We start from the raw sequence: 72,089 nt of genomic DNA on the forward strand, positions 1-72,089 counted from the left end.
ACATTTCTTTGTCCCCTTACCCTTTTATCATTCGGCTTGCAAAACTGCTACCTTTGCTTTAATTTTTTTTTTAAAAAAACGTGGAAATGAGAAGTATAGTTTGTAGGGAAGTCTGAAAAAAGTTTTTCCCCCTGTTCTCCAATGCATAAAATGTGACCACAATATGATTCCCCATACACAATTTTAAAAACAATGCACACTCAACACATCCTGTAAATATTATGGAGCATAGATGTGAGCCATGTGAGATATCCTCTTTGCACAATACATAACATACCTCAGCTCTGTTAACCCATATTCTGCTAAATTAGAAAAGAAATGTCAGTCATGTTCCAAAAATGTAAGTTTTGCTAAGAAATGATTGATTGTCAGCCATTTTGTGGACTTGGCCGCATAGGACTGTTTTCCTTGGTTGTTAAATCCACATGTCTTACAGTATGATCCTATGCATATTTATTCCAAAGCAAGTATAGATGTGTGTAAGATTGCAACCTTTCAATTTCAACATGCGCCCCTTTATTCTGAAAGAGGATTTGCAGAGCAGAAGACCCAAGAGGCTTCTATAGCGCCAATCATGCAAGCAAGGCTATTGCAACTGTAGCTCCCCTAGCCTTGGCATCATGGCACTTGGGGCAGCTCCACTTCGTCTTCCTGTTCTAAACAGCCTTAAAACTTTATTACAGTTAAATTCCAAGTTGCAGTTGAAGGTTTATACCAGCAGAGGAGCTCAAAAACCTGTCTAGCTCAGTTGGTAGAACATGAGACTCTTAATCTCAGGGCCAAGGGTTCGAGGATGCCTGCATTGCAGGGGGTAGGGCTTGCGCTCCCTTCCAACTCTGCAATTCCAGATTCTATGACCTTTAAGGTTCCAGGGAAGTTGTGACACAGCCCATGTCCCATTTTGCAGAGCACAGCAAATGCTGCTATGGAGGGAAGTATTCATGTCTCCTTGGTTGTGGAGAATGTTGGGGCAACAAAAATTCAGGGGCTGAGGTTAGATTCTGGCAGTAGCACACAGATCGTATTTCTCCCATGTACCACAACTCGCACCTTTCCCTCACTATTAGCAGACGAGGTCAACCTGTGCCCTTGAATATAGCCAGTGCTTTTTTTCCGGGGGGGGGGGGTCGTAGGGGTAAGCATACCCCTAAACATTTTTGTGAATCTGAGTTTGGCCTCATTGAGGGGCAGTATTTCAATATGAGTAGCAAAATGAGTACCCCTAAACATTTTTTTAGAAAAAAGGACTGAGTATAGCACCTTAACAGGCTATTATTGGAAACATAAAACCTCTGATGGTGAGGTTTCCATGCAGTTTTTGCCAACCCAGGGCCCTCTGGGTGCTTTGGACTACAACATGTATCAATATGCAGGCAAGAGCTGATGGGAGTTGTGGTCCATAAAAATCTGGAAGGCACAGGGTTGGTGAAGGGTGCCCTCAGACAACTTCATAGGCGACACGGGGGCTTGGAAAGAGGGTGTGGTTTTTGGCTTTGTGCTCCAAACCACCTGTTTGCTGTATATGAGCTCAGGGAAGGCTTTTCTCTCAGGCTAAGTTGGCTGCTGACTGTGTATGTTTTTACAGGTCTTCTTTAATATTGTGTTCTTGCAAAAAGTAGAACTCTCCATGGGAAAAGCCAGTTTGATTTGTGTCACCAAAAATGCCTGAAAGATGGGGTTTTTTATTGGTATCAGCTTGTCTTTATTTTAAGGATGGGCAGAGAAGCCTCTTTCCATTTTGTGTCAGCTTTTCAGTTTCTAATCATGGTGTTTTTAATGAAAATTTTGGGTTTTAATTTTGTACACATTTTATTTGCATTGTATACACATTTTGCCTTAAAATATGCATTGTTGTATGCTTTTCATTGCATTCCCCCTTAAAATATGCATTTTTGTGTGTATTTTTGAACCAAAACTACATTGCAAACTTTGGAGAAGTGTGTAATGTGATTAATGGCTGTGTTCCAATCCACATCTAAGTCCAGAACTGATAAACTAGGTTTCTCCTCCATCCCCAATCAATGCGCACACAGCTATTATCCAAACAATTTGTTAGAGGAGGTTAGGATACTATAACATATTTTATTAGTATAATATTTCTTTCTCTCTCAAATCAAATCAAATCAAATCAAATCAAATCAAATCAAATCAAATCAAATCAAATCAAATCTCTCTCTCTCTCAAATTCTGTGGGTTCCCATCCTGCTGAAATTTCTTGGGAAATATTTTCTTTTTCTTTTTGGCGTCCTGCAAAAACGAGAGCAGTTTTGAAAACTGTTGCCTACCAGTACATGCCCGCCCACTCGCACCCACGCCATAATGCAGAATGGCCTTCTGCCCTACAAAATATTTGGCATGATGCCTCCTCCTCTGTTTTGCTGACTGCAGGTAGGATGGAGAATTTTAAGAGACCCTTTTCACTCAGCCTTTGTACCCCTTCCCCACATTTAGGACCTTCCTTTGTGCCTCATTATCTTCTAAAATGCTCAGTGCTCAAGTGTTGCTCAAGTGTACCAGTGCACTGACAATATACTGCTGCTTGGTTTATACACGTGGCATGGGATTATGATTTAACTTATCAAATGTCCAAAGGATAGTGTTAGAAAAAGTTGCTTTTAGTAATTGTTGCGTGCAGTGGTGTCTCCCTGTCACAGCCATCTCCATTTCTCTTCTTAGAGCTAGTCTTAATATTTGCACAAGCAAAGGTGACTTTGGAATAAAAGTAGAATTCCACGGCAATGTTGAGCTTTGAATTCTTTATTATTATTATTATTATTATTATTATTATTATTATTATTCTTTTGGACAAAAACACTGGAGTAGTCTAAACATGACTATTTTTCTTTTAAAAAACAGACTAAAAGGAATAGGGCTGGGTTGTTTTCTTCTCAAATTTGAGAAGACATAGACCCAAGGGAAGGGGAAGGGGGGGGGGAGGAATGAAGCAGTCAGAGCCCAAAGCACTTGATTAAACTTTTTAATATTTTCTTTTAGTTCTTTTTTTCCCCTTTTAAAGCTTTCAAGTTTTAATCACTACCTTATGGGATTTGGTAAGAAATTGTTAAAAAATAATTGCATACAATAATCATAGATGGAACTGCGCGAAAGCTGATTCTGGGAAGCAGTCACTGCTAACTTTCTTTAAGCAAGGCTTAAGGGAGCTGCATTTTTTCCCTGACAATATCAAAATTATTATTTATTAGTTGAACTGAAAAGTAAAAATTCCTGGAGTTAGGATTTTTGCTAAAAACAGTCTGGGGAAAATTATTTGCACTTTGATGGGGTAAGTAAGTATATTTTAAAGGAACTTTAAAATCTCTCCTGAGATGTTCAGGTTTTTGGTCTGGTTTCCCCCCACCTCCTTCAAATGTTGTTCCACTCAGTAGGAAGCTCCCCATTTTGAGTAATATAAATGATCTTTCAGCCACAATCCAGAACCTTGATCTCAGGACTGGTGAGATTAAAGGATTTTGGCTTTCACATGACTTACTAGCATCTAATTCTTCACAGATTCCAAATGCATGTTAGGCCCCAAATATCTGAAGGGCCGCCTCCTCCTCCTCTACAGACCAAGCAGAGGGGGCTTCCTTGGTACGTCCAGTGCTTTTTTCCTTTAAAAATGTCTAGGGATACTCTCATTTTGACTCAAGAAAATCACCAAAATGGACAAAAGTACAAAGAACATGCATGACCTCATATTGCACAGCTGACAGCTCACAGTAACTTCCACATTGGCACGGGCTTGTGTGTGCTAACATCTTCCCAATTCCTTTCCGGGAAAGGAAAGCAAGCCACCATTGGAGGGGGTAACAACGAAATTGACCAATCACCATGCTAGATTCCAACTCCTACTTCACACATTAAACACTCGCTTCCGTCTGAGACTCAGGAAACACTGGGACAGAAAATGAGGCTGCCATCTAAAAATGTTTTTTTTTTTTTTTAGTTTCTTCTCCCATTAGAGTCACAAAATGTTTAGGGGTATGAGCACCCCTGCGTACCCCCAGAAAAAAGCAGTGGGTATGTCCATCGCCCTCCAAAGTTCAGGGGGGTCATTCAGGGAGAGGGCATTCTATGGCGGCCTCTAAGCTATGAAATTCCCTCCCCACAGAAGAAGCACATTTGGTACCTCCATCCTAAGATATATTCTGATTGTAATTTTTTTAAAAAACAATGTAGTAACCACAAATGTCAGAGAATTATGATAAAAACAGAAAGGGGAGCAGCTATTGCTGAGGTTTGTTTCTTCATCCCATGACCAGAATGAAAATCAATTCAATCAATACAATCGTCATTCATGGCTTTTGTTGCTTTCAGTCTGCTGGCAATATGTAGTTGATTCTGTTACCCACATTTGTGTTGTGTTTCCTTTGCATAGAAATGAATAGGGTGGACAATGAGACTTAAGCAAGCTACAAAAATTGATCATAAATATTTATCCACAGCAGACAACAAGGTGAACAATATAGATTTTAGCAGAAGGAGAATTGCAGTGAAACAGAAACAGTCTTGCATGTGATGAATTCATTCTGGAACAGAAAAGGATGCTTTCTTCCATCCCTACTCATAGCTCACTCTGGAACCTGATGTGGATGGTGAGTATGAATTATTATTATTATTATTATTATTATTATTATTATTTTAGTTGCTTTTGTAAATAAAAGTTAGGTCCATCCATCCAGCAAGGTAAAGTGACCTGCTTCAAGTGGCACCATGATGGGGGCAGCGGGAGATAGATGAAAGAAAGAACTGAAAGCTGAATAGTGCAATAAGATTTTTGGCCCTAACTGGGGAGGAGGGCGGATTTGGCACCACTTAAGGCAGCAATATACCTTGCATTGCTCTTGTACTAATAGCAACACAGAGCTAAGTTTACAGTTAGATGAAGTCCATAAAACATGTCAATGTGAAACATTTCAGTTTCTTTCTTTGAAATTTCAAGAAGGTTCAGCTGTGTTATCGAGATGCAGCAAACACAAACACACACCAATCTTCTAGAACCTTAAAGATTTACAAATATAATTATATAACATTAGGAAACATCTGAAGGCAGTTCTGTATAGAGAAACTTTTTAAGGTTTAATGTTTTACTATGTTTTTATATATGCTGGACACCATCCAGAGTGGCTGGGGCAACCCAGTCACATGGGTGGGGGAAGAAGAAGAAGAAGAAGAAGAAGAAGAAGAAGAAGAAGAAGAAGAAGAAGAAGATTTGGTATTTGTTTTTGTGGACTGGAGCCCACTTCAATAGGTGCACAGAGTAATATCCTCAGCTGGCATGAATATATATGGCCAGTAGCCCTTCACAACAGTAGAGTAATTGATGAGAACACCTCCATCTTAGCATTGATAAGGTAATTGACACTGTAGTGAGACAGGGAACCATTCTCCTGATCCATGCCCAAACTGACTCAAAACTCATTCATCTATTTCATGCTAGAGGCTTCCATTAAACTCTCTCTGTTGGAGGATGGCAGCTTTCAAGTCTGCAGTAGTATGCCCTGGGAGATTGACATCTACTCTCACTGGTTTTTGAATGTTGCCAATCCTCCCCCGCTGCCTCCAACAATCATATATATGTCCATTTATTTTGTCAATTTCTTCGCAATGGATATGACCCATGGGTTATAAATGCAAAGAAAGAAACTACTTATTTGTAATATTTTGTATTTAAAATATGCATACATTGCATTTCATCTGAAATCACAAGATGGCTTAGAGTACATAATATATTCATGTTTTAATGAAAATACTATACATTGAAGTACAGTGCAAAAGGACAGCAAAATATAGAAGTTCTTAGCAAGCACCCAAGTGACATCCATATCAGGGGAGTGGTGATTCCATCAAGGGAGCATCACAACTGAAAAGATCCTCTCCCTGGTTGCACTGAGATGATTTTTTACCGGTTGCAGAACAGCTGGGGAGGCCTCATCAGACTATCTTGGCAGCTGGGGAGCTCATTGAGGTACCTGATCCCAAGTCGTTTGGGACTTTTATAAGTCAGAACTAAAACTTCAGCTTCTGCCTCTGATTCTTGAATTTTCTCTGCCACAGACTCTCCCAGCTCACTGAGCCCTGTTTCCCCTTCAGTCTTCTCCCTCTTTTCCGTGTGACCACTCCTCATTGTTCCCACCACCACTCCCCAGGGTCTGAGCCTTCTTCCCTTGGTGTTTCTCCAGCTGGCTCCTCCCACCATTTCTCTGTCTCCAGCCAGTCCATGGCACTCAATATAAAGGAACTAACGTCACCACCACTACCCTCTAAGCACATTGCTTAGTAAGGGCATATTCATTTGCTGCAGGTAGCCTACTTTGGTGACTCAAAAAGGTGCACCTGGGTTCCCCTGCCTGAGCTCAGTGGCAGAAAATCTGTGCTACATATGGAAGATGCCCGGACTGGCATTGGCAAATGGAGTAGGGAAAGACTCCTTTGAGGAACCCTGGAAAACTTACAGCCAGTATAGACAGACAGATGGACCAGTGGTCTGGCTCAGTATAATGCAGCTTCCTCAACCTGAGTGAGAAAATGGATTCCTGTGCATTCACAGCTGTATTCTGGCAATTTATACATGTGCTTGGAAAGTACAAAAGAGTCCCTTTTAACAGGTCCTGGGAAAGCATCCTGAGATTGTTGTAATTTGCCTGCTTTTTCAATGGCAGGAGCTGAAACAACAAAGTATGTTAATTAGACATTTAAAGCCTCCAACTTGAGCTTCCAGACTGCAAGGGCTGTTGATATACTCCCACAGTATTGTGACATAATTGATTAAAATAATGCTTAAGGTCCTCTCATTATGGGTATATTTGGTATTCATTAGAGTATCACTGATCATAATGACTTCATTTGGGATTCACGAATGTCATATGTTTCTCCATAGGTGCTCATGGACACTTTAAAATAAATTGCTTCTTTCCTTTCCTAGATGCTTTGATGGCGTGCTAATGCAAAATGCATTTGTGCTGATGTCCCCCCCCCCTCCTCAAACCCACCTGGTGCCACAGGGGCCAATCTTCTTCTAGAGCATCTGAATTATTAAAATAAAGTGGCTTCCTCCACCTTTTAAAGAAAACAAGAAAGTCTGTAATAGTTTAAATACACAAGAGTAAGACACAAAGCTGTACTTGTTAGACACACACAAACAATGTATTTTCCCCCTCTCCTTTCAAGCCGATCAGTAACTTGGGACTTCAGCAACTGACATGAAGTGCAATCCTTGCTTTGTATAAGAAAATGCTGATGGATAAGTATATTCATCTTTAAAGTATGTTCATATTTAAGTATGTTCATCTTTAAATGATCCCTTCCAGTTTAACTATGTTATAAAGTTTAGAACATGGTTTAGAATCTATACCATGAGAAATGCCTAATAACATGATGCGGAAGTAGGTTGTATTCAGATCAATTTAATCTCCTCTTGCATGCAAGCCACACCAGAGGGTTTTGGAAGACCACCAGTGCAAAAATTGAAGACCAGGGCTGGATCTACACAGATCTGTAAAAACACTGAAATGCGCCCCCTTAATATAGCTCTCAGTACATTTTTCCATGATGACAGATTGCTGGAGACTGACCCAGGCTCTTGTGCGTGCCAAGCAAACGCTGTACGCAGTGAGCTACAACAGGGGAACCCAGATGTCTATTTCAGCAGCAGTCTCTGTCCCAGACTGGCACATTCCCATGTAGAACTGCATGTGCCAAGCACAGTTCTCTGCTTTTTAAGATGACATCAGGAAAGTCAAGCAGGTGCAAGGAAACAAAAGTTAGCCCTTCCTACGGGGGGGGGGGGTGTCTCACTCCCTTTGAAAAATCATAGTGTGGTGGTTCACAGGTAGACTCATCACAATTTGTAGGTTCTTTCAGATTCTGACAGCCCTTGTGAAGGTAGCCTTTGCCCATGTTAGTGTCCATTTATAGGAAGACTAGAACTAGCCAGAGATCTTCAGTGGGTACAGAATGTAGATGTTCACAGGAACCTGGATGTGTGAGCAGATTACACCCATTTTAGAACAGCTCCACCGGTTACCTGTACATTTCCTGAGACAAAATCCTGTTTTTTTATCAATAAAGCTGTAAATGGCTTGGATGCCTAAAGGATTTCCTTCTCACATACTATATTTCTTGTGCTCTTGACGACAAGAAAGGCTGTTCTCTGCATCCCAACATAGGCTGAGGCAAGCTTATATAGGATGCATGACAGGCATCCTTTTTCTGTAATCACACCCATTGCAGAATCTTCCATCTGAAACAACAAAGAGTCTTGGTGCACCTGAAAAAATATAAAATGTTATTTAAGCATTTGTTAGTCTTTAAGGTGCCAGAGGACTTTCTTGGTTTTGCAGCAATGGACTAACATATCAATGGGCTAACACAGGGGTAGGCAACCTAAGGCTCGTGGGCCGGATTTGGCCCAATCACATGAGTAGAATGTGTGATTTTATTTAAAATGCATCTCTGGGTTATTTGTGGAGCACAGGAATTCGTTCATGTTTTTTTCCCTAAAATATAGTCCGCCCCCCACATGGTCTGGGGGACAACGGACCAGCCCATAGCTGAAAAAGGTTGCTGACCCCTGGGCTAACATCTATCTGGCTCCTTCACTTTTTATTCTCTGTCATCTGGTTAAGATAGTTGGTTTAGGCAAGCCGTCTCCAATCTGATGTCCTCCAAATGTTTTTGACCAACCTGGCTGGGGCTGATGGAAGTTGTAGTTTAAAACATCTGGAGGCAGTGCTTTTTTATATAGAAAAATGGTGCTGGTACACACCATGAAGTCGTTACAGTACGTGCCACACTTTTAACAGTTGGGGGGAAAGGCGCCGGTACTGTGGACCCTTGAGTACCCCCAGAAAAAAATACTGTCTGAGGGGTACCAGGTTGGTCTACAGACAGTCTCTTTGTTAAGTTAGGTAGGCTTGGAAGCTTTAATTACCTGCCCCACAGGTAAGGATTGCAGGTTCTGTCAGTTTTGGTTCTCTCAATATCTGCTGCAATTTGCGATTAAAAAGAAAGAATCCTCATGAGAATTCATCAACACTTTTGCTCAGTTTTACCCTAATAAACACATTTTTGTATGCAGTTTTGACTGATGTACACAGTTTTGCAAGCCATTTCCCCATATATAATGGAATTTGCGTGTTATTTTCACAAATATATACATTTTATGCACATTTTGTTGGTTGGAGAACTGTACTGCAAAATTTGAATAAGTGCAAATTTGACAGAATCACCATTAAATGTGAACGGAATTTAATCTCCTCCATCCTGAACCTTAGGCTAATCCTATGTCTGCTTTGATTTTATTAATGTTGTGTTAATGTATTTCTGAATGTATATTAGGACTATATGGCTAGCTGCCGTGAATGCTAAGTGGTTTAGCATAAAGGCAGGATGTTAGTAAACAGTCATTCTGATACATACCCAAGAAAGGTCCATCACAGGCGCTAGAAAAGTATACAGTTTAAAAGCAATATGGTTTAATAAGGAAGGAATCTGAAAAAAACTTCATTACGATACAACACTGCACATAGCTTATTGCTGAGGAGCATAAAGGTAAAGGGACCCCTGACCATTAGGTCCAGACATGACCGACTCTGGGGTTGCAGCGCTCGTCTCGCTTTATTGGCCGAGGGAGTCGGCGTACAGCTTCCGGGTCATGTGGCCAGCATGACTGAGCCGTTTCTGGCGAACCAGAGCAGCGCACGGAAACACCATTTACCTTCCCGCCGGAGCGGTACCTATTTATCTACTTGCACTTTGACGTGCTTTCGAACTGCTAGGTTGGCAGGAGCAGGGATTGAGCAATGGGAGCTCACCCCATCGCAGGGGTATGCATACCCCTAAACATTTTGTGAATCTAAGTTTGGCCTCATTGAGGAGCAGTATCTCAATATGAGTAGGAAATGAGAGTACCCCTAAACATTTTTTAAGAAAAGAAGCAATGCTTTTATCTGTGCAATGCTGAGAAATGCGACAAAATGCTTATTTTGTGCAGCTGTTCCAGCAGTCCCTACAATGAAGGATCACCGTCGTGTGCTTCAAAACCTGTCTATTTAACCTTGTAACGATGCCATTAAAGCCACCCCAAGGGGAGTGTGGAATCAGAAAGTCCAAAGCAGCTACAAGGTCAGTGGTGAAATAAGCAGAAGCTGCTTGTTAGCAAGCAACGTTCTGTAAGGGAAGCAAGTCACGATGAAATTATTTGTGCATCAGCGGATTACATTCGCATGCTTTGTATCCTTGTCTGTTTGTCAAAGGCCTGGAAGCTAACTCAGCAATGTTGATCCTGTGGAAGCAGATGATGATGAAGAAGGGGGTGGGGTGGGGGAACAAATAGAGCAACGGAGGTTAAAAACACCTTTGGCAAATATTTATTCTAAGGGCATTGTGTTGTTGTTTTTCCCATGAAAAAAATTGGATGTTGTTCAGAGCCAATCCAAAATAGTCAGAAAATCAAAGCTATATAGTGGTTTGTGTACACTACATTACTGCACAGTTAGCAAATAGAAAAGGTTGTTTTTCATTGAAAGAGCCAAGCATTAAAATAATATAATTAAAGTAAAAGAATATTTAAAACATTAGGAACATCAGAGAACATGTAAAAAAAATAGTCACTTATGCTCACAGCTAATAATTTCAAAGTTGTCAGGAGCAGCCCCTTCAAATGCCTGAGAGAGCAGGAATGTTTTTAGATGACTCCTGAGGCAGAAGTACCAAAGGAGACAGAAGCATCATGTAGGACATTCCACCAACTGAGAACTGCCACCAAGAAGGCCCTGTCTGGGTCAGTGCCAAGTGGGCAGCACCCAGGGGTGGCATCATCAATAAGTCTTCCTGAACTGCTCATAGGGCTCAGGATACTTGTTTCTTTTGGGTACTTTGGACCCAAGCTATGTAGTGCTTTGTATGCTAATACAAACATCTTAAATTGGACCTGGCAACTCACTAGCAGCCTATGCGGGGCTTTCATGACTGGCAACAGAAGGTCCCTTCAGGCTACCCCACTCACCAACCTGGCAACCCCATGTACAGTTGCCCAACACTGCTGTTGCATTGCTAGTGCAACAGACTTCTGCTTATGCAATGAAACTTTCCTCTCCTCTCCCTGCATACCCTCAAAATCTGCTGCAGAAGTTTGGAGTTCCTTCCAGGGCAGGTTTTTAAAGTGGGCACTGGAAGGGGAAGTCTTGTTTCACGAGCAGAACTCCCTACTTACTTACTTTGCCAAACCTTTATTAGGCATTACAAGTATAGGCCATCATAAAACATGCATATATAATTTTTAAAAAATATATAGACATAAACAGCCATGTAAATTATATAATGATGAGGATTTTCATTGGGATTTCCTCCCGCTAAATGGTGCCATGCACCACTCTAAGAGATACTATTGACAAAAACTGAGCCACTCTTGCAGTTACTTCCGGGTTAATGTCAGGTAGATAGAATCTGATACTTTCTTTGTGCCATGATGCTAGACACGCCAGAAAAGGGGATAGCATTTGTTTGTGTAGCTGGGTGTACAATGGACAGTAGAAAAGAATGTGTTCTACAGTGTCCGGTGCATTCAAAAACATCTGCAATGTCTATCATTTCTGGGGATGTTTAAATATCTGCCCTTGACAAAAGCTGAGGGATAATATAGCAGTCCTGCATTGAACTGGAATTATTATTTTTGAAATGTAAGTGACGCTGTTATCTGTTGTATTTAAACCATGGAACTTTGGGGAGCATTTTTTTTTTTTTTTACAGCTGACTTGATGTTTTGCTTTTCAGTGTCGCTTAATCTGGTTTGAATACTGTGATAAATATATTGCTCACTTGAATTATACAGTGGTACCTCGGGTTAAGTATTTAATTCGTTCCGGAGGTCTGTTCTTAACCTGAAACTGTTCTTAACCTGAAGCACCACTTTAGCTAATTGGGCCTCCTGCTGCTGCGTGATTTCTGTTCTCATCCTGAAGCAAAGTTCTTAACCTGAGGCACTATTTCTGGGTTAGCGGAGTCTGTAACCTGAAGCACATGTAACCTGAGGTACCACTGTACAAGGGTTCCAAGTCAATACCAATAGATCTGATTTTGCTATGTAAGAGTTGGAAGCATCTGGATTTTTAAGAGTCCTTAAGCTGCTGGGAGAGATCATCAGTGGGGCTGGGCTGGATGTTCATCAATATGCGGATGATACCCAGCTCTACCTTTCTTTTAAATTAGAACCAGTGAAGGTGGTAAAGGTCCTGTGTGAGTGTCTGGAGTTGGTTGGAGAATGGATGGCGGCTAACAGATTGAGCTTGAATCCTCCTGACAAGACAGAAGGTTTTGGAGGGACAGGGGGCGGGCAGGTGTGGAGGACTCCCTGGTCCTGAATAGGGTAACTGTGCCGCTGAAGGACCAGGTGCGCAGCCTGGGAGTCATTTTGGACTTACAGCTGTGCATGGAGGCGCAGGTCAGTTCTGTGTCCTGGGCAGCTGTCTACCAGCTCCATCTGGTACGCAGGTCTCAGCCTACCCTACCTTCCCACAGACTGTCTTGCCAGAGTAGTGCATGCTCTGGTTATCTCCCACTTGAACTATTGCAATGCACTCTACATGGGGCTACCTTTGAAGGTGACCTGGAAACTGCAATTCAGAATGTGGCAGTGAGACTAGTGACTGGGAGTGGCCGCCAAGACCATATAACACCGGTCCTGAAAGATCTACATTGGCTCCCAGTACGTTTCCAAGTACAATTCAAAGTGCTGGTGCTGGCCTTTAAAGCCCTAAACGGCCTCGGCCCAGTATACCTGAAGGACCATCTGCACCCTGGACATCTAGTAGTAAGGTTCAGCTCCGAGGGCCTTCTGGTGCTTCCTTCCCTATGAGAAGTGAGGTTACAGGGAACCTTCTTGGTAGTGGTGCCCGCCCTGTGGAATGCCCACCCATCAGATGGCAAGGAAATAAACAATTATTTGACATTTAGAAGACATCTGAAGGCAGCCCTGTTTAGGGAAGTTTTTAATGGCTGATGTTTTAATGTATTTCTAATCTTTGGCCTGGGGAAACCCAGCCAGATGGGCAGGGTAGAAATAATAAATTACTATTATTATTATTATTAGTAGTAGTAGTAGTAGTAGTAGTAGTAGTAAGTCAGAGAGCAGACTCGAAGGTTGGCAACAGAAATACCAATGCATATTTTATAGTGCTGGCCCACACCCAATATTCCATCGTGTGTATACCTAGTGCTGCACACATTGTCTCCTACTTGATTGAACTTGGGAGCCCCAGGATACGTCTCAAGAAACCTGAGTGTATCTTATCTAAATCATTATTATATGCTTGTATCCATAATGGGATCCCAAAAAGTAGATGGGATAATAATAATAATAATAATAATAATAATAATAGTAATAATTTATTTGTACCCCGCCCATCTGGCTGGGTTTCCCCAGCCACTCTGGGCGGCTTCCATAGAAACCAAAAGTACACTAAAATATCACAGATTAAAAAACTTCCCTGAACAGGGCTGCCTTAAGATGTCTTCTGAATGTCAGGTAGTTATTTATCACTTTGACATCTGACGGGAGGGCGTTCCACAGGGCAGGCGCCACTACCAAGAAGGCCCTCTGCCTGGTTCCCTGTAGCTTTGCTTCTCGTAATGAGGGAACCGCCAGAAGGCCCTCGGCGCTGGACCTCAGCGTCCGGGCAGAGCGATGAGGGAGGAGACGCTCCTTCAGATATACTGGGCTGAGGCCGTTTAGGGCTTTAAAGGTCAACACCAGTACTTTGAATTGTGCTCGGAAACGTACTGGGAGCCAATGTAGGTCTTTCAAGACCGGTGTTATGTGGTCTCGGCGGCCGCCCCCAGTCACCAGTCTAGCTGCCGCATTCTGGATTAGTTGTAGTTTCTGAGTCACCTTCAAAGGTAGCCCCACGTAGAGCGCATTGCAGTAGTCCAAGCGGGAGATAACTAGAGCATGCACCACTCTGGTGAGACAGTCCGCGGGCAGGTAGGGTCTCAGCCTGCGTACCAGGTGGAGTTGGTAGACAGCTGCCCTGGATACAGAATTGACCTGCGCCTCCATGGACAGCTGTGAGTCCAAAATGACTCCCAGGCTGCGCACCTGGTCCTTCAGGGGCACAGTTACCCTATTCAGGACCAGGGAATCCTCCACACCTGCCCGCCTCCTGTCCCCCAGAAACAGTACTTCTGTCTTGTCAGGATTCAACCTCACCTTAGCTTAGATGACACCTTAGCTTGAAAAAATCTGGATCATAACATTAGGAAGAACTTCCTGACAGTAAGAGCTGTTCGACAGTGGAATTTGCTGCCAAGGAGTGTGGTGGAGTCTCCTTCTTTGGAGGTCTTTAAGCAGAGGCTTGACAACCATATGTCAGGAGTGCTCTGATGGTGTTTCCTGCTTGGCAGGGGGTTGGACTCGATGGCCCTTGTGGTCTCTTCCAACTCTATGATTCTATGATTCAATGATTCAATGATTCTAGTATAACTTGGTTACCTTTCTGAAAATAAAAGCGAGTTACTGCTGAGGAGGTACACTTTGCCTGGTTTAGAGCACTTGTGCAATGGTTTGACCAACCTGAGTTGCTCTGGAATAAAATTCTGAGATATCTGTGCATCTTTACTGAGCAGAACTCCATGCATGCAGCATTTGACAAGACCCATTGTTATTATGGATATTTTATAATGTAATTTTGCATTCCCTCCACCCCTGTAAATCACTTTGGGACTCAGTTTTGGTGTCCAAAGCTATAAATAAATTTAATAAGCTAAAGACAAAACCTGCTTGTATTAACAATTTGACTGTGGCACGCATCATACCTTTACACTGAATCCCTGAAATCCTCTTTCCCCATGAAATATGACCTTGTAAGCTAGTTAGTTTCCTCCCATATTAAGTTTTTGAAGTTTTGCTACAGTTTGACAAATGCAAGTCTTTCATCTATAATATTAAAATGCAGCAAATGTTTCTCAGACTTTCTCTGTTTTGGGATTTTTGTTCAGTATTACCTCTATTGAACCTGAAGCACTTTTATCTCTTTCTCTGGGCTAATTTTATTTCTGTTTTTCGTGTGTGTGTGTGTGTGTGTGTGTGTGTGTGTTTTCCACAAAAAGAAAGGATATTCTTCACCAACTGCATTTCATGTTGATGATGCTGATGCTGATTTTAAAAAATCATTCTTGAAAGATTGAATAGAGAACAGGATAATAATCTTAGAGACTGACAAAGTCACACAAGATTTTCTGGAGTTCCTTGAACTTCACATAGTACCATGTTCCCCCTGGAACCTATGGCCTTTCTTGTAGTATCCAAAAGAAAAGAGTGTGATAGAATATTGTCTGGTGAAAAGTAACCCGAAAGAAAGAAAGAAACTACAGTATTATTGATTGTAAAATAAAAAGGCACGAGAGGTGAAGGGAGTCAATCTTTCAGGTGGCTTAATACAAGAAGCGGAGAGTCACTTATATACTAAAGCTACGCTAAGCTAGATGATGACCGAATCAAATACCTCCAGGACCCTGTGGGTGCAAGACATGGTGAAAGCCACGTCTAGAAGTAAGTTTATTTATTGTGGGCATGTCAGTGTCATGTCCCCTGTATCAGGACCTGAGAGCTGTCCCAGGAAGACTCCAATTGAACATGCACAGGGTCACCACAGATGGGACAGCCCCCTTTTACAATCCACCTGCTTTTGCAGTAACCCTGTTGAGGATGTGATTGTACCTCCACCTCCAACTCTCTTCTCCACAGCATGCAGGGGTACACAACAGCAGAATCAGCTACAGGCACTTTAAGGAATGCATGCAGGTCTCCCAAGGGATTGCACCATGGGAAGGGGAAGCTCTGCCAACCTTCTTAAGCCCAGGGTGGAGAACCTTGGTTCCAGTCAGGCTTAGAAGGCCATTTCCTCAAGCTGCCTCTCTTGCCCTGCCCACCTGACATCACCTGTGACATTCAGTGAGGAACAGGTAGAGACATACAGTAGCTGTACAGTCAGGAGCCTTAAAATGTGCTCCTGATTGGCAAGGGAGGCCAAGGGCTCATCCAGACTTCTGTTTTCCTTGCCACTTTCCCCTGGGAAAACCCACTGTTTCTCACTGAACTGAATCTAGTTTTTCTCCAGATTGACATTTGCTCTGATTTAGTGCCAAAGAGTGGGTTTTCCAAAGACAGCAGTGGAGCGAAGCCAAAACTGCACAGACTTGTGCCTAGAAAGCATGAGACAAGCAAAAAACTGCTCAGACCAGTGCTTTCTAGGCACTGGACAAGAGGAGGTGTGGACAAGCCCTTGCAAATTTTACAGCAGCTTCTCCCAACAGCATGCTCCGGTTTCACAGTGTTTCTCAGTCCTTCTCCAGGAGATGACTGCTTCTGACCAGCCATTCAAATGCATCCAATGTTTAGTAGAAAGAAATCTGCAGGTAGATCACACTTGGCAATACCTCCACAGTTGGAGGCAGTAATGCTTCTGAATTCCACTTGCTGGAAACCACAGGAAGGGAGAGTGCTATAGCATTCAGGTCCAGTGGACATTTGGCCCAGTCTAGCAAGCTCAAGTTATGATCTTATGTTCTTTCACATCTTTGGAATCATATGACTAATATCCAACAAAAGACCTTCTACAATTTATTGCACTGGAGCTTGTATAAAACTAGTGTCTAGCAAATTGTGCCACTAATGGCAAGCTGACCGGGGGGGGGGGACTGCTTCCCTTGTCCAATGTGACATTAGTTTGCTGAGAAAAGAAACAGAGAAAGAATGATCCATGCTTCTCAGCTATTGGTGAGCATTGTTTTAATGACTATTGGGAGGTGCTAATAAAATATGATGGTGATGACAATAAATAAATAAGAGTGAGGGGACCTGGATACATATTTTATCTTGTCTGTTTGAATGGATTGTCAGCCAGTTCTGAGATTTATGTTTAGCCATCACAAGTTGAGGTTGCGTAACTCCTCCAGGATCCTGTATAGTTGTGCTGGCTATAGTGCACATGTATGTTTAACCTGACACAGAATTAAACATATTTTCACTTGAGGCCTTATTTGAAAACTAATTAAATAATGACAAGCTCTTTTCCCTCCCAGCATATCATTTTTTAAAGAATCTTAATCCTTTTAACTATTTTGATAATTAGATTGGGAGGGAGGGAGTTGAAAGTATATTTGATAATGTTTTCCAAGTAGAATGAACTTGTACTCACATAGTATTATTTATTGTTGGTGGATATGTTAAACCGCACACCCATATTCCATCCTTATTAGATACTTTTTTTTTTTTTTTGAACTGGGGTACATATGAAACCTGAAATCTTCTGATGATGTTGCTTCCTGTTTAGCAAATTGCACAAAATTGTTTCAAATGCTATGTTCCTATGGGCCCTACTATTGATTATGATTGTCATTACTGTTGTGCTTTAAGTGTCTAGAAATTCCAGTCAGTTATGCTTTATTGTTGATATATTCACAAGAGGCTTCCCTCTCAAGCGCTATGCAAAGTAAAAAAGATTCATCTCTGAAAAAAAGGTTAAAGATTCATAAAAATGTTTTAAGGCTATTGGCATTCGCATGATACTTTTGAATTGCAGAAGCCTTTGACAGAAATGATAGATGATAGATTAGATAGATAGATAGATAGATAGATAGATAGATAGATGATAGATGATAGGTAGATGATAGGCAGATTAATTTATAGGCAGCTGAACAGTTAAACACATGTGGACACACACATATGGAAGCACTCCCATGGTCATTCCCATCTCAGTTGACGTCCATGCAAAGTGTTTTGCCCACATGGCTCCTGTAACAGTCAAACTGATCACACAGTGAGCTGTGGCTGGATGTGTAACTGCATGGACAAATGGGTGTTTTAAGGGCAGTTTCCATCTTAGGTTCAAATTATAAGTTTCGCAAAGCCCTACAACTAATCCAAAATGTGGCAGCTAGACTGGCGACTGGGAGTGGCTGCCAAGACCATATAACACTGCTCCTGAAAGTGTTATATTGGCTCCCAGTACATTTCTGAGCACAATTCAAAGTGTTGGTGCTGACCTTGAAATCCCTAAGCAGCCTCGGCCCAGTATACCCGAAGGAGCGTCTCCACCCCCATTGTTCAGTCTGGACACTGAGGTCCTCCTCCCGTTGCCTTCTGGCAGTTCTCACACTGTGAGAAGTGAAGTTACAAAGAACCAGGCAGAAGGCCTTCTTTGTAGTGGCACCTGCCCTGTGGAACATCCTCCCATCAGATGTCAAGGAAATAAACAACTATATGCTTCTTAGAAGACATCTGAAGGCAGCCCCTTATTGGGAAAATTTTAATGTCTGATGTTTTACAATTTTTTATGCATGCTGCAAGCCACCCAGAGTGACTAGGGAAACCCAGCCAGATGGGCGGGGTATAAATAATAAAGTTGTTGTTGTTGTTGTTGTTGTTAAAACCACAACAACCAGTAGTTTGGAAAGGTATATTGGATTTGGTTTCCTGCTCTTCCTTCCTTACCAAGCAGCTGATTGTAGTGTCCTTTTTTCTTTAGGGTCTGTGTTGTCACAGCCTGGGGTGTTCCATTTCCTCTGTGTGAGACTGGCACCAGTGTGTTTAGCACACTACACAAGTGACACACCTGCTATGGGATTTGATTTCACTTCAGAGGAACATGCTTCATTGAAACACACATTAAAGGAGCCCCATAGATAGACGTCTGTACATGAACCCTGAACCAGCATGGAAGCAACCCCAAAAGCAGTAGGGTGTGTCATTAGGGGGGTATTAGATGTGTTTTTCTGTACATCAGAGCAGTTTATAATATTAATGTACATTACGATTCTCGTTGTAAAGTGGTTTTCTGGTATCCCTTTGATAAAAGCTGATGCACTGCCAATGGATCTAGTGGGGGTGTTTCATTCAATGGGATAATTGCTTCAATCAATAAAATGTTCAGCATAGAGGGAAACTTAATCTTAGACTAAACAGAACACCAAAAATAATCCTGAGCGGCAGGAAACAATTGATCCTGCCTAGCAAGGAACTGTCTCTTCTCATTATAAATCTTAGGGCATTACATTTTAACTGATTTATTTTATTTTAAATATGAAAAGCTCTTCCTGGGCTTTAAGGCTCCCAAAGCCCTAAAAGAAGCATTCCTGTGTAGCAGGAATATCAGTGTGAAAGTAATTAAGTTGGCTGAGACTGTTTCCACAAAAAACATATTGTGGAGATAACAGCACCCTTTTCATGAGCTGGCCAAAAGACAACAAGCTGTCACAATTTTTAGTACAAATTGGCAGAAGTGCTGTAATATTATTATCATGCAGCAACCTCTGATTATTGTATGTAAGGTATTTGTGCTATCACTTCAATACCTTTTTCTTACAGATTGTAGTTGTTTGTCAGGTTTGACCTTTTTACTTCTGGCCCTGCAAATTTATCAACTTTGACATTTCAAGTGACACAGGAAATAAGCATGCCAGAGCCTAACAGGTTCCTTTCGCATGTCATTCACTCAGCATCAGTCAGGTAGGGGACTTGAATTCATACACAGATTATTTAGATTGTGGACCTTTGGATGGGCAAGGAGCCTATCTATTCCTATCTTGAACCCATGGAATAAGGCTACATTATCAATAAATATTTATATAATTCTGAAACTTAACAAAATCCCAGCTTTCAAAAAAAAAAAAAAAATGTCCAGAGGCAATCACAAAAATTATAGACAAATAATGTTCAATAATGGACAAGATGTTGAAATTGTGGTTGAGAGTTTTAAACTAGGAAAGTCAGAATCTGCCTCAGACTGACAGTCTATGCCCCTGTTACTAGGGTCAACTAAGTTTTTTTGTGCCTCTGGTAAATGACTGTACCTGTTTTGCTTGGAGTAGGAATGACTTTTTAATCTTTTGTTAGTGTGACTTGGTAGAGTTTAATTTCTCCAACATTCAGCTCTCTCCTCAGGGTTTATTGACATTGCATCTGAGTGGGTGGGTAGATGCTACAGTTACTTGTTCAGTCGGCATTTTTCAGTCCAACAACCTGAATGCAGTCATCTTTTAGTGATGTATTTTAGGGTTACATTTGCAAAAAATGCATATTTTGGGAGAAAACATATTCCAATTTAATTTACATTTTCATGTGGTTTTTAAAAATTACCAATTGATATGAGCATGCATATTAAGGTACCATGTAAGGCACACCTGTCATTTCACACATTATAGCTGCTGATCATTCCAGGATGCCAGAACAAACCTGCTCCTATTTTTACATGTGAAATGATGGATAATACATCACCAGTTCCTTCTCCTTTTCCTGCAGAGCATATCTCTTTGGATATAGGTATGTGACCACCTATATATAGCCAAACAGGATTACTAATGAGCAAGAGGGAGGTAGCCCACACAGACAAATCAGAAGAGTAGTACGAAGTACACACACACATACCAAACAAATAAACAACCTTGAGGGGGGGAAACCCAAGGGCAGAAGCCCCAAAACAGACTGATGAAGATTGAGCATGCTAAGTGGACATAGAGTGCTGACAGTTGGAGAGTGATAGAATGGATTATTTTGAAAGATGAGGCAGATGGGCTGAAACACTGAACAGGAACAGTCCATGATGCAATATTCTGTTGCAGACCCCACTTGTAACTCCTAAAAAGCAATGCAGCCTATCCCTGCTAGGCTCCTACTTCCTTGGTAACATAAGAATCCGCACTCCCCAATCTACTTTGGAACAATCCTAAAACAGTTTACACTGCTGGCTCACAGCCAGCAGTGAGCTTCTAAGCCGTGGGGATTCGAACCATGCCCAGGCCAAACCCTAAGCACCGCCTTGCACAGGCTGTTCAGGGTTCAAGAAATAGTTCCCCGTAAGTGTTCCTTTTCTTTGTTTTCATAGGCCAAGAGTTTTTGTAAAAAGCAGGAATAATGCTGCCTGACATGTGGCAGATTAAAAGCATAACAAAACTAGTCTCATGAGGATGACACAAAAGGTTTGTAATGAGAGCCATACACACACACACACACACACACACACACACACACACACATGTATATATACACGCACACACCAGCCCTTTCTTTATTCCAGACATTGCCGTTTCCTCATAATATCTACAAAAAAGGCAACATCTGCATTAGTAAGTTCCACATCCCAGTGTATCTTAGGCGCACTAACTTAGAGCCTCCCAAGGCCATTACTTGTCTATATGTCACAAATGATATCCCCAAGTAGTTTGACATTTCATCTATTGAAATGACTATAGTATGCGTGTCTCTAAGCAAGATAAAAGCCTTTCATCTTACTAATGCAACAGCAGTATGTCATTTTGGCAAATCTGATATGTCCCATTGTGAAAAGAGCTAAGCTTTCTCCAGCATGGCTTATAATTCCAGGAAAGGCTCCACGTATAAAAGAATGAACTGAACAACACAAATAGGGCTACAGAAACCAAATGTGAGGCTCTCTCTTCTCTTTACATGAAAATCATGGAGAAAAAACCCAAGAAGAAGAAGGAGGAGAAGAAGAAGAAGGGATTTGAGTCAAAATCTAGGCACTCTCTTTCTGATCAAGAAATGTGAGATTATTTGCTACAGAAGTAATTTAAGGAGACATTACCATTCTGTCTTTGTACCAGCTCCACTGGATCTTAACAAAATAAGGTTATGGCCTTACAAAATGCATGAACCATGTCATATTTCTTAGGTCACATCCGCACCATGGATGGTATTCAACTAAGTAGTTGCACTAGCACAATGGAGTCTCCTACCTGCCATGCACACGTGAAATCTGCTCTGGAGGGTTGAGGCAACTCCCACTGTAGGAACTGAAATTTGAGAGTAAATTCAAATATATGACTTTTGACTGGTAACACTAATGTTTCAAGAAGAAGAAGAAGAAGAAGAAGAAGAAGAAGAAGAAGTAGTGCCAATGTGTGCCAATATGACAATTGTTGATTCATGATAATTCAACATGATAATTCAACCATTTAGGTTTGTATTGCTACAGCAATGTTTTAAAATAGTTTCATACATTCATTGGCAGATTTTATGGCACTGGAAGGTTGTCAGAAAGACTTTAAGAAGAAAAAGGTTTGATGTCAATTAAATGGAAGCTTGTTCAGAAAATGCAGGAGGGCATAAAGGAGGATACAATGCAAAGAAAGCAATATGAGGCAGTCAAGTACAATGTCGATAATGCTTGGAGAAAAGGAAGAGACGATGGAAAGAATGGTCTCAGTGGTGAGACTGCGAGGAAGTGAAACTCATATGGACAGGACAGGCAGGAAGTGAGTGTTGCCCTATCACAGCAGATGAATGTGAGGATATTGCTTGAATATTTTTTAACAATTGTGAAGTATATTTTGACAGAAGAAAGTGGTAACAACAAGCGAGATGAAGAATTGCTTCTTTACTGCAATGACATCCCCAAAGGATTGATGGATTGATGCCCCTTCCAGTACGGGTTTTTCATATAGGAAGCTGCCTTGTACTGAGTGACGCTGTATGGACCATCAAAGTCAGTGTCGTCTGCACTGACTGGCAGTGCCTTTCCAGGATTTCAGACCGGGACCTCTCCCAGTCCCACCTGGAGATGCCAGAAACGGAACCTGGGTTCTTCTGCATGCAAAGTGAATGTTCTTCCACTTAGCTATGTCCCTTCACCAGGGTGATCAATGCAGGTTCAGTAACAGGTCAGACTGAAATGTGTCTACAGTCATACCTTGGTTGTGGTTCGAGGATCCGACCCCCGCAATGTGAAAAGAAGACACAAGGACACGTGATATAAGGTTAATGGGCAAGGAAAGGCCACAACTTTATTAATTACAGCAGTGAAAAGGTATTGGCTTAGGCATTGGATCTCTAAAACAAGTGGGTTTATTCACCAGTAGGTGGAGCCTGTTGATGCTAATCCAACTATAGGCTCTCCCCTGATGTCACCGAGGGTCGTGCCATGGCCTCCCGCCAAGCAGGCATCGGACAGAATACACGACCGCCAGATTCCTTTAACGGAATACCCCAAAATTGAAGGCATAGGCGATGGCCACACCTAGCACTTCGACACACCACAACACATTATTCCAATGGCTACTCGCCACCCGAGCCGAAAGGCTCGCCGCCAATACCTTCACGGCTGCAACCAATCCCAGATGCTTTTGATGACACTATCTAACCAAATGTCGTTCCCCAGATCCGATAGATGCACCCCGTCATTCCGGTATAAGGCTTGGTCACCGATCTGGATACGGTCATGATAAATGACTCGGCCATACATGAAGCGCACCCAACGGGCCACTGCCCGATTTACGAGTTTCCTGGTTTTTTCAATGGCCATACAGCTCTGCGCACCGCGCCAAAAAGTTCTCTTCAGGAAGGAGGACCAGAACACCGTCGTTCTGGGACACCAGGCTGCAAACGCATTCAAGTCTCTTTTTATGTTCGACAACAAGTCCACACTCCTTCTGTTAGCAAGGTCATTCTCCCCCAATTGAATGACAAGGATATCGGGAGGGCCGAACGCGGCTACTTTCTCCACCAGCAACGGCATAAGCTCTTCCCAACGCATGCCTCGTCTTGAAAACCAGGAAACTCGAACTCCAGGTGGCAAACCAAGATTAGGCATGAGGCCGCAGCTGACCGCCCGTACGCGGGCCCAATGGACTATACTGTGGCCGCAAATCCACACACTTCTCTGGAACACAGCTGAGAATGAAAGGAAAGAAAAGTACCCTGGTGAATTGGTGCCTCAACAATCGGGATCCATCCTCATGAATGAAGAGCGGGCCAACACCTGGTGTCCTTTACTGGGCATGGGCCCTTCTGACCGGAGGCCGTGAGTTGTACTACGGTGCCCTTACCGCCGTGGTCCATCTTAGACTGATGCACCTGCACCATCACGCCTGAACTGGACACCTGCACGTCCTCCAGGAGGAGGCTGCACGTTGTTCCACTTGAGGTAGCTTCTGCTACCACCTTGCCAACCCACAAGGCACTAAAGAAGGCTATAGCGTATGCCACAGAGAACAGCCGGGCCTCAAACTAGGACCAGCAAATTGACCTAAGTTTCATACGATAGGGGAAAGGGATGATACTTTGGACCTGAAACCTGTGAAGTCGCACCATACTTTCTTATAAGACCTGAGGGTAGAGGGTGCAACAGACGCTAATACTCCCTTGATCACTTCACGTCTCCAAGGTTCCGTAGGTGATCTGGAAAGGGTTCTGGCAGCAGCTGAGCCCAAGGTGCTAACGACCAGAAGCAAGGCATCGGAGCACAAATGATCGAAGTAGGCAAGACCCCTCTCAGAACGCAATGACTGCTAGCCAGTATGTTAACCACGGCCTGGTTATCAGTTCTGAAGCACAATTCCGGAACTCCTCGGTCCATATGTGAACCACCACAACTATGAGAGAGAAAAAAAAAAAAACTCCAGAAAAGTGAGATCCCGCATGATGGCCTCCCCTTGCCACTCTGCTGGCCATTGTTGCGCACACCAACGTCCCTTAAAGAACAGACCAAAGCCCAGGGACCCTGCCGCATTGGAGTGGACCTGGAAATCAGAGGCCAAATTAAGGATTTCCTGCCATAGGGAGACTCCGTTGTAGTGTTCCAGAAATCTGATCCACATCTCAAAATCCACCTTGACTGACTTGGGGAGTCTTACTCTATGGTGCGGATGCTTGAGGCCCGCTGACAACCTGGCTAAGCGGGAGCAAAATGGGCGGCCTGGTGAAACTACTCTACATGCGAAGTTGAAATGATCTAGCAAGGACTGGACCTGTCTAAGAGCGACTTTATTATTATTATTATTATTATTATTATTATTATTATTATTATTATTTTGGGAAGGGTTTGACGAATTGTTTCCTTAAGGGCAACTATTTTCCCCTCTGGCAGGCGGGCGGATTGGGCTGCTGTGTCAAGCTCTATACCCAGGCAAGTAAGATGCGTTGAGGGTCCGCCTTATCTGCTGTGAGGGGAACTCCCAGCTCCTGGACCAAAGCTGAAAAGGCCTCCAGAAGGGAGGCACATTCCCAGCGAGTAGAAAGTCACCAAGGTAACGTGTCACCCCAGGTGAGTTGGTTCTGTAGCGCAAGGCCCAGTCCCAAAAAGTGCTAAATGTCTCAAAGGCCGAGCCGGCTACAGAACAACCCATCGGCATAGCCTTGACAATGTAATATTTCCCTTGAAATTTGAATCCCAGCAAATGAGAGTCATTGGGATGAACTGGCAATAGACAGAAGGCTGACTCTATGTCACATTTTGCCAAGAGTGCCTCATAACCAAAATTCCGGATAAGTCTTAGTGCCCGATCGAAGAATTCGATCGAAGAATGCAGAGAGGAGGGAGCTGGATCAGGGAAAATGCTAGACCCGGAGGGTCCCTATCATCTGTTCCCTGCTGCGGGGGCTTCTCTGGCACTGGAACCCCACCTTCCCGAAAGGGCTGCTTCCCTTTGTAACACGCCACGGCTGGGAGTACCCCTGCACACCTCTCGCACTCGTGCAGATATTTACAAGACTGCCTTTGGCATGACCCCTTATTGAATTCCCAACATACCTTGCACTTTGGCTCCCTTCTCAGGTCCGGCTTACCCATGCGATAAGAATCTAATGGCTTCTTCTCAACATACGGGACGACCGCCACAGACCAGGTGCCATTTTCAATTTGATCCCAGCATGCTAGAGGGATCCTGGAAGCCTTCCTTCGGACTTTTATCATAGCTAATGGTGGCGGCCACCCCAGAAAGTGCACAGGCTGTTCCGACTCTTCATCCATGTCACCCGTTTTTGACTTGCTCTTCTTACACACGTGCTTCTTCTTGGTGCGTCTTTTACCTGACGGTTTGTCCCCCCTCAACTGTCTGAAGCTCCCCCTCCAGCTGCTGGGCTGCTTATTCTGCAAAGAACCAGAAGAACTGGACGCAACAGGGTTATTGACACAGGCCGGCGGCCTCCGCACAGGCGACCCAATGCAGATTCTGAGGGCCAGAGGCCTAGTTTTCACTGCCGCAGTTACTGCCCGAGAGCTTGGGCCTGCGCCTGCGCCTGAGAATTGAGAATTGTTGAAGAGGGCGGCAGAGGTGCCTGGGAGGTCATCAATCTGGGTGAAAGGCGGGCTCTCCGGAACCACCTGGGAATCTAGTATCTTATCAGGGGTAGCAGCGGAGGGCATGGGGTTAGGGATTGCTCGAAAAAATGCTGCTCATAATCATCAATGAACGATCTAAAGGCATTTAGGTAGTGTGAAATAGGTTTGGGGTTATTATCCCGTCCATGTGGCACCCATGCAGCCTGAGGTGTGAGCTGATTCCGCCGCAGAGCACTTCCTCTTAGGACCCATGGATAACGCGCTAAAGTTACTGCCACAAACACGTGCTACTGTTTACAAGCGGTTGTACAGGCACATGTTATAGATTCTGAAACGAATGTACTAATTAACGATTGATTTACTTATAATAAATAACGATTTTTCCAAGTATTTGGTTAAATGTTCAATTGTTTATCCAATTAGTATGTGCGGCGTGCGTGTGTTATTTATTACTATATATATATATATATATATATATATATATATATATATATGCAGGTTTTGGTGTCCTCGGGTGTCTTCCCGTGTAAAAGTTGGGGTGTCTAGGCGACGTTTCGACGAGGTCTCACTCGTCATCTTCGTCGAAACGTCGCCTAGACACCCCAACTTTTACACGGGAAGACACCCGAGGACACCAAAACCTGCATTCCTGTACCCGTGAAAATCTACGAAAGCAAATATATATATATATATATATATATATATATATATATATATATATATATATAAGATGCTTCCTACTTCATATTATAATATCTCATTCGATATGCAGGGGTCCCATACAGGGATCAAACCAGCAACCTTGGCATTATCTGCACTATGCTCGACCAGTTGAGCTATCAAGGCTCTCTAGAATTGTGTGGGACCCCATGGGTCATTTAGTCCAACCCCTTGCAATGCAGGAGTATGCAGTTGTTCCATACAGGGATCCAACCTGCAACCTTGGCATTATTGTCACCATGATCTAAGCAACTGAGGGTTCCGAAATATATGTCAATTATTTATTATTAATTTTAATTTTATTTTTTATTAATTTTATTTGTCTATTTATATATTTATCTTTAGATTTATTTAATTAATTAATCAATTTAATCTTGGTATGTGATGCCATTCCACTTATTCTCTTTATTTTTTATTATTATTATATATTATTATTAATATTCTTTATTTTAATGTTTTATTATTGTTATTATTATTATTATTATCATCATCATCATTCTATTATTTATCTATTATTTATTTATTTATTTATTGTTATTATTATTATTTATTATTATTGTTATTTATTAAAATCTAATCCAGTATTATTTGTTCAATCAATTACCACTGTAATTAGAATTAATTATTGATACTATCAATTGTCTACCGTAACTGACGATGATATGAAATAATTATTCATCACTTGACTGTTCCGTTTGTATATGTCTATAAATTTATTTATTTGACACCAAACAAATGGGTCAGGTGGATAGACACATCTAAATATTTAAACCTGCCTCCTGAGGAGCAACTCACAAGCATGTAGTGATGAAACAATAGGAACAGCAGAGCAACGCAGCCCCCATACTGCAATCAAATGGAATCAAAGAAAATCGCTCTCAGGGAAATGTCCTTTAACTAACACTTTGCAAAACAAAAGGTAATGCTGGAGGCCCAGCAGAAGGAAAATGCTGCCAAAAACAATGTTTCCTTGAGTTGATTATTAACGCTTGCCTATATAAATTCTTAACTTCAGCTGAATTAACTACACTGTGCAAATTCCATGCAATAGTATGCTCAGAACGTACTTCCTTATTAATTTATGTATCTGTTAGTCAATATACAATTCAGGCAGATGCACACAATCAATTATATAGAGCTGCTTCCTCAGGTAAAACTCCTAGAGATTTAGAGGGATGGTACAATAGAACAATCAGAGAACAACAGACACAGGAACTGCTATCAAATGAAAATGTAGGAAAAATACACTTAAGGAAATGGTCCTTCTACCAGCATTTCAGCAGAACAGTGAGCCTTTTAAATCAATCAATAAATAAAATCTCATTCAATCCTCTGCAATGCAGGAATGTGCACGGGGTCCCATACAGAATAAGCTATACGTCACTTAAATGCACCGCTTGTATTTATTTATATTTATTAAATCACAACCCAGCAAGAGTTCAAGCAGCAGCGCTCAGCTAGTTGTTAGCACCTGGCTCCAAGGAACAGACCCATACACAAAGAAACCTCAACTGCAGTCAGACAGAATTGGAAGATAATTGCCTACAATTAAATGTTGCCCCTTTTAAATGATAGGCAAATCTAGGCGCAAAGCAACACCAAGTAATCAGAATTGAAAATAACTGCTTACTAGGAAATGCCCAGAAGCTGCAGCCAAATTAAGAGAAAAGGAAATAAACAAGATTCCAGGCCCACACCAATGGCCCTCTGAAAAGGAGGGGTGAGGTTGCTCTTAAGGGGAATATCTCACTACTGGGAAAACGTCTACCAAACAAAGGAAACTTTGCCAAACAAAGAAAAGTAAATCTTTGCCCACAAGGTCAGCTCCATAAGGGTGCTTAAACAGACAAAAGACTGCAAATGGTCAAACTGCTGGTTAGTTAAACTGACAATGCAACTAGAGCTGCTGAACTGCCAGGTGCTTAAAGACAATGCCTAACAAACTGCTGGTCACTCAGAGAGCAATCAAGCCTGCAAGCAAGCAAGTTGAAAAACCTGTCTGGTAACTGTGATGACTCAGGCAAGAAGCAAAGGGAACTCTGAAAGGGTGGGGGGTGCTGGGAGGGAGGAGGGGTGGAGGGAGGAGAAGAAAAGCCTGGGGGGGAGTTGGGGGGGAGGAGGGGGTAAAATGAATACGCCGGGCAAGGAAAAGTTTAGAAGAAAAGGAAAATAGCTGTCCTTTACAGTGAGCCAAAATGAAGTGGAAATATAAACCGTGGGTTAGCCTGGACTTTTCAGTAAGGTTCTATAAGCCGCAACCTTTTTTGTTTTGTTTTGTTTAAAAGCGGTTTTCTTTAGGGACCCTGTCCTGGCAAGTGAAGCCAATGACAAGAACCAGACAAAGGTACACCTTCAAAGGTTCTAAACGTATAAATGTACAATGCTGAGGAATGGTTCCCTGATCAGAAACCCTGAATTGTCCCCCCCAAGCCCTGCCTTATTTCTTCCCCCAAACGCCAAGCGAAGGGGGGGGGGGTGTGTGGCTTAGATAAAGTAAGAGGGGTGAGGTTTAAATACACAGTCTATTCTAAGGCCCGGCATCATTTAAAATTTCAGAGGGGGCTCCCGATTTAAGTGGTACCAATGGAAGGGATGGCAGGGTAAATCAAACCCACACTAAAAGAGTAATAAATCAACAAACGGCAGGCACAAACACACGCTGCCAGCACACACACACACGACTTAAAATTAGAGAGGAACAGTCAAGGGCAAGGGAGTGGAAAAAACGTACAAGCACCCTGGCCAACAAAGCTGATTTTGCCTGATAGTACTCCTTGGGAAGCATAGTCACCCCTGAGGATTTGTAATCATTATAAAGAGCACAAAATGTTGTTTGGCTTGTTTGCAATTACGGTTAAACCACAGTGCACCTGTCTTGGAGTGGGCCCGATTTGCCTGGTGGGTTGGGACAGTAAAGAATGACGTGAGGTCATTCAACAGATTGGCAAATAGATTAATAGTTTGATCGTGTTCATATGAAGTTATGTCCAGGGCTGAATAGGTTTGTATGATCTCCTGCTGAAAAAAATGAGAATATTTTTGAGCCTGCGTTACAGACCACTTTATACCCTTCACTCGTAATGCCGTATTAATGCCCTCTACCGGGTTTTCTGTGTTAGTGTCTAATTGAGTTGGATGACTGTACCCGTGCCAGTCTAGGTCAAACGTAGCAGCAAGAGGAAGGTGGTCACTGAACTGAATATTGTCAATCTTAAAAGAGAGAGCTTTAGGCATCAGATCACTCGAGGCTAAAAGGTAATCTAGTACACTGTTTGATTTTATGCCTAGGTGGGTATACTCCCCCGGTATATCGGGAGGGCAGCAACCATTCAGGGGTACTAGGTTTAAGCGAATAGCCATTTGGTAAAGAAGTACTCCAGCCTCGTTTACTTTAGAGTCTTTTGAGGTTTAATTTGGCCAACAAATTAAAGTGTAAGGCAAACCCACTCAGTCACCCAGACCAGCCAGGCAATCGGACAGGCAAGGGCAATAGAGGGGAAAAAACATACATGCACACTGGCCAAAATTAAATTAAAATGCACAGCCACCAAGGCAGAGGCCAGGGAAGGAAAGTGAGGAGACAAGGGAGATAGTAAGACGGCATTCACACTCAGACCTCGCTGGTGGTGGAGTGACCATGTGCTGGGCAAAGGAACAAGCTGCAGCTTAAGAAAGGTAATTCGCACTTAAAACGCCCAAACAAATCCAGCACCAGGAGTGGGGGGAAATAAAAAGTTAAATGTAGGTTTTTACACATAAAAGAGGACACAGCAAGACAGCAAGGCAAACTTGGGTGCCTAGGTTTTTAAAAGCAGTAAAGCAATGAGCGCACGCAAGCCTCCTAAATTTAAAAAGGCAAGCCAGGAACCAGACAGCCTCCACACACACAAACACCCCCCGACTCCAAACCTCGTGGCTGAGCTCTTCCCTACGATGACTCCTGACTCGCAACGAGTCGACGGCGAAGCATGAGGCCGGGGAAAGGCTGGCGCTGCAGCAAAAGGCTGCTGAACACGCCCCTTCCGAGGCACCTGGTTGGATGCCTACCGGGTGGGGGCGTGGGCGCCAGCCAGGTGAGGTGGAGGCAGGGAGCTAACGCCCCCTGCTAGGGGCGGTGCTCGGGCTCCCGCCCACAACCACTCCCCTCTCTTCCAGGGAGGAGAGTCTTTGTTGAACTGAATCTGTTCTGGAAGTCCGTTCAACTTCTGAAAACGTTCGATAACCAAGGAACAGCTTCCAATTGACTGCAGGAACCTCCTGCAGTCAGTCGGAAGCCATGGAAACCACATCAGATGTTCGGATTCCAAAAAACATTCACAAACCGGAACACTCACTTCTGGGTTTGCAGTGTTCTGGAGCCAAAACCTTTGAGTCATAAGCTGTTTGAGATCCAAGGTACAACTGTATACTACTGTATACTGTGTATATATGTATATGTGTGTGTGTGTGTGTGTGTGTGTGTGTGTGTGTATATATATATATATATATATATATATATATATATATATATGCTTTCGTAGATTTTCACGGGTACAGGAATGCAGGTTTTGGTGTCCTCGGGTGTCTTCCCGTGTAAAAGTTGGGGTGTCTAGGCGACGTTTCGACGAGGTCTCACTCGTCATCTTCAGGCTGGTGCTTTCGGCTTCTTGTTACTGGAACAGAGCAGGATCTCAGTGTTTGAGTTCCTATAAATACTGTAGAGGGGGTGTGGTGTATAGCCTCCAATGTTCTGGGCAGAGAGGAAGTTCCCAGGCTAGTGTGCCTTTTCTTCTTTTGTTCCTTAATTACTTGAGAGATATCTTGAGTGATTTCTTGAGTGATATCCTGAGTACCACTTAGGTGGGTCATTAGGTGTGGATTAGTTGTTAAAGTCTTTGTGTCTTGACCTCTTGAACTTTGTGAAGAGTTTTCCTGAGAAGATGGCTGTACTGTACTTAGTTGTGCTCTGGCTTGGCTTCGTGTATAGGGGCGAGCTGTGGTTTTGTGGCTTGTGTCAGCCAGATCTGTGTAGGGATTGCAGGGGGGTGCAGCATCCGGAGGTGCCACCATGGATTGGCTACTGGATGGTGTCTGTAATTCATCTGTGGAGAGGGTCTGGGTTTGGGTCTGGTGTGGTTGATTGGTGTTGGCGTTCTTGCCAGACATCTGGAAATTAGCCCTCCCCACAAAAACTGACACCAGATCCAGAGGCACACAGAACGCCAACACCAATCAACCACACCAGACCCAAACCCAGACCCTCTCCACAGATGAATTACAGACACCATCCAGTAGCCAATCCATGGTGGCACCTCCGGATGCTGCACCCCCCTGCAATCCCTACACAGATCTGGCTGACACAAGCCACAAAACCACAGCTCGCCCCTATACACGAAGCCAAGCCAGAGCACAACTAAGTACAGTACAGCCATCTTCTCAGGAAAACTCTTCACAAAGTTCAAGAGGTCAAGACACAAAGACTTTAACAACTAATCCACACCTAATGACCCACCTAAGTGGTACTCAGGATATCACTCAAGAAATCACTCAAGATATCTCTCAAGTAATTAAGGAACAAAAGAAGAAAAGGCACACTAGCCTGGGAACTTCCTCTCTGCCCAGAACATTGGAGGCTATACACCACACCCCCTCTACAGTATTTATAGGAACTCAAACACTGAGATCCTGCTCTGTTCCAGTAACAAGAAGCCGAAAGCACCAGCCTGAAGATGACGAGTGAGACCTCGTCGAAACGTCGCCTAGACACCCCAACTTTTACACGGGAAGACACCCGAGGACACCAAAACCTGCATATATATATATAAATATATATATATTCACCAAGACACCACTTTCTGAAGCTTTTTGCTCCGAAAAAGGGAGATGTGATAACAATTAAAGGCCATGAAGGTTGGAGGCAGGGATGCGAACTTGAATAAAATATTGGGGGGGGGGGCAAGCCCTACTCCACATAACTGATCGCATGACATGGCACATGGACATCATTTGAATGGTAATGCCCATCAACTTTTGGGGGGCCCAGACCCTTACCCTTCAAATATTTTATTGGGGGGGTGAAATGACCTTGGCCCCTAGGAGTTGGCTCCTATGGATGGAGGATAGGATGCACAGTATTTTGTTGGCAGACAATAAACTAGAGAGGGGCAGCCATTGGACATTTGAGGACTCCATTTCCGTAAAATGTTGTTCCCACTATTATGTGGGGGCAAATTTGCCACACCCTGCTCACCCCAGAACATTACTCAAGTGGTTTCTTCCTGGATAGGAGTGTTGGGGTGGCATGAATGGTCAACTATCCAATCCAGATATTCCTGCTCCTCCCAAAAAACCTTACCTCTTTTCTGTTGCATTGCCTGCCTGCCTGCCTGCCTGCCTGCCTCCCTTTTATGGTGTGGGTCTTGCCAGTTGCCTGTTGAAGAGGCTGAGTAGGAATTCTTGAAGGAGCCCCCAAGTGGCATGGGACTCCTCTTTTTCATTTACTCCACACTGCTGGGAGTAATTTTTGAAATGATGTAATTTCTTGTAAATCTGATCTTTACGTAGTCTGGGAAGGAAAGTCAGTTTAAGATCTGGGGTCCTTTAATTCTGATGCATTAGGGGATAGGGGCACTCTCGCATTGCCCTACATTGCATCTGCAGTGTGACAGGGGTGCCCTGTGGGACAGGAATGCACATTGGAGTGAACACTGAACTGGTGGGGCAATGGTCTGATTCACAGACCCAGGGCTTGAGTAGCAAGGAGGAAGAACTTCTTCTGCAGGGCACAGGTAGTGACTTTTAGGAACTAGAAGGAAAATGACACCCCCCCCCAAGTAGGGAACTTTCTTGCTCAGATTATGTTTTATTTGGTTGAATTGGATCAAGTTAGGTTAATTGTTTTTTTCAGCAGATCCTCAAGTTTTCCTTAATTAATAATAAATATAACCTTTTCCCCAACTTAAAGCAGTGTCTTGAGTCTTCCTAGGGGTGGGTGTGATGGCAATGGGTCGTTCTACCCTCACTGCCGTGTTTTGCTCAACCCACAGCACTCACAACAGCAGCCCCCTACTTCTTCCCAGTGTTCCAAGACACTTCTCAATCCATCCCTCAGCCATCACACTGATTTCTGGGTTTCCAAAACAGAGATAGCAGACCCAACAGTAGGAGAAGAGAGTACCTACTAGAATGTGTGTGAGTACCTAGAAGAGATATGTTCTTAAAAAGCTGAGCAAAAAACACTCTTTTCAGAATTTCATACAGGACTATCAGGTATCTCATTAGTATATATGTCTGGCTCCCTAAACAATACATAGGGTTCATTAAAGAACTGGTCAATGAGAGAGGGAATGGCCTCACCAAATATCCTATGAAACACAGGAAACCACTCGACATGGAGTTAGTCCATTGGTCTACCTAGCTCAGTATTATTTACACCAATTCACACAAATTCTGCATTGTTTCAGATAGCAGCCTTTCCTAGGACTACCTGCAGATGCTAGGAATGGAAAATGGGATCTTCTGTATGTAACAGATGTGCTTTACCATGGATGTGGACCACTGGACAGGCTGGGAGAAACTGCCCACATGATCAGCCTCACCCATGTGGTTGCTCTGTTCATATGGCAGCTCTCTTGCCGATGCCAGTGTGAATTAACGAAGACAGAGAAATGTATAGAAAATGTTTCTGTTCTTAGAGAAAAGGATGAAGAAGAATGTTGTCCCTGGCTTTGCGGGGCTGTCAACTTATGTATTCTCCAATGCATAAAACAAAACAAAGCTTTGTTCAACATTTTACAATTCCTTGAGGAAACTCATTTTTCTCCAAATACAATGGGGTCTGTGAAGGCATTTTTACTTCCTAATTCTCCTGAAGTATGATGCTTTTGCTTTTTGTTGTTGCCTTTTTTGGATTTTTGGGTTTTATGAAATTTTGAGCAATCCCTTTTATAATTGATAGATAAATATATTCATAAGATTGTATACCAGTCTGCATAGATGTCAGAGAAAAACCACTCTCTTTACAATATGCTCACGAGATCCATTAGGGACAGTTATAGACCTATAGCAATGAGCTCGGAATTGGCTGTTGGCTCATGCATCAAATATAAAAAATGCTCTCAGATGAACTTAAATGGTCGTGGTCCCAGCAACGCTTTTTACCCATGTGAGCCATACCCTTAATTCCCACGAGTTTCAAAATAGGATAGGATCTCTGCCAGTTAATTAGTCAAAGAGGAATTTTGCACCCAAGTTGTCAAAATAATATGGTTCCTCAATCTAATATGATGCACCAATATTTTAAAATTAGCATCTACATTTCACGTGACATTGCAATTAATATCTATTATTCTGCTCAATTTATCAGCTTCACACCAGCTAGTAATGACTATTTTGTTCAGAAGTTAGTAATTCATGCATAATAGATGAACAGTGATTCTTTCCAGGACTCTAATTTCTCTACCATTTGTTTTCTAATAAGGTAATTAGTTGCCATAATTGTTGAAGAAATGTATAGACTGTTTATTAGCTCCCATACACATTGAGTGAGAAAGAAGACTTGCTTTGGGATTTTTCAAGACACTCAGATCATTTTTAAATGCACACGTACTGGTGCTCATAAGTGTAACTGTATTATTTTAACTATCTCCCTCATTTAAACACAGATGAATGGAAACTGCTGATAGTTGATGTTCAAAGCAGTGTGGGTGGGGTTTATCCTTGAGGCTCCCATTGATCTTAATGAAAGTTGCCTGGCACTGGCAGAAATCTCTGTGCACCACTTTGAGCCATTTTCTCTCCATCAAATAGGTTGCCATTAACATTATGGAGAGCAAAGTCATGGAACATTGAAACACATCCATCATTCTGCTGCACTTTTCCATGGAATGAGTAAAGACTATTGGGAGAAAAAATGATGATCTAATACTATGGCTTTCTTATTGGTTGATTGCTTTCTAGGATGATTGATCAAGGCTGAGATTCTCACATGTAAAGGCAAGGGTCTCCAGGTTCCCATGTGCATTACAAGGCTCCTATTACCAGTTATCTGTGGATGTTGTACCAACATCCAAAGCTTTCTTCCCGCTTATATATCCAACTTGGGACAAGACTTCCTCCTGGATGCCAGGCTGAATCAGTAGAGCATGGCCAGGTTAAACTGAAGAACCTCTGAACTCAGATGGTCCCAGAACTTTAGATGCAACAGTATGGCCAAGAAGCACAGTATAAGCTGCTATGTCTTTATTGATGAACCACTTTGCATTTGATTAGCTAACCTGTACATGTATTCTACTGAAATAGGGAGGAGGGAGTATTTGTTCCATATGACAGTTCTGGATGGCTCCCACAAACCATTCAGTGTGCACTATATTTCTCCATGCACAACGGTTAATTTTATATTCCTGGTAAACTGATGACCTTCCATACTCCCCAGGCTCTTGATACACAAGGGTGATGTTTATTGTTCAGAAGTAACTGCTGATTTAATAATAATTTTTAATAAGTGGCTTCGCCTTCTTGTACACAATACAAGTTGGATTGCAGTGTGTCTATAAGAAGCAGTTGTGTTGGGTTTAGTCATCTGTGGAAAGGTGACTCAAAGAACTTCAGAGCTCTCTATGAAAACCACCACTTCATAAAATTAGTGGCCACAGTAAATAGGGCTTATTATTCCTAAGCCAAAAGGCAGTATATATTTTGCCACTTGTCATTTTTCAGGTTTTTGGTTTTTTTAATGTCACAAACCCCAGTACCAAGTGAACCACCAAAGTAGAACAGAAAAGTTGAATAATGAAATGGAACATCCCCAAGGCAACAAGCAAGCTTTTAATTGCTTTAACATCAGTTTTGCTAATAAAGGATTTTCAAGGTGATTGTGTGATGAGAGGTTTCACCAAGCCCTAAATTTTGAGCAATGTGCTAAATAGATTTGTAACAGCTCTAGCTGTTCATTCAGCTGTGACCTTGCTAACACGGCTACTGATGATCTCAGGTTTGCTTGCTTAGCCTCTGACACTGTGGGAAAGAAGAACAGTCCTGCAGACATATCTGAAAACAGTCACAAAAGCCCTCTTCTGGTGTTCAGGTTGAACATGTGAAGGGGCAAGTGGGAATGAATCAGGTGAGCGCCACTCCATCAATGAGGCTACATGTCCCAGGCACACTTCTGGTCCATGCAAGATTGGCATTAGTCTAAAGAGGACCACCTTATTTATGCAAGTGGTTTCTTCCAACACTGGAATAGTTGACCAATATTCCTATCCCCATTGGGGAGAGGACCCAATGCAAAAAAAAGGCAGTCCTCTTATGAGTAACACCAATCTCAAATTGGTCAGTGTGCCTTGGTACAGATGGGGCAAGAATTCATCTGATCTGCTTTTTGCAGTGAACCAATATGATTTGACACCCCTGGACTCCCTTGCCCCTTGGAGTGCAACTCCCAGTTGAACTATGTGGTTCTCTGGACTTTGCAATACAATTTATTTATTTTTTGATGTATGAAACCTGCATGCAGAACTGCATGTTTTATGTAAGAGATGCATACAAAGTGGATTATTTTACTAGTGAATGCTTTGAAAAGTTTGTGCTTTCCATAAAAAGTGCACACAAGATGCATACAAAATATATACAGTGAGGCAAAACGACATGCAGTTGGGTGGGATGAGATGCAATGACACACCTCAGGACAAGGCAAGGTAGAATGAACTTCTGATTGAAAGCCAAGAGCAAAATGGCACTGAATAAGCTTCTCAGCCCAGAACACAGTACATGCAGATCTCAAGTTAAAGAGATATCAGGGAACAGTACTGGAAACAGAACATTGGATAGATGCTGCCAGTCAGTGTAGGGTAGTATAGGGTAGCTTCATGGAATCGTATTGTTAGTTACACTTTAAGCATGTCCAAAATGCGTCTTCCAAAGGAAATATTTGCAGAGCGAATTGAGGGAAAGACGTACAGTGGTACCTTGGGTTACAAACACTTTGGGTTACAAACACTTTGGGTTGCAAACTCTGCTAACTTGGAAGTAGTACCTCAGGTTGAGAACTTTGCCCCAGGATGAGAATGGAAATTGTGCGCCAGCGGCACTGCAGCAGCGGGAGGCCCCATTAGCAAAAGTGTGCCTCAGGTTAAGAACAGTTTCAGGTTAAGAACGGACCTCTGGAACAAATTAAGTTCGTAACCCGAGGTACCACTGTATCTGCATCCAATCAAGTTTTAATTGTTGAACTAGGGGATGCCAAAGGAAGTAGAAAAAAGGCCGTGGTCAAATAACTTGGAAAGAGATCTTCCTGAGCCTAGTGACCTAGCCCTCTGGACAACTTTACAGTCTAATACAACCATACAAATACATTATATGGACAGACTCAGCTTGTTTGGCATCTGTCTGTCTTGGGAGACAAGGAAGGAGTTTGCCTTTGGAGCTGAAGTCAAACCATTGGAGGGTTGTGGTACCTGATGTGTCTGTAGAGACCAATGCAGGAGGTGCATGTTTGTTGCAGCAGAGGCAAAAGAAGGCGTCCAGTTGTGGTGCCGCAGATGCACTATGGTGTTTCTCCTCTCTGTGCTCGTCCGAGTGGTCATTCCTCCTCTGGTCACTGCTATGGAAAAAGGTCTCCAGATTCATGTCCCATTTGCAGACATTGTTGTAACACAGAGTTGGTCTGCCAATGGGCCTGATGTTTGGAATGGGTAACTTTTAATAATGAAAACTCATTAACCTAACCAAGGCTAGGTTAGTGACTGTTTCCTCAACAGCTAATGACATATGTTAGACACTTTGATCTAAGTGTCACTTTGATCTTTGACAGATAAGCCCTCTTCATTTGTCCTACCTACAGTGAGGAGGTGGCCAGTGCACAGCAGAGCTCTGCTGAGTAGCCCCCCCCCCGCCAGCTGACACCTGTGTCAGTGAGGGAGCCTCTGCATGGAAAGCTTTCATATGACCTGGAACTCTTGAAAAGGGCTACAGTGTTCCAGGTACGATGCGCTGGAAGTTGGCTATTTCTGGTTGCCAATGAACAGCACAAGCTCTTAAAATAGAGAGTGACATGATGCACAGATAACAGATTTTGACAGCTTCTAGGGATGTAGAAAGTATCTAGGAAGTAAACAGAATCTGGATAGTCATCATTTTGGGATTCTGCATTGGTTGGGGTTGGACTAGATGACCCTTGAGGGTCCTTTTAACTCTCTGATTCTATTGTTATATATCACCCCCAGGCCCTAGAAGGGCCCCTTGCACACAGGGGGACTGGTGATGAAGATGGCGGGGAAACCAGCAGGAGGTGGAGCCAGAGCCAAGGAGAGACAGACCCATTGCTCTGCAAGAAGGTAGGCAGGAGATGCTGGCGGAGGCAGACAGAGCTTTGCCCTCACTGACCAGCCACCATTGCTCACGCATCTGCTTTTCACAGCTTCCAGCTTATGTGTGAAGCTGCTCTAAAAATGCTCTTCTTCTGGGATAAAGAGTTCAGAGAGTTCCCTCTTATGTTGCACATAAAGCAGAAACAAACTTGCTTCTCCCCATTTCCCACTTGCTTCTCCCCATTTCCCACAAAATCCATATATTAAGGTCAATAATATATTTCACTATTGATTATCCCTTTCAGATCTGTCAAGATTTATATAGCCTTTTCTGAGGGTGATCTCAGGGCCTCTTCTGTCGTTACCTAGTTTATAGAGTGATGAAATACTTGCCTCTCATTGGGGCACAGGTTACTAGCAATTATTTGTCATTACTTTCCAAGGTTTATTTATCAATGTCTACTTGTTACCACTGTTCTGATAAAAGAGCATTTAACCAAAATGTCTGACTTTCAGCTCATGACCATCCTCAAAACATGACCATTCAACCCAGGCTGATATTTTCTTTTCCATTCAAAGCTCATTTGAAATGGTTGATGTAGCCTCTAGGCCGTCTGAGGATGCACTGATCAGTGATTTGACACTTAACTCAATTTATTAGGAAAAGGAGGGGGGAGAACTTTGTATTCCATTAGTAAAATTGTCATTATATTTTATCTTCTTCAATATCAAAGGGATCTGAGGGTTGATTTTCCCAGTTTTTATTGTTTAAACATTTTAATTAAAAATATGCAATTTATTATGTGAATCATTGATGGCAACTGGGTACAACAGCTCAGATTTACATATGAAAGCAAGCAAAACTATGAAATCTACTAGTCAGCAGTTTTACATTTTTTTTAAATAATGATGCAAACCTGCTATGGATTCTTTAGTATTTTTTCAGATTCTGGAATCTTGCTTCAGAGTAACCAACATTAAAGCTTCTTAGTCTACTTGTGAGAGTTTAACAAATAGATTAAAATTGTTACATTCTCAGTGCTTATGAAAAATTAAAGTGCCCCTTTATTATTTCAGTCTAATATTCCAATATACAATATTCCAATATCCATTGTTAAAATGAAGTAATTGGATTTACTTTCACCCCAGTCCAGCAAAAGAGTTTAATGCATGTAAGAAATCTTCATGTGCTGTGCTGTGCAGATGGACTTACATACCTAGAAGCAATCCTCATGGTTGTGACAACTGAATTGACCCAATGGATAATCAGGTGCAAAGCCAAACATATATCCTGATCTCTATGACAATTACATTATGTGTACTGTACCTAGACTCCCACCACTGGATTGGGGCAAATGACTTCAGTGGAACCACAACCCCAATTCTAAATATGATGGCTTCAATTCAAGAGCCATTGTGCATTCAAAGCATCACACTCACACTGCTGCACCATTCGTGTTTACACACACACACACACACACACACATCCTCAGCAGTTCACAAAATTAGTAATGTTCACTTCTGTGTTGTGTGGAACCCAGTGGCTTGTGGTCATTTCAAAGAAATAAGTATGACTGCAATCAAGGAGAATGATGGTGTAATTAAAAGGTCAGCGGGTGGCCTTTTCACATTTCTGTCATAATAGTTTTTGCACCAAACACAAATTAATCATGGTTGTGGTTTGGGATTGAAGGTCCAGCTCATCACAGCTGATCAGATGGTTTAGTAGGTAAGGGCTCTCACCCCAGCCTCCCCATTCCAGAGCACTTGACTTCCATGGTCCTTCGGGTATAACTGGGATAGACACGCCTCTTCCTCTCTCGTTCTCATAAGGAGAATGGGAAGGGAATGTGCGACCTGTGTTTAAAAACCAAAACAAAAAAGCCAGAGCGCATGTCAACACAGATGTGGCTTGGGAAACTCCTCTTTTAGAGAAGGGGAAAAGCTGTCGCTAAGCTCTTGTCAGAAAATTTGCTCTCCATCAGAAAAAGAACTTTTATCTTTAAAAGGGGCCATTGGGTTAAATTTAAAGTTATCACAATCTGCTTGTAGAATGCTAATTTAATTATTTTTCATTAAATTCTTTCACCTTTACACTCTACTAATTTCTTTTTCTTCCTTGGGCATTTTGTCAAGGTTACAAAATATTCTGGCTATATTAAGATGCAGGGGAGGGGAGGTCCCTGAAACCCCTGTCCCCTCCTGAAACCTGGGATAGCTCAAAAACAGCTGTAACACTTCTAAATATAATACCCAATTCAGAGCTCCTAATTTGCTGAATCTCACAACAGGGTTTTTTTTATACCCATTAATTCTTTGCCTCTGGCCATTTCTTCAGCTATAATTCTGTTTTACTCAACTACGTTTAGAAGAGTCCCTTCAGCTTCGGAAGAAAACTTTGCAAAAATTGAGCAGAACTGTAACTGTTTCAAACATAGCTTCCCTTTTTAACACTGATAATACCTTCCATGCTTTTTTCCCTTTCATAGTTTTGATCTTTAAATCTGAAGGTGTTAAAATGTGATCTGTGTGTGTGTGTGTGTGTGTGTGCGCGCGTGCGCATGTGCGCACACATGTGCATGTGTGGTGGGGAGGACCACGTAATAGGTGATAACAAACTTATTTCACAGCATCGATAATGGAATGGAGTGTGCTTTAAAAGGGGAATAAGGGGGAAATACAGTGGCAGATTAAAGACTATCCCAAGCAGGGAAAGAGCAGGGCTGGCTCGGGGGAGGGGACACCCTTTGCCTCAAGCAGTGGATGCAACCCCCAACCTCGCTGCTGTGCCCCTGCCAGCCACAGTGCACACAGTAATGCGTAAAAGCAGTGTACAAATCGTAAATGAAATTAAACATGTTTATAGACACATAAGGAGTCAATTGATTGTTAATTTGGACATAGGAACTGTCTTGATCTCTCCTTCCCAGGCTAATTGGCAGATCAGAACTTAGTCATCCATCAACTTTCAAACTTCCTAAATGTTCAAGTCTAGTTATTGGCTCAATGTATAAAAATGAGTTTAAAAATCATATTTGAGAGGAAATACATTTACAGTACAATCCTTGTCTATCTGTTTATCTTTGGAAGTAAGTCCCATTCATTTCATTTGAGATTACTCCCAGGCAAGTCAGTATAGGAATGCACCCTTAGAAATGTGCACTTTGGGAAAAAATACATTTAGAAAATGTGAATTTTGAAAGGAAATGTGTGAAATGCATATTTTCATGCTGATTTTCTTTATGAGAGCACAGATTAATGCAGGAACGGGACAAAATGAACTTATGCCCCCATTGCTCCTCCTGCTTATGGGCTTCCAATAGGCATCTGGTTAAGCAGAGGATGGTGGGCTGGCCTCTGGTTGTGCTCTTATGAGTGAACTCATATGAAAAGGAGATGGCCTGGAAATAGACTGACTTCTCCATCTCTACAAAATGTGTTGCAGTGAGCTATTGGTACCTCATTATGCAAGTTGAGAAATAGGCTTCTCTTGAGAATTTGGTGGGGAACACTGTGCACGAGGGGTAATTGGCTGCAGCGAGACGCCTTTTGTTCCAGGCAATTGAGTCATGCACATACCTGCAAGATATTAATGGTCTGAAATTGGCTCTCCCCTCCGCCATTGGAACCTGAAATAGTTCTGCAAGGAAAGTGGTATGGAGGCAACTTCTGGAATTGGCAGGCAGAGTTATTGCATTTTTAAAAGGCTAAACTACTGTTTTTTCCTCCTCTCACCCAAACCTGTAAATGCCATTTGAGGAAAGGGGCAGTAGTGAAAGCAGTATCCTCATGCAGGAATTAGAGGGGTGTCAGGGACTGGCAGGGCACTGAAGAGTGGGTGCCAGAGGCTGACCCAGGGGGAGTGGCAGTGACTTTTGGGGTATTGTACTTACCGTGAGGCAGGAGCTAGCTGGAGGGAGTGGGAAGAGTCTCAGCAGGAGGAGACAGGGAAGGGGGCAGGACAAGGGGCTGGAGAAATGATAGGGCACACCTGGAGTGGAGGAAGAGTGCCAGAGAATCCCCTCTGCCCCCTCCTCCACTGTCTCCCAGGACTAGGAGGGGCTTGAAGAGAAAGGCGCAGCAGTGCGTATGCTGTCAGACCAGGACAGGGGCGTACGAAGGGGGTGGGGGGGTGGGGGGTCCGGTTCACCTCGGGTGTCATCCCTGAGGGGGTGATAAAATGGCACACCACAGGGGGTGGGGCACTTACTGTGGTGCCTGGCCTGCAGCACGCCCAAGCCATGCATCTCTCCTGGGAGTGACGTGGTGGCTCAGGGCCCCACGCTTCCCAAAACAGCAACGTGGGGCTTGCGTCTGCCAGGTGGACGCTGTGGGTAGCTCGACACAGCACCCCTGTGGGCTGCTCACCCTGCCCCTGCCGCTCCAGGTGCTGGAGCAGCTAGCTACGCCCCTGGACCAGGCTACTTAAATTCGGGTGGTGACAGGATTATGCTGTTGCTCCAACAGTCCAGCTCAGAGCACAAGTCTGGGAAGGGGGTGCCTGCTACTTAGTCACCAGAAGTGTGTGTGTGTGTGTGTGTGTGTGTGTGTGTGTGTGTGTGTGTATTCTGTGCACCTGAGGAGCTACCTTGTGTGCTTTATCAATAAAGAATTCAACTACCAACTGTTTGTCCCCCTAGGGCTGGGTGTGCTAAGGACAGGTAGATATATAAAGTTGCATCGGTTCATTCCAAGAAATTCAAGCAGAACTGGGCATGTTCCTGAACTGCTTTTCATAGGAACTGAGAAATCTTCAACAGTAGATTTTTTGAATTTATTTTTAAAGTTAGCAAAGTATAAGGCTGACATATATCGAGTCAGATCCTTGATCCATCTAATTCAGTATTGTCCGCATTGATTGGCCGTTGGCTCCCAAAGGATTCAGAAAGAGGATACTCTAAGCCCTACTGGGAGGTGCTGGGGATTGAACTGGGAACCTTTTGCACTAAAAGTGGGTGCTTGACCCCTTAGCTATGTCCCTTGCAGTTCTCAACACAGTTCTCAGTACACAACCAACTCAGAAGCATTGCCCTGTTTCCCTACCCCTTTACCATTTTTACTCCACAACAGGTATGGCCACAGGTATCCCATGGCTTTGAGTATGGAAATCAATGGGTCTGAGTACATATGCTTCATAAGAGGGAAGTGGCTGCTGCTAGATGGTGCCTATTTCATTATGGATCCTGACCATTTGCAAGAAAGACAGCTTGTGTTGCCTGAAAGAGGCTTATCTCCTCTCCATGTTGGAGTTCCTTCTCTGGGCTGAGTCTGCTACTCCCAGAAAAGGATTGTTGTTGAATTGTTGGCATCCATCTGTCTTGAGACATCATGGTGCTTGCCTGAAGTGACCTTTTTGGGGTGCAAGCCTGGGCGGTTTGTATGGAGGTCCTGGGCTTCCTGGATGACAAGACACACACACAGACCCCGGTCTCGCTGATGTTGTCGAAAGGAAAGCAGAACAATACATTTGGCATCAGCTTGGCTGCAGGAGCTGCCAGAAGGAGGCATACAAAATGTCATACAACCATCTTAGGGACTCCACTCTAGATTTGTGTTGGGTTTACTCCTTAGCCTTCTCTTCTCCCAGGGAAGAAGGATTGCTGGATTAATGTAGGAGGGCTGAACTTCAAGCTTGCAAGCAAAATGTGGTTCCCCAAACCTCTCTTTCTTGGCCCTTGGGACTCTTCTCAGGCCATGCCCCATCCTGGCCCTGCTTCACATTCTCTTTGGTACTTTGGAGTTGCAATAGGTGATTCTTGCTTCTTGCTTTCCCAGATAGAGGACAGAGAAAGATGTGCGTGTAGAAACTAACCTTCTGTATTAAAGTAAAATCTGCATTTATAGCTCTGTGCCTTTCCACATCTGGCTTAAGGGATTTGAAATCCCAATGTGCTCCCAAAGTGCTCCAGGAGAATTCAGAAGTAGGTCATGCTGGACCATGGCAAAGAGGTGAGCCATCTCAGCTGGGCACATTCCAGCCCTTCAGCTCATAGCAGAATCCTTGCACCTTCATGGCTATGATGCATCCCTAACAGTGACCAGATCTGTGGGTTATGTCATTGCAAGAGAAAGTATTCTTATACAGTCACACCTCAGAGAACTGGGTTGCCTATCTATAGCTGTATGGATTGGGAGAGTTCATTATTCTGTCATTGATGGATGTAGCAGCATAGACTGTATCTCCATTTTCTGATGCTAGAGGCAATGTAATGTAGCTATTAAAACTTTCCTCTAGTTATGTCTGACTGAAAGGTGAAAGCTCAAAGGTAAGTTTAAAATGAGTGGAATAGTCATTTTTCATAGGAATCATAAAGCTGAATGGGAGAGAGAGTCCTTGCTTGACCCTATTGTGAGGAGCCAGGTAGTTCCCTGAAGCTTATCCTCCAGTACATTGTCTAGCCTTCCTGGTAGTTGTCCCATAAGGTCCTCTTTTGTTCAGCTACTTCCCTTGAGATGCTGTTTCAAAAGCCAATAGAGTTTACTGTCATGTTAGGTGATATTTTTGTTTTTGAAATGGCCAGACTGCTTGTTTTCATTTCATTATTTATTGGTTCAATAGACCACACACCTCCAACTTGCATTTTTAGTTTGCCCTCCCCTCCATTCTCTTCAAAGAATTTAGCAAGTAAAATAACCCAAAACTCAGAAGTTTCCAACTTAATTCTACTTTCAGTTGCAAGGGAAATGTTTTTGGTTTTGTGTAAGGAAGCTTTCCCGGAAGTGTGACCCAGTCATTTAATGAAATATTGATTACTAGGGGGCTGCCCCCCCTCGCTCACACTGCTCACCAAACCTACCTACCCATCACCCCATTGCCAAACCTTCCACCTCCTTTTACACTTCACCTCAACCTCCATCTCCTCACAACTGCTCTAACCCCCCCCCCCCATATCCTCATAGTAGCTCCTTCGAAACACTCATCCTCACATCTCCTCTGTGTCCTTCGGTCACTGTTTTATTCAAACCTCTGCTGTTGTTTTAAACTCCCATTTTAAAACCGCCTTCTCTTTAGCTCCCCCTGCCTGGATTTCATGCAAATCTAGGATTGGAATGTGGCACCACAGATTCCATGGCTGGGAAGGCATTAGAAATTTCCCCATAGGAAGCAATGGAAATCATTGACTCATTATGCAAGTAGAAATCATTTGCTTTTTATGTGAATGCTCACCTAACAGACAATTTCCAGGGAATGCATTGTGCTTGTAAAGGGGTATCGGCCTGTGTATTGGAAGATACAATTGTAGAAATTTTTTTGTCGCTTTTCAGAGCCTATATATTTTGTATTTTATCTCATTATCTCATACAGCTTCAGTTGGCCTCCTAAAATTCTGAAGTTTGTCAAAAAAGATTGTCTGAGAATGTTCAGCTCATTTATTGTTGAATGAATGCCTATTCATGCTGGTGGATGAAAGAAGCAATGGGCTAAGGCAGTGGTTTCCAATTAGGGGTCTGGGGGTCCATCCCTTGCCTCCCCCCAACTATTTTTTGGTCATTTTTTCCAATGGTAATATCACAAATTTTAAGGTCTGTTTTGTAGTATACCTAAAATCCTTTGCTTATTAGGGGCCACCCCACAGTTTGTTCAAAAAATAGCGTTACCTGAATTGGACTCCTTGGCAGGCTTTGAATAAACACTCACAATTTTTTTATTGATAATAATTAGTTAGATAAATTAAGGACTTATACAATTTTGTAACATGCAGAGAATAGCATTTATAAAGAAACCAGAGATTGAAACTGATGGAAGTTGGGCAGGGAGGGCGGGTTATTTATGGGAGGGAGGGGGGAGGGGGAAACGAGGGGGGAAATTAAGGATGATATGTTTTAAGATAATATGTTTTGTTGAATTACCTAATAATTTTTTTTAAAAAAAATAGCGTTACCATAGAATTATCAAAATTTTCAAAAGTAAAGGGTCCGTGGCTTGACTTTTGAAAAATAGGGTGTCCTCAGTAATTAGCTAATTGGGAACCACTGGGCTAAGGGAATGGATCTGTAACAATTATAGAGATCATTTCTCCAAATATTCTTCAGGGGAGGACAGAAATTCTCCAAGCATTCATGAGACTCTTGGAAAAGAACATCTTCAAAAATTCATCCATAAATTCTTTTCTGGGGCATTTTGAATCAGTGCTAAAACCAAGATTTTTGTAGCACAAGAGGTGCAGGAACCAATTGGCTGAGATGAACCCATACCATCATCATACGAAAGAAGAAGAACAAGAAACTTTCAGATCAATACAGGTTTCACTCACAGCCATTTTGGATGCTAATAGTCTTTCCTGGAAACTAACATAACCAGTCATTAAACCCAGCTGGTTTTGATCAATAGACTTAGTCAATCAAAAGCAAATTAAGTATATGTGCCACCAAGGAGGGAATATTTATTCTCCCTTCTCCTTCACCCAGTAGCAAAACTATAATGCATCATTCTGTGAGAGATTCTTTCTTCAGCAACAAGCCCATCTCATCTCTTGTAGACAACTCAAGCTCAATTCTCACTACTGGACTTTCAGTAGATCACTTCATGGATAGCAGCAGGAGGTTGGCAAGCCTCTGGAATGGAGAATAGAGTCCTTCCTTTCTGAGGCAACTTCAGTTTCTTGCCAAATTTATGAAGTGATGAGCTTCAGGATGAGTTCCAATGTCACACGTCACTTGAAGTAAATTGCACCTGAAATGAAAAATGTGCATTCTGGTGCCTCTGTACCAAATCCAGCTCTTTACTCCTCTCTCTAGCTTCAGTTTTTTGGCAAAAGGCAGAAAGGCAAGGTCTATAAACAATGAAACAACTGACGAGATGAACAATGAATGCTTGAGAACTTTGTGGTAAAGGGGAACATTTAACACACATGCAGTTTAAGAGTAAAATTTCCATTCTAAGCAAATGGCAGTACATTTGATTCACCAAGGAATGGGTTAGCACAAAGCTGGCATTCCTGCCATCAGAGCCATTGACCCATGAGGGCAGTCATGGGGAGTTTTCAGATCTGTCTTGTCTTCAGCTGAAAGTGTCTCTGGAGCAACTTCTCACAAGGGAATGTGAGAGACCAAAGCATCTTTTTTTATATATAATATTTATTAAAGTTTTTTAAACAATAAACAAAAAACATACATAATAACATAGTCTTTTCAAATTTCCACATTTCATTCTCCTCTTTGGACTTCCTCACATCTCTTGTTCCTGCATTCTGAACTCACAAATTTTGCTAGCAAATTATTTACTTGTTTCCATTCATTTCATATAATTATCCAATATTAAATCTCAAATTTTAGAATTTAAATCACACTTTTGAGATCTTAGTTTGAAATATTGTTTATCCAAAATTTGTCTTTTCTTTCAATTACATTCAAATTTATATTCCTTATTACTAATTTGTTGGAGCCGTGTTATTACAAATCTTACATCTTTCTTAACATTCATACAGTTTACAATGTTTTTGTAGATAATCCTTAAATTTCTTCCAGTCCTCCTCCACCAATTCCTCTCCCAGGTCTCGGATTCTGCCCGTCATTTCTGCCAGTTCCATATAGTCCATCAGTTGCATCTGCCATTCTTCCAGTGTGGGCAAATCTTGAGTTTTCCAGCATTTAGCAATGAGTATCCTTGCTGCTGTTGTAGCATACATAAAAAAAGTTCGATCCTTCTTTTGCACACTCTGGCCGACAATGCCTAAAAGGAAGGCCTCTGGTTTCTTAGGGAAGGTATACTTAAATACCTTTTTCAGCTCATTGTATATCATTTCCCAGAAAGCCTTCACTCTAGGGCAAGTCCACCAGAGGTGAAAGAATGTTCCTTCAGCTTCTTTACACTTCCAACATTTATTGTCAGACAGATGGTATATCTTTGCGAGCTTGACTGGAGTCATGTACCACCTATATATCATTTTCATAATGTTTTCTTTCAAGGCATTACATGCCGTGAACTTCATACCGGTGGTCCATAACTTTTCCCAGTCAGCAAACATAATGTTGTACCCTATGTCCTGTGCCCATTTTATCATAGCTGATTTGACCGTTTCATCCTGTATATTCCATTTTAGCAGCAAGTTATACATTCTCGAAAGTGTCTTAGAGCTGGGTTCTAACAATTCTGTTTCTAACTTTGATTTTTCCACCTGGAATCCTAATTTGAGAGACCAAAGCATCTTGCTTCACGGAGTTACGGGATACTGGGGTGGGAGTAAAGGATTGCCTCAGTTCATGAAACAAAGTGAATGAATGAACCATATGTGAAAAAAATTATGTCAGTGGACATTGGGCTATTCTAATCACAAATATCTCTTTTTTCCCACCCAACTCAAAAAGTCTGACTAGTCATTCTGTATCATGGGCATACAATCTACACTTAGTACAGTGGTACTTCGGGTTAAGAACTTAATTCGTTCTGGAGGTCCGTTCCAGAGGTACCACTTTAGCTAATGCGGCCCCCTGCTGCCGCTGCCCCACCACCACGCGATTTCTGTTCTCATCCTGAAGCAAAGTTCTTAACCTGAGGTAATATTTCTGGGTTAGCAGAGTCTGTAACCTGAAGCGTCTGTAACCCGAGGTGCCACTGTAAGGGCACTTAGTAAGGTCATGCTATTTGGCATGAATAGCCGCTTGAAACATAGAATTACCCTGCGATTTCCACAACCATTTATCTTTGCATGCTCGCTGTTAGTTAACAAGTGTCAAGTACAGGTCTGAGAAAGTCAAATTTTCAGACTGCTACTTGTTTTGTTTGAACTACCACCAGCGCTTTCTGTTGCTGTAATGTGTGCTGTTGTCGCACCCTCCCCCATTACACTCCTTGGGAAAATCTACTTCTTGTATTCTATTAGCATAGATCCTTTGTGGGGCTGTTTTTAGTTTTTGTTAGGGTGGTGCAGTTAAATTACTGGAATAAGGAATTCAAGTTCTGGTGGAAGCAATTTTTCCTTGGAAGTGCCAAGACTGAAGGATGATTCTGAAATGTTAGAGGTAGTGCTAAAGAGCCACAGTGGAAGCGCTATGGTGGAATCAGTAGATGCTGTCAATCAAAAGGAAGTGGCTTGGAAGGAAATTCTGATACAATCAGATTTGTATGTTGCAGAGCCCTACCCTCCATAGGAAGGTATGCTGAATACTGACAAATGCAAGATGATGTGGTTTAAGCAGGCTGTGGCTTCCTAGTGCTTCTCAGTTGGTGCTGTTAATAGAATTGTGCTCAAATATTCTTTCAAAATTCCGCATATGTGGGCAGAGGGAGAAGAACTTCTCCAGCGGTTACTTGAGAGTGGGGCTCACCATTACCAGGGGCATGCATACCACCTTTTTCTTTTTTTCCTAATGTTGTAATCAGGTGGCATCAGCAGCAACTGCATTGACAGCCAGACCACCATTTTACATCCCCACAGTGCCCTGACCCTAGGTCAATGTGGGGTCAAAATTGCAGTTGCTACAAAAAAAGAGGAAGAAAGACAGAAAGAAAAATAGTGGTGAGAATTTGGAGAAAATCCCTTTCTTTCTTTCTTTCTTTCTTTCTTTCTTTCTTTCTTTCTTGTTAGGAAATGATGAGAAAAATAAAAATTTCAGAAATTTTCTGAAGAAGAAAAAGCCTTGTTGACTCAACATTAAACCAGTCACAGGACCCTGGACGCAATATGGGAAGTTTTGCTTTCAGTGTTAGGTGGACTCCCTCTTCATCTCATGTTTCATAAGATATTGATCATCCTTCCAGACAAATAAGTGTGACTTTTGCTCCTCTGTCACATTCCCACTAAGTGGCACCCATGTAACCCAAATTGATTTGCAGAGTGGGAGAACAGACATTCGCACTCTGACTTGAGCAAGAAAGAGAGAGAGTAGAGGGGGGAGTTCTGCTTACCTTGAGCACTAAGATGCTTCCTCTAGTTTGCTGCTATACATTCTTACAAGTGAAAAGAAATTCGACAGTTGAAGAGCAGGTGTGGATAATTGTTCCATTTCTTAGAACATTTAACAACTGCAATAGTTTATGTACTTATTTTCCAACTTGATTCCAAGGTCAGCTGACACTGAATTCAGAGGCAATTACAGTAAATCAAATGGTAGAAGTTCCCTACAGGGCTGTTTCAAGATACCTTTGCATCATGGCTCTTCTCTCCCCCTGCCTTTCCCCTTTCCTTTCTAACCCTAGAGCTCACACATCCAGCAGCTGCTTTCTTTTTGACAATTCGTCACTCCTGAAAAATGTTTGCAAGCACTTTGGATAATTTCCAATTCATTCTTGCAGGAAATGAGGATTTGCTTCCTCACTTGGGATACCTGCTGCTAGGTTTATTCACTAATAAGCATGATAAATGTTTTAGCCTTTGATCAGTGCTAATTTAACAAGTAAGATCCACAGAAAAAAAAAGTCTTTGAGGCTCAGGGGCTCAAGACGGTGCATGAGTTGGAAATATGATTGATTGTGTTGCTGTGAGAAATTTCCATAAAAAGAATCTTTTATCGTACTGCTGTATTTCGAACAATTAAATCAAAAGTGAAAGATGCCTACTTTCCAACGAAGAGAGAGACAAAAATGGGACTTCATATGACTTTGCTTCAAAATTACACAGGTTAATTTTCCAGGGACATTTTCAATCTTCTCTTTAATTAATAGGTAGGTTTTTTTTACCCCTGTTAGCTATTTCCCCCCTTTCAGTCACACTGTCCTTGGTTTTGTCACAAAGGTGTTGTTTTAAAAAATAATAATAATGCTAAATAATACTATTCTCCAGAGCACAATAAGAGAACACAAAGGCAAACGCTTTTTGCAAAACAGGATAATACCCCCCAAAAAACAAGCAAGCCAGCAATAATATCCAACCTTTGTCTTGACTGTTTCCTGAAACTCAAATATCAGAAACACAAAATTATGATATTAAAAACATTTGTGACTTAGGGATGAGCAAAAATGCCCTCCATAATGTTATCTTGTAAGCAGCAAAATTGGAGTGGGGCATTTTGCCAAAAATCTTTGGGTTCATTTATTTATCTATCCAAGTATTTATTTGTATAAGCAAAAGTCCACAAAGTGTTTTCCAAAAAAACCCAACAACAAAATTATATGGATAAAAATCTAAAAAATTAAATGAGAAATGTTAAAATAGAATAAAACACTATAATATAAAAATATATAGAACAGCTAAGCAGATCCACCATCAATTATATATTTGGATGGCTTTGTCTGGAGGTTGGTGCTTTCCAGCTGTTGGGGATGGCATTCTGCAAGCTTCTAGGGCATGGGCAGGCAAACTAAGGCCTGGGGGTCAGATCTGGCCCAATCGCCTTCTAAATCCGGCCCACGGACGGCCCGGGAATCAGCATGTTTTTATATGAGTAGAATGTGCCCTTTTATTTAAAATGCATTTGTGGGGCATAGGAATCTGTTCACCCCCCCAAAAAAATATAGTCCAGCCCCCCACAAGGTATGAGGGACAGTGGACTGGCCCCCTGCTGAAAAAGTTTACTGACCCCTGTTCTAGGGGGTATCTATCCGGATATCCCCACCAAGAATAACAGAATTGTAGAGTCAGAAGGGACTTCAAGGGTCATTTGCTCCAACCCCCTGCAATGCAGGAACCTCAGCTAAAGCATCCATGACAGATGTTGCTTCTTCCACCTTCTGGGGAAAGAATTTGTCAGACCTTACATTCTTGGTTTGCATTCCAACTTATATTGGGGAAGTGGAAGTCTCCCATGACTACTATAGGTCTCCTTTTTGAATGTGTGGTAATCTGCTCTAGGAAGGCATCATCCAAATCTTCAGTATAGCTTGACAGTCTATAGCAGACCCCACAGTAAGGTCACTGTTGTTTCTCTCTCCTACACTTTTTGCCCATATACTCTCAATCTGCTTTCCATGCTTATTTGGTTCATGCAATTCATTTCCGTGGAGGTAGATTTACATGAGGATGAGGATGGTATTTGCAACCAAGCACATGGAGCTTTGGTTTAGTTGACAATGCTTCAACCTCTGCGGCAATTGCTGTCTTTTCCGTGTAGTGCTGAATGTGTACAGAACTTCCTGAAAGTTGTACATATTCAGGAAACAAAAGCATGTAAATAGGCAGTTTCCGCACACTACATGTATCTTTTCAAACTGGGCACTTAGGAAAGTATTATAACTGCTTTCATGCTTGGTTGTGCAAGATGTTCAAGATGTACTGTCATTTCGTCTACCAGAATCTGCTAGAGGCACAGAGCAATGAGTAATTCCTGAAGTGTCTACTTACAGATTTCTTCTCTGACTTGACATAAGATGCAGCAGAATTGTGGTTAGGGCCAGAAAATAGATGTCATCCTTGATATCTGTTTCCCGCAGTGTATATTATGAATAAATGCATATGACTCATATACATTTCCTGAAGTTGAAAGTTACTATTCAATCTGAACTTCAAAGGATTGCAGAGGATTCAAACCACCAAGACTGGTGAATACTGAGGTTGTGGCGCTTGTTTTGCTTTTAATTCAAATTTCAAAGTGTAATATGATTATGTTATCACATCTATGTCACTCTTTGGTCTACAAAATGCTTTGTATTTCTTATCTAATTTATCCTCACTGGGACTCTGTGATGAAGGTTCAGGCTCTTACCTGAAGAAGAGGTAGGTCTGTGATGCTTTAAAGAAGTGCATGCTAACTTTCTAGCTGCTGTGACTCAGCCACAGGCAGCAGCTTACATTGCATCAGAAGCTAGGAACTAGGGACTGGGAGATCAACCAGCACTCAGAACTGAAAACAAAGCACAAACCTGGATCGAAGGTCAGTGAGCAAGTCAGAGAACAGGGTGACAGAATAACCAAGTATTCAGAAACATAGGGACGCGGGTGGCACTGTGGTCTAAACGTCTGAGCCTCTTGGGCTTGCTGATCGGAAGGTCAGTGGTTCAAATCCGCACAATGGTGGTGAGCTCCCGTTGCTCTGTCCCAGCTCCTGCCAACCTAGCAGTTCAAAAACACACCAGCATCAGTAGATAAATAGGTACCACTGCAGTGGCAAGGTAAACGGCGTATCCATGCACTCTGGCTTCCATCACGGTGTTCCATTGTGCCAGAAGTGGTTTAGTCATGCTGGCCACATGACCCAGAAAGCTTCCTGAGGCGAGATGAGCGCCGCACCCCATAGTTGCCTTTGACTGCACTTAATCATCCCGGGGTCCTTTACCTTTACCTTTTTGACCTCAGAAACATAACAGATGGTTACCCAAAGAAGGTTCAGCTTGAACTTCTTATGTAGGCTGCTCTACTTGGGGGCCCCTCAGCACCTCTTCTGTGTTCTCTTCACCTGATTTCTCAACCTCCTCAGTTTCTGTGGATAAGCCCCCAATAATATCACCATACCTTCCACAGTGCCTACTGAATCAGACAAGAGCCCCTTATGTGAAGGGAAGGCAAGACCAATTTGTTTCCTCCAAATGTTTTGGACCACAACTCCCATCATTCCCATAAAGCATGGTCAATGGTCATGAATGATAGGAGCAGTAATCCAAAGTCTCTGGAAGACACCAGGTTTGGGAAGCCTGCTTTAAACTGGATATGGACTGGACACCCCTTCACACAGAAGTCTCCCTCACTTTGAGGACTATCCTCTGGCACCCTATGACCACTCTAACTTGAGTTGTGAACACAAATATCAGAGACATGATAATTCAACTGATTGTACAGGAACAAAGTAAGTCTAAATACAATCACCAGTCTTTGCATGTAAATGGATGGGAGAGATATAAACCATGTTGCTTGATAAACATTGATTGTTGAATTCAGAATCCACATAGGAACTAGGAACTTTGGTGATTTATTAACAATATCACCTACAGCTCCAGATCAAAGCTACTAGCCCAGGCCTGCAGCAGCAGCAGCATTTCACCTGAGGCCTCCTTACACTGTGCTTCATCGAGTGATGAATTATGGAGCTACAGTGCTCAGTTTCAAGGCATGGATTACTGGTGCAGCCAGCTGGGCTCCTTGCTCTTAGTCCCACGTAGGGTGCAGTAGCATAAACTAGCTTTGTGGTCCTCAAGTAATCACTAGGCCATAACTATTTGTAGAGGCCTGGATATGACAAAGACTGCTCAAAGAGCACAACTCCAGTGGAAAGTCACTCTGTTGGTTTGCTCCAAGCAGAGGGGAAAGCAAGGGGGCGGTCAGTCCCAGCATTTCTCCCCAGCTTCATAAACCATGGTGTATTTTGCTTTGCTGAGCGTACTCTGCATAACCTGGAAGAACAGCATAATGTTAACATTATGACCCAAAGATGATGAACATCCCTGTTTTGATTGTTCTGTTTCAGAGCACAGCACAACCGCCCATCTTCTCATATTTGAAATCTGGCAATAGCAAATTATTTTATCATCTGTGGCAACTATTCTTCCCCACTTTTCTTGGGCACTTGCCCAGTCGCCTTTCATTCCGCCCCCCCCCCCCCCGGCTCTGTATTCAGGCTTTACTCCAATATAGATGTTAAAAGAACAGCAAAAGGCAACATTACTGTGTACACATAACCTACTGTCACTTCCTTTTCCCCTCATAAGGCATTACTCTTTCACCTCATATGGTCTGCCACCTGCAAAAAGGATAATTTACACCAACAAATAAGGCTGAATGGCAAAGCTATCTTGCATTTTCACATATCTATCTCATGTCATTCTAAGCTGTGGAACTGAACGAGGGACAATCTGACCCTGGTTTATTACCCTGGGTTACTAACCTATAAAATAGGGAAAGGATGTAGCTCAGTGGTAGAGCATCTGCTTTGCATGCAGAATGTCCCAGGTTGAGTCCCTGGCATCTCTTGCTGGGCTGGGTGAGGGCCCTGCATGAAACGCTGGAGAGCCACTGCCAATTAGTGTGGACACGAAGGCAGCTTCCTATGTCTCTCTGCCTCCAGAACTCCCTGGTTCAGATGTAATGGGGAACTTCAGCTTAATACAAGTCAGGGAAGTGGGAAAGAGCAGTGCTCAAGCCTATTTACTTACTTACTTACTACAGTATATTCATATTCTACCTTTTCAGAAATAACCTTCACAAGGCAGCTTACATCAGTTTGATTGACATGCCTCCATTTTTAATTTATGTCTTTGGTTTCGCCCAAGGGTAGGCTGTGCCGGCCAATTCAACCATTTCTTTATATCTGAGAATGTTAATGTCATTTACTGTCTTAAGCCTTTAAAATCCCTACCTTACTGAGTGCTGTGCAGCATCTGCATCTGCATGCCTGTGATGACGTAGTGGAAAGGACAGGGTGAGTTTTGAGAAGGCAATGCTCACAGTGGTTCAAGGGCATGTTCGCCACAGCTTCCTATCCCCCCCCCTCATCCATAAGGGGGAAGTGATGTGGCATAGTTAGTGTCAATGGTGACTTCCTGTTCCCCACTTCCTTGCTTTTGGGGTAGGGAAAGGAACAGTGTAGCAACCTTTACTTTCCCCTTAGAACAATGACTCTGATTCCCTCAAGGAAGTACTAATACAATTTCTTGTTGAGAATTTTATTTTTTGACTATTCAGATTGTGTACTTGGTTGTATCAGCAAGAGTACTTTGTATTGTGACAGTTATTCATGACATGGCGTTTGCATGTTTATAATGGTGGCTATTCATCTTTTTCTGGTTTGTGAATCTGTTGTCAATAAACGTATTTCCCATGCTTCAGTCGCCTCCTTAGAAAATCTGCTTAGGTGTGAAGTCCTGGGCTTGGGCCCATATACTCCTGGGGAGGTCTAAAGTTCCCCTGCTCATCCCTCAAGCCCTGCTGTGCTGCTGTTGTAAGTTTCAGATAAAGATTCCAGGAGCTCACCAGAGATACATATCTAACATTATCTGTAAGGGATGGTATGTTCCCACCATGCAGATAAAAATTAGCTTTGCTTCCTGCCAGACCTTGGCTGTATTCATTGTCTTACTGAACATGACCTATGGAGACACAATTTTCATATTCTCAATGCAGCCATGTATCTGGGGAAATGTAACCAACAGTATGATCATGAATAACATGTGCCTCCTAAAGGTAGAATTATTTTTGCTAATAATTAGCATTTGAAAGGAAGGTTGCTAAGGATGCCAGGCAAGCCCATGCAAGCAAGGTGAAGAGGGCTATACTTTTGGAGAAGTATCATAGCTCAGTGGTAGAAGATGTGTTCTATACGTAGAAGGCCCTAGCTTCAATTCCTTGCATCTCCAGCAAGCAAACATGGATGAGATAGTAGGTGATATAAAAGACCCTGGAAAAATGCTGTGTCAGAGTAGAGCAGCCTTCCCCAATTTGGTGCCAACCAGATCTTTTAAGCTGCAGTTCCCATCATCTCTGACCATTTGTCATGATAGCTTATAATGCTGGAAGCTACAGCCAAAACATCTGGAGGACACTAGGTTGGGGAAGACTAGATTAGACAATACTGAGCTAGATAAGCGTAAGAACACGAGAAGAGCCCTGGTGGCTCAGGCCATAGACCCATCTAGTCCACCAGTCTGTTCTTACAGTGGCTATGGGTAGCTCCTGAAACCAAGTGCAACAGTGCTCTTCCCACTTGTAATTCCAGCAACTGGTATTCAGAGGCAAACTGCCTCTGATAGTGGAGGTAGAACACAGCTATTATGAATGATAGTCATTGATAGCCATATCCTCCACAAATTTATCTAATCCTCTTTTAAATCCATGCAATATGGTAGTCATCAGTGTTTCTTGTGGGAGCAAATTCCATAGTTTAACTGTAGACTGCAAGAAGAAGATATTTGTTTTGTCTGTCCCAAATCTTTCAACATCAGCATCATTGGATATCTGCTTGTTCTAGTATTATGAGAGAAGGTGCAAAACTTCTCTCTCTCCACTTTCTCCTCACCATGCTTAATTTTATAGATCTCTATCATGTTCCCTCTTACTAATCTTTCTCAAAACTAAAAAGCCCAACTCTTGTAACCTGTCACAGAGCATGCTGATCAGTAATCACACAGTCCAAAGTTGGTTGTTAGCTCTTCATTAGCAAAAACACAATCTCCACAGACTTGGCTGAGTGTCAGGCCTAATGAGCACAGCAGCTCATTCCTCCATGGAATCAGTTGCCAAGACTGAAGGTCCCCACCTCCCCACAGCTGTCTAGGTCTCCTTCTTTCCAGAGCTTTCCCCAAGCAATCAGAGACTGCACCTATGTGCAGCCAATCTCTCCTCCTTTTCATGCCTCTCCTGGTTCTGGGAAAGAGGGGGCAGGGAGCCTGTCATGGCAGGAGGAAGAGATGCCCGTGACTTATCTTTGCCTCTTGACCTTCCTTTTCTCCTGCTTCAGTTTCTGCCTCTGATTCTGCCCATAAGCTTCTGACACCTTCAGCTTCTGACACCTCCTCTTCCCAGTCTTCTCCCTCTCTGCCCCAGCTGGATGGGCGGGGTATAAAGCAATCATCATCACCATCACCATCCCACCACCAATACCCAGGCTTTGAGCCTTCTTCCCTTGGTGGTTTCCCAGCTGGTTTCTCCCACCATTCTTTGTCCAACCAGTCCTAGTAGGGACTTTCCTCATAGGAGAGTTGCTCCAACCTCTTGATCATTTTGGTTGTCCTTTTCTGATTTTTTTTCAGGTGAGGCAATGAGAACTGTGCACAGTATTCCAAGTGTAGTTACACCATTGATTTCTAAAATAGTAAGAATAGTATTGTGATACTGCAAGTTTTATTTTCATTCCCTTTCCTAATGATTACTAGCATGAAATGTGCCTTTTTATAGTGGCTGCACACTCCAGATTATTTATGAACATGTTTAAAATTATATGTCCCAATGCCGATGCTTGGGAGACTCCACTGTGAGAACAGTTCATTTATTCCTAGTCTCTGCTTCCTGCTTTCAACCAGTTAAAGGTAAAGGTAAAGGTACCCCTGACAGTTAGGTCGAGTTGCAGATGACTCTGGGGTTGTGCGCTCATCTCGCTCTATAGGCCAAGGGAGCCGGTGTTTGTCCACAGACAGCTTCCGCGTCATGTAGCCAGCGTGACTAAGCCGCTTCTGGTGAAACCAGAGGAGTGCACGGAAACGCCGTTTACCTTCCCGCCAGAGCAGTACCTATTTATCTACTTGCACTTTGATGTGCTTTTGAACTGCTAGGTTGGCAGGAGCTGGGACCAAGCAACAGGAGCTCACCCCATCGTGCGGATTCGAACCACCAACCTTCTGATCAGCAAGCCCTAGGCCAGGGGTCAGCAACCTTTTTCAGCCATGGGCCGGTCCACTGTCCCTCAGACCATGTGGTGGGCCAGACTATATTTGGGGGGGGTGAACAAATTCCTATGCCCCACAAATAACCCAGAGATATATTTTAAATAAAAGGACACATTCTACTCATGTAAAAACATGCTGATTCCTGGACCATCCGTGGGCTGGATTGAGAAGGTGATTGGGCCACATTCAGCCCATGGGCCTCAGGTTGCCTACCCCTGCCCTAGGCTCTGTGGTTTAGACCACAGCGCTACCCGTGTTCCCTCTTCAACCAGTTACTGATCCATAAAAGGATCTCTCTGCTTATTCCATGTCTGTTAAGCTTACTTGGTGCGCTACATTGTCAAAAGCTTTTTGAAAGTCTGAATACACAATGCCAACTGGATCAGCTCTCTTTAAATGCTTGTTGACACTCTCAAAGAATTCTAAAATTTTATTGAGGCAGGGCAATTGGACTGTCTGTCTTCTGATATAAGGCAGATTCCTATGATGTGGGGTTTTACCCTAAGTTATATCAGTGGATCCCCTTCATGGATCACTGCCTTGCCATGGAGAAGGGGCTTGAATAACTCAGAGAAGCTATGAGCTATGCCATGCAGGGCACCCAAGATGGACAGGTCATAGTGGAGAGTTTTAACCAAACGTGATCCACCTGGAGCAGGAACCAGCAAGCCACTCCAGTATCCCTGCCAAGAAAACTCCATGGAGAAAGACAACAGGCATATAAAAGTTATGACACTGGAAGATGAGCCCCTCAGGTCGGAAGGCGTCCAACATGCTACTGAGGAAGAGCAGAAGACAAGTACAAGTAGATTCAGAGCTGATGAAGTGGCTGGGCCAAAGCCGAAAGGTCGCTCAATTGCGGATATGCCTGGAAGCGAAAGGAAAGTCCAATGCTGTAAAGAAAAATATTACATAGGAACCTGGAATGTAAGAACCATGAACCTTGGTAAGTTGGATGTGGTCAAAAATGAGATGGCAAGAATAAATATTGATGGGAATGGACGAATTCAGTTCGGATGACCATCATATCTACTACTGTGGGCAAGAATTCTGTAAAAGAAATGGAGTGGCCCTCATAGTCAACAAAAGAGTGGCGAAAGCTGTACTGGGATGCAATCTCAAAAATGATAGAATGATCTCGATACGAATCCAAGGCAGACCTTTTAACATCACAGTAATTCCAAGTTTATGCACCAACCACTGGTGCTGAAGAAACTGAAATTGACCAATTCTATGAAGGCCTTCTAGAAATGACACCAAAGAAGGATGTTCTTCTCATTATAGGCGATTGGAATGCTAAAGTAGGGAGTCAAGAGATAAAAGGAACAACTGGCCTTGGAGTTCAAAACGAAGCAGGGCAAAGGCTAATAGAGTTCTGCCAAGAGAACAACTGCCCATCACAAACAACTGGTCATCACAAACACTCTTTTCCAACAACACAAGAGACGACTCTACACATGGACATCACCAGATGGGCAGCATCGAAATCAGATTGATTATATTCTCTGCAGCCAAAGATGGAGAAGCTCTATACAGTCAGCAAAAACAAGACCTGGAGCTGACTGTGGCTCAGATCATCAGCTTCTTATAGCAAAATTCAAGCTTAAACTGAAGAAAGTAGGAAAAACAATCTAAATCAAATCCCTTATGAATACGCAGTGGAAGTGAGGAACAGGTTTAAGGATTTAGATTTGGTGGACAGAGTGCCTGAAGAACTATGGATGGAGGCTTGTAACATTATACAGGAGGCAGCAACAAAAACCATCCCAAAGAAAAGGAAATGCAAGAAAGCAAAGTGGCTGTCCAACAAGGCCTTACAAATAGTGGGGGAGAGAAGGCAAGCAAAATGCGAGGGAGATAGTGATAGATACAGATAGTGAAAGATACAGGAAATTGAATGCAGATTTCAAAAAAATAGCAAGGAGAGACAAGAAGGCCTTCTTAAACAAGCAATGCAAAGAAATAGAGGAAAACAATAGAATGGGAAAAACCAGAGATCTGTTCAAGAAAATTGGCGATATGAAAGGAACATTTCATACAAAGCTTACCATAATAAAGGACAAAAGTGGTAAGGACCTAACAGAAGCAGAAGACATTGAGAAGAGGTGGCAAGAATACACAGAGGAATTATACCAGAAAGATATGGATGGCTCATACACCACAGGTAGTGTGGTTGCTGACCTTGAGCCAGACATCCTGGAGAGTGAAGTCAAATGGGCCTTAGAAAGCACTGCAAATAACAAGGCCAGTGGAAGTGATGGTATTCCAGCTGAACTATTTAAAATTTTAAAAGATGACGCTGTTAAGGTGCTACACTCAATATGCCAGCAAATTTGAAAAACTCAGCAGTGGCCAGAGGATTGGAGAAGATCAGTCTACATCCCAATCCCAAAGAAGGGCAGTGGAGAGAATGCTCCAACTACCACACAATTGCACTCATTTCACGCTAGCAAGGTTATGCTTAAAATTCTACCAGGCAGGCTTAAGCAGTATGTGGATCGAGAACTCCCAGAAGAAATTGGGCTCCATGATCACTGCAGATGGTGACAGCAGTCACAAAATTAAAAGACACCTGCTTATTGGGAGAAAAACAATGACAAACCTAGACAGCATCTTAAAAAGCAGAGACATCACCTTGCCAACAAAGGTCCGTATAGTTAAAGCCATGGTTTTCCCAGTAGTGATGTTTGGAAGTGAGAACTGGACCATAAAGAAGGCTGATCGCCGAAGAATTGATGCTTTTGAATTCTGGTGCTGGAGGAGACTCTTGAGAATCCCATGGACTGCAAAAAGTTCAAATCTCTCCATTCTGAAGGAAATCAGCCCTGAGTGCTCACTGGAAGGACAGATCATAAAGCTGAGGCTCCAATACTTTGGCCACCTCATGAGAAGAGAAGACTCCCTGGGAAAGACCCTGATGTTGGGAAAGATAGAGGGCACAAGGAGAAGGGGACGACAGAGGACAAGATGGTTGGACAGTGTTCTCGAAGCTACCAGCATGAGTTTGACCAAACTGCGGGAGGCAATGGAAGACAGGAGTGTGTGGGGTGCTCTGGTCCAGGGGGTCACGAAGAGTCGGACACAACTAAACGACTAAACAACAAAATATCAGTGGATGGATGATTAATTGTATACTCTATACCTTTTCAGTTTTCAAGCAGCTATTAACACCCTAAACATAAGTCATACTAAAAATTAAAATAAATTAGTAGTTCATTTGCTTGTTCGTTAAGATGTGTTTGTGTGAGCAATGGCTGAATGTGCCCGGTCCCTTCTTTTCAAAGACCCCAAGCTGGCAGGGGCAGCACTTGAAGGAGCCACCTGCATAGTGAGTAGAGCTGTCCAAGGTGACAGTGAATGTAAGTGCAGGATTGATACGCTGACTTTGTATTAGCTTCCATGGATAGTTTTAGAAAGTGATAATTGGACAGTAGCTTCTGCATTCTGATTGCCTGAGGAGATTCACTTCCACTCTAATAAAAGGGATTAAAGTAACATAAGAAAAGTATAGCTTTCTGTTTAACAGCACACACAGTATTGATTTATGTATTAATGGTGTGATTACTTTCTCCCAGAGTTTGAAATCCTTAAAAAAAAAAAAAAAAAAAACCCAGTACCACACACACAGTGCCTGCCAGGCCAAGCGGAATTGGCTTGTGAAACAGTGATCAAGTAAAATCACGTTACAAAGGACCAGATAACTTCTCTACAATTCCGATTGCCAGCCAGATGACTTCTTCATTCAAGACGAGGAGTGAGATTTGCAAAGAAAACAGCAGGACTGACACCATACAATAAATCATGTGTAACAACATACTGCAAAATGGGCAAGAGGCAGCTTGTCCTGTGACAAATACAGCTGACAAGAAGTGTGTACATCTGTTTGCTAGGATTTATGAGAAGAGAATACAAACAAGTGAACTCAGTATTTGAGTTTGACGAGTCTTTTTTTTAAAAAAAAGACTCTTGGTTATCTTTTCTAGATAATAAGACATTTAAAAAGTGCACACACAGAGGAAATTACTATGTTAAATATGGCTCATATGCTGTAGAAACTTGGTGAATGTTGATATTTACTGGCAATTCTTAAGATTTTAGGAAGCCAATGAGAAAGTCCCCTTTTGCTCTACTTACCGCTATTTCTTCAATCTTTGTTCTCTCTTCCTCCTCCTCCAAAGCTTTAAAGGAAAATAATCACCAAGCTGAAAATAATAATCATCAGGTGTGGGGAACTTGTGGCTCTCCAGGTGTTCCTGAATTACAACGCCCATCAGCTCCAGGAAGCCCCAATGGCAACATCTGGGGTTCCCCACATGTGCCATTTAAAGGATATTGCACACCTACTAAAAATAGCTTGAGGAAGGTTTTCCTTTGACTTTGGACCATTCTTGTCCTTTCAGGCCTATCTCTGACTTGGATAAGTGGTTGCAGATAGTTTCTTCTTTAGCCATCACAATTTGGATGACGTTGGAAATGTAGATGGGCCACAGGAAGGCAAAGAGAAGAATGGCAATAAAGTTCTCTGAGTGATTGAAAAGAACTGGTTGTGTGTCTAAAATTTACTACAATAGAGAAAGAAAATACTTTATGCATTTCTGTTATAAGTCGCCTCCTTTCTTCCATATAATTCCAGCCAGATTACAGATGGATGGTGTAGATTAGCATTTTGATTATCAGTTGTGGCTCCATATATCTGATGAACTGATATTAGAAAGGTTCTTAAAAACATACTGATTAAAGACACATTGGTGCTGCTATTTTTAACAAGTCTATTCAGTTGTAAATTAGGTTCTGAATTCTACTTTCATAAAGCTATAGAACAGCCATCTGAACAACCCTCCAATTATTATTTTCTTTATTATTATTATTATTATTATTTACTCTTTCAAATGACTTTGCCAAAAAAGATCACTAATCAAACTTTCTTTAATTAACTTTATCTCATGAAAAAATCAAGGTGCCCTTAGATTAATTATCACTGAATCCCATCTCACTGAAACTGTAGGATTTATTTGTAACTACACATCTAACCTCTGAAATAGAGGGAAAGATTTTCAGAGCCATGGCTTACGATCCTGAAGTCTTGTGTCATTGTGTGCATCTCTGGCTTAGAATCAGAGTTGGAAGGGACCCTGAGGGTCATCTAGTCCAACCCCCTGCAATGCAGGAATCTCAGCAGGGTCATACATGACAGATGGCCATCCAACCTCTGCTTAAAACCTCCAAGGAAGGAGAGTCCATCATCTCTCGTGGGAGTCTGTTCCACTGTCAAACATCTCTTCCCTTATTTTGAACCTAGTGTATTTTGGAATGTAATAGTTATGTTGTACTAACTAGGAAGTCTATTTCATCAGATCATAGGACTCCTGCCATAGGAGTGTGTGTTAGTGGTCCCCCTTGGCTCGTATCCATCAGAAGTTATCAGTGCCTACTAACACTGATAGATATGTTCTACCTCCAGAGCCAGAGGTAGAATATTTCAGAATAAACAATTGCTGGAAACTGCAGGAGGTGAGAGACTTGTTGCACCCAGATCCTGCTTGTGGGCTTCCCAGAGGCAGGTGGTTGGCCATTGTGAGAACAGGATGCTGGACTAGATGTGCCACTAGCCTCATCCAGCAGGATCTCCTTATGTTCTGTGTTTCTACATCTGGGAGGCGAGTTCTGAGAAGGCCCTGATTCTTGGAGATGCCAATCTAGTATCACTAAGAGATGGATCTCAGAGCAGTTCTCAAAGCATGGAGTAAGGAAGTGGTGGTCTATGAGATACTGTGGACCCAGACTGTTTATGACTTTGCAGGTCAGAAACCTGCACTTTGAATTATTATACAGTCATACCTCGGATTGCGAACGCTGCAGGTTGCGCATTTTTGGGTTACGGATGTGCTGAACCCGGAAGTACCGGAACGGGTTACTTTGGGGTTTCAGCGCATGCATGGAAGCGCAAGATCATGCTTTGTGCGTGTGCAGAAGTGCTGAATCATGTCACACACATGGGCAGACGCGGCGCTGCGGGTTGCGAACGTGTCTCCCGCATGGATCAAGTTCACAACCCGAGGTTCCACTGTATGTATGTGTGTGCTTATTCACAAATGCAACAATACACAAACAAGCATCTCTCTCTCTCTCTCTCTCTCTCTCTCTCTCTCTCTCTCTCTTTCTCTCTCTCTCTCTCACACTATATGAAGAAAAAGTCAGATAATTTTGCACTAATTATAACATAGAATGGGTGAGCAACATGTGACTCACATCTGGCCTGCCAGCGGTTCCAATTTGGCCTGCAGGGGGATTTGTGTTCAGCCTTCTCCACCTGTCAATCAGATGGGATCACCTCAATGGGCAGGTTTAATGGGTATAGTCAATCCCTGCAGGAAATGGTTTGTGGAGTCATCTGTAGAAAGCAACATTGAACCCCTAACTCATCAGTTGACTGGCATTACATTACACTTATACCAAAAACAGAGACTGAAAAGACACAGCTTAAGAATTACTGCCCCATATTGCTGCTTAATGTAGATTACAAAATTTTTGCAGATATTTTGGCTAAAAGATTTAAAAAGGTGCTAGTAGAAGAAATTCATAAAGACCAAGCGGGCTTTCTCCCGGGCAGACACTTGTCTGACAACACGAGGAATATAATTAATATTCTAGAAAAACTACAAGTGAATATCAGTACTAAGGCAGTCTTGATATTTGTGGACGCAGAGAAAGCCTTTGACAACATCTCTTGGAGTTTTATGAAGAAGAATCTACAGGGGATGGGGGTAGGTCAAGGTTTTGAAAATGGTATAGGTGCAATTTACTCAGAACAAAAGGCAAAATTAATTGTGAACATTGTAGTGACAGAAGAGTTTAAGATTGAGAAAGGGACACGACAAGGTTGCCCAATTTCTCCATTGCTCTTTATATCGGTCCTTGAGGTTTTGTTAAATATGATTAGAAAGGACCAAGAGGTTAAAGGTATACAAGTGGGAGCTAAACAGTACAAACTGAAAGCATTTGCTGATGACTTAGTATTGACTTTACAGGAGCCAGAATCTAGTACTAAAAGGGTATTGGAACTGATTCAAGAATTTGGACAGGTAGCAGGTTTTAAGTTGAACAAGATGAAAACTAAGGTTTTAGAGAAAAATTTAACTGTGAATGAGAGAGAGAAGTTTCAGGAGGAGACAGGATTAACATTGGTTAAGAAAGTGAAATATTTAGGGGTTAATATGACTGCCAAAAATGTGAATTTATTTAAGGATAATTATGAAAAATGTTGGATTGAAGTGAAAAAGGATTTAGAAATATGGAGAAATTTGAAGTTATCATTGTTAGGCCGAATTGCTGTGATAAAAATGAATGTGCTGCCAAGGATGTTTTTGTTTCAAACATTGCAAATTTTGGATAAGATGGATTGTTTCAAGAAGTGGCAGAAAGATATTTCCAGATTTGTTTGGCAGGGCAAGAAGCCTCGAATAAAATTTAAGATATTAACTGATGCCAAAGAAAGAGGTGGATTTGCCCTGCCAGACCTTAAACTGTATTATGAATCAGCTGCTTTTTGCTGGCTGAGAGAATGGCTGCTTCTTGAAAACACTGACGTGTTGGATCTAGAAGGTTTCAATAATGCTTTTGGCTGGCATGCATATTTGTGGTATGATAAGGTAAAAGCACACAAAGCTTTTAAAAATCATATTGTTAGAAAAGCATTGTTTAATGTTTGGATAAGATATAAGGATTTGTTAGAAAAGAAAACCCCAAGATGGTTGTCACCAATGGAAGCGAAGGCACAGAAAAAACTCAATATGGAGGCCAAATGGCCGAAATATTGGGAAATATTGGAACGAGATGGAGACAGAATAAAATTGCAGAGTTTTGAAAAATAGAAAAATAAAGTGCGAGATTGGCTCCATTATTATCAAATAATGGAGGCATACAATTTGGACAAAAAAGTTGGCTTCCAGGTGAAAAAATCAAAATTGGAAACAGAATTGTTAGATTCAAAAATCAAGAATTTGTCAAGAATGTATAACTTGCTGTTGAAATGGAACACTCAGGATGAAATGGTGAAATCTGATATGATTAAATGGGCACAAGATGTTGGACATAACATAATGATGGCTGACTGGGAACAGTTATGGACCACAGGTATGAAATTTACGGCATGTAATGCCCTAAGAGAAAACTTAATGAAAAGGATTTATAGGTAGTACATGACACCAGTCAAGCTTGCGAAAATTTACCATTTGCCCGATAATAAATGTTGGAAATGTAATGAGATTGAAGGTACATTCTTTCACCTTTGGTGGACATGCCCAAGGATTAAGACATTCTGGGAGATGATTTATAACGAAATGAAAAAGGTATTCAAATATACCTTCCTGAAGAAACCAGAGGCCTTTCTCTTGGGCATGGTCGGCCAATTGGTGCCAAAGAAGGATAGAACATTTTTCATGTATGCAGCAACAGCAGCAAGAATACTTATTGCGAAGTATTGGAAGACACAAGATTTACCCACCCAGGAAGAATGGCAGGTGAAGTTGATGGACTATATGGAACTGGCGGAAATGACTGGCAGAATCCGAGACCAGGGAGAAGAGTCGGTGGAAGAATACTGGAAAAAGTTTAAAGATTATTTACGGAAATACTGTAAAATTAATGAATGCTAGAAAAAGCTTGGAATGAAGTTATATGGCTTTAGTAGAAACATTATAAGGAATTAAGTATAAATAGATTAATAGAGTATTAAAGGAAAAAAATAAGGTTAGAATGTGCTAAGATAATTATAGGATAGAAAACAGAGGAAGATGGAAATGAATTACTGAAACAAGTAATAGAAGTATAATACAAAAAGGGAGGTGTGAGGAGGTCGCGGAAATAAGTGAATGAAAGATAAGATATTGAAATTATTTGATGTGTTTTGTTTTGTTAGTTTAATGTTAGTGTTATGTAGTGTTTTTGTATTGTATTGTATTTCTTTTTTGTAGTGTTTAAATTGTTGGAAAAGTAATATATATTATTTTTTTAAAAAAAAGAAACACAGCCCAGAATAACTAAGGAGATAGTACAAGAATACTTGGCTAGTCTAGATGTATTCAAGTCTCCAGGGCCAAATGAACTGCATCCAAGAGTATTAAAAGAACTGGCAGATGTGATCTCAGAACCACTGGCAGTCATCTTTGAGATTTCCTGGAGAACAGGCGAAGTCCCGGCAGACTGGAGGAGGGCAAATGTTGTCCCTATTTTCAAAAAGGGGAAAAGAGAGGACCCAAATAATTACCGCCCAGTCAGTCTGACATCAATACCAGGGAAGATTCTGGAGCAGATCATTAAGCAAACAGTCTGTGAGCACCTAGAAAGGAATGCTGTGATCACCAATAGTCAGCATGGATTTCTGAAAAATAAGTCATGTCAGACTAACCTGATCTCATTTTTTGACAGAATTACAAGCCTGGTAGATGAAGGGAACGCAGTGGATGTAGCCTACCTTGATTTCAGCAAGGCATTTGACAAGGTACCCCATGATATTCTTGTAAAGAAGCTGGTAAAATGCGGTCTTGACTATGCTACCACTCAGTGGATTTGTAACTGGCTGACTGACCGAACCCAAAGGGTGCTCATCAATGGTTCCTCTTCATCCTGGAGAAGAGTGACTAGTGGGGTGCCACAGGGTTCTGTCTTGGGCCCGGTCTTATTCAACATCTTTATCAACGACTTGGATGATGGACTCAAGGGCATCCTGATCAAATTTGCAGATGACACCAAACTGGGTGGGGTGGCCAACACCCCTGAGGACAGGATCACACTTCAAAACGACCTTGACAGATTAGAGAACTGGGCCAAAACAAACAAGATGAATTTTAACAGGGAGAAATGTAAAGTATTGCACTTGGGCAAAAAAAAATGAGAGGCACAAATACAAGATGGGTGACACCTGGCTTGAGAGCAGTACATTGGAAAAGGATCTAGGAGTCTTGGTTGACCACAAACTTGACATGAAGCGGTCACGGAGCAATGGATCCAAACTACAAGAAAGAAGATTCCACCTAAACATTAGGAAGAACTTCCTGACAGTAAGAGCTGTTTGACAGTGGAATTTGCTGCCCAGGAGTGTGGTGGAGTCTCCTTCTTTGGAGGTCTTTAAGCAGAGGCTTGACAACCATATGCTCTGATGGTGTTTCCTGCTTGGCAGGGGGTTGGACTCGATGGCCCTTGTGGTCTCTTCCAACTCTATGATTCTATGAGGAGGGGACACTGAATTTTGGAGTTGCACGAGGCACCGCTGAAATTTGAGAGCCCAGAGTCTGCCACTGGGCAATGGGAAGATGAAGATCTGGCCCATCAGATCAAAAAGTTGTCCTGCTTTAGGAGGATAACATTTCAGCAGCAGCGTTTGCTGTGCCGAAGTGGGAGTATGACATATAGTAAATATAAATTGCTGTTCTATATGCTGGTTGTTTGGTAATTGGCAAGGACTTAGTTTAATTAGTTTAAATAAATCCCATATTTTGTTCATTTATTTTTACAAGGCTCAGATTTTGTTTTCCAGTGCTTGGCACCAGCTGTATCACCCTAGCTGCAGTTAACAAATACAAAAGTATTATGAAGATTCCTAGAACACATATTTGAACATAGTTTAGTAAACATAACACTAGGCAAAGTATCAACTGTAAACAGAGGACCTCATTGAGTTCACTAGTTGCCATCTTCCAATATTCTTTTCCTCAGTGGAGAAAATCCCACTTAGCTGATTGGCATAACCAACATTTGCCACTGCATTATAAAGATTTTATGGATTTCCAGAGGGATTAGATTCTATTGGAGAACTATCTTAAAGCAATTTTCTCTGATACCTAAGGAGTTTTTTCTGGGATGGTGTCTTAAAGGTTGCTATTCCATTTTATCTTTTAAAGCAGTTGCTTCTCTCTTACTAAATTTGACATGGTGTTGAATTGTTTATTTGGATTATCGAATTCAGATACAGAGTGAATTTATTATAGCATCTATAGTTAGGGATGGGCCATGCAGCCAATTTAGGTCTAGCTAGCACTCAAATATTAGTTCCATTTCAACCCATTGCCCCCTGTCCCATCCCAATGTAAGCACATTGTATGTATTTTGTGTGCACCTTTAACATAAAAATATGCACTTGAAGAGAAATGCACGATCCAAATGGGAGTTGCATTCCAATCCACAAGTTTGGAATCTTTGGATTGGGGCCTCAGCTGCACATACCTTTAAAGTGGTATCTTACCACTTTAAGCAGTCATGTTCAAGTAGTTTGTTCAAGAAAACAAACAAACCTGGGAACTGTAGTTTGTTAATGTGATGAGAGTTGTTAGGAGACCCTTATTCCCCTCAGAGAACTACATTTCCCAGAGTTCCCTGGAAAGAGAAATTGATTGTTAAGCCACTCTGGGAACTGTCGCACTGGTATGCTCAATTTTTCATTTTTATTGTGTACCTCCCTTCTGTATCAACATCTTCCTTCCACTCTCCTTGTGGTAAGCTTCACTACACTTTTCTGTGTTGCATTTTGTCAAATGTGACCTATACATGTAATTATAATTACTTTGAAGTACATAATTAAGGTAAACACATGTAATTGCATTATTGTAATATGCAATAACCTTGTAACAGTTCTTCTGAGACATTGGGGCAAAATTGTCGCCAGCATGTGGACCTTGGCTGATCGGCAGCTGCTGCTATCACACCCATTATTAGTTGTGCTGGCATTTTAAAATGCAAAATAATACATGGATTTAATCTACATTATAGAGCAACCCCTTTTTCAGAAGCGGCATTGAAATGTTTATCCCAAAGTAACAGGATGTTTTGCAAATCTCTGTCAAGTTGGCTTTTCTTTTCTTTCGGAGTTGTCAGGGATCTCAGAAATGAGGTTTCTTTTGAAATGTTGCAGACATGAAAAAAATTGGCTTTGAAATATAAGCCCAATTATTTAATGTGCAGGGATTTAGCAGCGCAACACCCATGAATATCACTGCAGGTTCTGCCTCCGCGGCCCAGTACGCCAGGCAGAGAGCAAACTGCTTTAATTTAATGCTGGTCAGAAGAGAGTTGTGAAATAATTACTTGCACGGGACGTCTCTCAAAGTATTAACAAAAAAGCTTGTGTAACAGTGATGACAATGGTGCCATCTGGTTCCATTATTATAATAATTAGCGCACATTTCATAAATAGTGGTACATGTACCTCAGGGTATGTGTGAGAGAGAAGAGAGGCTGCTAGTGCAATTTTCTCTGTATGTGTATGCAAAACTCCATGCACATAAAAAAAACAGTTTATCATGGAGAAAGTTCTAGCTTAGTTTTCTCCCTGAGAATCTAATTTTGAACAAGAAAGCATCCCAAAAACAGACACAGCAGGTGTGGAGAACTTTTGGCCCTCTAGATACACACAGGCCCTCTTGATCTTGTTCCCACCATCTCTGTCCACTGGCCATTCATGCTGGGACTGATGGGGCTTTTGGTCAGTGACATCTGGAGGGCCAGAGGTCCCCACACCTGAGTTCCATCGTGTGGGGATGCTGATAACGTGCTCTGTCTCTTAGACATTGTCATCCGTGGCAAATGGTTGCCATTTTTAGTGAGGCACTGGGAGAAGTTTGTTCTTCCAGATTTCATTCCAGTGAGAGAAGCTAACTCATAACTCATTTTGTGCTGCTAAACTGTTTTGCTTTTTTGCTGTTTTAAGGATCACCATTGTTGAACTGCCTCACTCACAAAGATAGGACCAAATGGTAGCAGATGGATGGCTGCTTTACTTGCTAATTCTGGGTAACTTTTCTAAGCAAAGTCCAAAACTTTGATAATGTTGGGGCT

The sequence above is a fragment of the Podarcis erhardii genome (genome assembly GCF_964252035.2).
Source record: "Podarcis erhardii genome assembly, chromosome: 11".
Classification (NCBI taxonomy): domain Eukaryota; kingdom Metazoa; phylum Chordata; class Lepidosauria; order Squamata; family Lacertidae; genus Podarcis; species Podarcis erhardii.